The sequence below is a fragment of the Papaver somniferum genome, chromosome 9, assembly GCF_003573695.1.
Source record: "Papaver somniferum cultivar HN1 chromosome 9, ASM357369v1, whole genome shotgun sequence".
Lineage (NCBI taxonomy): Eukaryota > Viridiplantae > Streptophyta > Magnoliopsida > Ranunculales > Papaveraceae > Papaver > Papaver somniferum.
The window spans coordinates 68,062,348-68,117,072 of record NC_039366.1 but is presented as its reverse complement, the minus strand read 5'-3'; the positions used below and the strand labels follow the sequence as shown (position 1 = coordinate 68,117,072).

Below are 54,725 nucleotides of genomic sequence, written 5' to 3'. Positions count from 1 at the left end.
GAATTAATGCATAAAAGATGAGTTAAAATGCCAACAAAAAGGGATAAATATATACATTATTTGGCACTCATCAGCACCTTCCATACCGCCACCACTATAAACCATCATTACCAACACGTTCACCATCCTTCTATCAACTTTTTTCATCATTTCCAAACCCTATTTTTCTCTGAAACCCTAGGATTAGGGGATGATGAAATAAGTTAGGTTAGAAAATCAATTGGGAGTAGCAGGAGACGCAAGAGAAGAAATTGAAGAGTGGGTGAAGATAATTGATTGGATTCAGAGATTAGGTGAGACATAATTTCACTTTTCATGAAACCCTAGTTTTCTGATTTTGGGGGAAACTTGCATGTATAAATTGAGACTGTGGGTGTTGTTGTAGAGTTATCTCTGGACTAGCCAGTGTATCCCCATGAGTGCTGGACTAGCCAGTTCCTCTTGGGTAGATTTTTCTTCCCTGTTTTGTATTTGTAGATTTAATTTTAATTTTCAATTTTAATTCCAAATTCAGTTTTAGTTTATCTTGTTTCAATTCATGTTTTGCTATCCATGTTTTTCCATGTTCTGTGTATTGTTCAGTTTCTCCATTTGATGTAATGTTCTGTACTGTTCCTGTTATGTATGTTCTGAATCCCAAATGCTAGGACTAGATGAAATTATGAACCAGCTGAGATAGTCTTCATCGTGTGCAGCTCATGTTCAGTGTTGCTAAGCCCTTAGACTAGTTGTACTTTAATCAGACAATTAGCACTTTGGTAATTATTTTAGATGTGATTAGAATATCCCTTAGGTTAATGGTGGATTCAACGTCCTAGTGATCATCCTCTTGTCTTCATTGTTTTCTTATTTCTCCTTCACTGTTTTCTTCACATCACTGCCCTTGGCTTAGGCCTTGGTTTATTACACTGTCATTTTATTGTCTTTGCTTCACTGTTTATCTCCATTGTTGTTTGCTGTTTTGTGCCTTTCTTATCACTTGTTGTTCACTGTTAGTGGTGGAAGTTCAGGTTAGAATTCATGTAAATTGAGCTGATTGAGTAATGGAGGAATTTAGTGCTCAACTGTGCTTGTGATTGATTGTGTTGTCAAAAGACAGTCAATGCTAGGAGTAAACAGTTGAGCAAGCTTCTTCTCCTTCCATTCCATTTATGTATGCCCTGGAACATAGGCAGGCTAGAACCTCCACCTAGCTCCATTAGGGACAAGGATTTAACCAAAAACAGCCACTGCCTAGCATCTTTCCTGTTCTTCTTTGTTATCTATCTGTTTTTGTGGCTTCTTATCACTGTTTTTATAGCTGTTTTTATAACTGTTTTGTGCCCTGTTCTTCCTTTGCCTTTGGCCCTTGGCCATTGCCTTTGATTTATCACTGCCATGCCATTGTAAATTTGCATCCTTTTGCCCTGTGTTGCTTCCATGTATATACCATTGTCACTTTTTCTTTGTACATGTCATTGTAAATGCCATCCTTGGCCCTGTGTGACTTAGTGCCCTGTCTGCCTAGAGCCTGCTTTACCTTGTCTGCCTGCACAGCTCCTGCTCTCCCTTTCCCTGCTGAGCACCTGCCTGCTGCTGCTGCAACTGAGCTTGGTTCAGCTAAGACCAAAGTTTAGTTCATATCCAAGGCCCAGTTCACTACAAGCCCAAAGACTTCACAGTTAATCTCAAAGCCCAGCTCATTACTAGGTTACCTAGCCCAGTTCAATTCACATCAGAAACCAACTGAACCCAAGTTCAGCCCATCAAAACCACTGAGCCCAAAACCATTTCATTGTTACAAAAACCCACTAAGCCCAAAGCACAATTAGAAGCCCAATAGCAATTTAGAGCCCAAATAGCTAGAAACTCCAAACACTCCCAGTCTCTGTGGATCGACCCGTACTTGCACGAGCTACAACTGACAACCGTGCACTTGCGGTATTACTGTAGGCCCGTTTTCATTGCTCTTCAATTTTATACGCTTTCCCGGGCCCACCAACTTTCCCCCAATGATAATTGGGACGTGCTCGGGGATTTTGGTAAGGAAAATGCTGCTGTGAAGAGTGAGGGTGCGGATGATCCTACTGCCCATGGTGGTGCCGAGACTTGTGTTGATTGGGAGATGACAGCAAAGGGGAAGTCTGTGGTTGACTCACCTTCCAAGGATTTCCCTCACTCGTTGATGTTTGATGGTGAGGATGCCATAATAGATTGTCTCAAGAAAAAGAGTTTGTTGTTTGTTCCTCATCCTGCCCCGGTGGTTGCTGGCGAGAAAGATTCTGATGCTTATACTCGTCGGATGATGGAGCTATCTTCCGAGGCGCGTGTTGCCGAGATGTGGGGGAAAAGCTTGAGTGTTCCCGAGGCTACCCTCGTAGCGGACCCTCCATCTTCTATTGCTGAAATGATGGCCATAGCCGATGGGTACCAATATGGTTTTCCCCAGCAGCGTGTCTTGGAGGTAAGTCCTCGTACATATTTCTTCGTGACACTCGAATCCTTCGGTGTAATAATGTTTGTCGTTTGATGTGTAGATGATGAGGAGTGAGCATTGTAACCATGTGTTGTATCAATTCTTTAAAGTGAAGTCTTTGAAGCTGGAGGCTAAGCTTCGTCACAGGGAAAAGGAATTATCTGCGGCTGAGGTGGAGATAGAAGAACTGAATAATAGCCTTAAGGAGAAGGAAAGGCTGGGTGAGGCAGAGGCTGGTCTTCGTTCAGAGCTTGCCACCGTTCGCGCTGAGTTAGAGCAAACTCGCGGCAAAGTTTCAGCTTTCACAGGTTTAGTTCTTCTCCATCTTTTATCCCTCGTAATTCCTTTCTACTACTTTGTTGTTCTGTCTGAGTCTCCCCACCCTATCTTCAGTGGGTGGAGTCCCCGAGCTGATATGGCTTCGGAATGAAAGGCACGTCAAAAATCTCGTATCAAAGAGTTGGTCGAAAAAATTAAGAGCGAAGCCAAAAAGTGGGACGCTCGGGCTGAGGGATGGCGCGAAAGGCATGTTCAGATGGTTGATATGCAGAATCTGTATAACCATGACCGTATTTTGTTCAATGGTACGATGTTGTGGACACGTGAGAATCTGCGGGAATCCCGTGAGCGTACTTCGTTGTTAGAGGCTAGAATACATCTTCTGGAAGAGGAATTACGAAAGGCTCGCTCCCTTCCTTTTCCGGGAATTAAGGAGAGTATGCTGTGTCTTGCCAGGGAAAGGGACGATGCTAGAGACGAGGTTGGGGCTCTCATCAAATCCCTTGCTGCGTCTCGCGCTGAAATATCCCGCCAGGCTGAGTCTGAGAGAAATCTCGAAGTATGTATGTACAGACTTAGCAAAGGGGTAACGGAGATAAACAATGAAGTCAACCACCTTCGTCACATGGATTCGATGAAGCAGGTAGAATTGGATGCAAGTCAATTTACTCTCACCAACCTTCAACTAGATTATAAGAAATTATCCGAGGAATATGACTATCTTGATGAAGCGCGAGACGCGTTTGTTAATGAGTATGAAGAGGCTTCGTCTTGTGTCGAAGGTATAACCTTATTTCGTCGAGTGTGATTGTGTCTTTTCTGTGCTAACTCCCTTGTGTTGTCTTTTTCAGAGCTCGAGGGACAACTCCGCGCTGCAAATGAAAAATTTGAAAAGGCTCAATCTTCCTTAGCGCAGCAGTAAGGACAGACTAATTATTTTAAGAGTCTGGCGGCATCCAGCGAGGAGGCCGTTGGTGCTGCTTCTAAAGAAGTGAATCGTCTATCCTCATTGTTATCTCAAGCCCACCAGCGAACGACAGTTATTATGCATAAGGCTCGGTGTCAATTGGCGGAGGAGACAAACAAGATGCTGAAGAAGATTGAGATTGTCCTTAAGACCGAGCATGGCCTCGTCAAGAGCTATCCGCGTCGTCATGTTCCTGCCTCCTTGCCTGGCTCCTCGGAACCCTCTTCTGGTGGGAGCGTCCCTTCAACTCTTCGGAACAACCCTGCTGATGGGGCGGCAACTCCTCGGGACCCTCTATCAGTTTGTTTTTTATTTTAAGCATTGTGAGGAAGGACATTAAAAACAAAAGAAGAATGTTTTAAGTGTTTGGGTGCGATACCGAAGGGAGGTACCTTCGTGATCGTCTTGAGACCTGTCACCCCGCTGGCGAACCTTGGGCCAGAGGATTCCTAGACGGTGGGGGCCGAGGCAACGTTCTAGGATATGGGGTTAAAATATTTACATACACCCATTTCGTCGACCCGTAGCCTTAAGATTGGTTGGATATCTCTTTCTGCTGGGTGCCTTCCCCCTGGTCTTACACTCATGGAGACTGATGGGGGAGCCCTGAGAGATTGTAGATTAACTACTTTCCCCAATATTGTTGATAAGTTTTGTTTACTTGAAGGTTTCAGAAAACTTGTTTGATTGATAGGTTGAGGCCTGCTACTCCTCGTCCAGAGATAGAAACATGTAGAGCGGTTACGCTGCCTTCTTCTTCTGGTATTCTTCACGCAGATGCAAAGCTGCGTTGCTCCTATGGGTAGTATGGTTTGAGCCACTTAGCATTCCAAGGATTCCGGAGGACCTCGCCTTTCATATTGCGAAGATAGTAGGAACCGTTTCCCGCAATGTCGTGTATTATAAAAGGTCCTCCCCATGTAGGTGCTAACTTTCCCCATTTCTTTTCTCGTTGATACTGTGGGATTGTTCTTAGCACATACTGCCCCTCTACAAAATTTCGAAGCTTTACCTTTTTGTTGTACTCCCTTGCTAGTCTTCGTTGATAATTTTCCATCTTCTGCAATGCTGCTTCCCTTCTTCCTTCCAGGTCGTCCAATCTCTCTAACATCATGTCTGTTGTGAGATTTTTCTCCCATGCTTCAGTCTTTGTGGTTGGCATGAGGATCTCTGTTGAGATGACTTCTTCAGCTCCATAAGTGAGGAGAAACGGGGATTACCCAGTGGAAGATCTTCGTGTTGTCCTGTATGCCCATAATACATTGTGCAACTGTTCACACCATCGCCCCTTATGTTCGTCTAATTGCTTTTTGAGGATAAGGGCGAGGGTCTTGTTAGTGGCTTCCGCTTGTCCGTTGCTTTTGAAGGTATATGAGTGTGGATTTTTTCTTCCTTGTTTTGAAAGTATCGAAGAGCATGTTTATATTTTTCCCCTGTAATTGCTTACCATTATCAGACACGATTTCCGCTGGTATGCCGAACCTGCAATTGATGTTCTGGAATATGAAAGTAAACACATCCGCGTCTCTGATCCTGGCTAAGGCTTTAGCTTCCACCCATTTACTGAAGTAGTCCGTGGCTACTATCAAAAATCGTCTTTTCCCTGATCCTTCGACGAAAGGCCCGACGATATCTATGCCCCATTTTGCAAATGGCCACGGGCTATTAACATAATTTAACGTTGTTGCTGGCGCGTGTATCTTTTTGGCGAAACGCTGACATTCTTCACATCGTCGGGACATTCTTGCGGCATCCTGTATCATTGTGGGCCAGTAATATCCTTGCATTTTTGCTTTGTCGGCTAGTGATCTCATGTCGCTATGATTCCCTGCGTCACCTAATGGATGTCGTTTAGAATTCGATGCCCCTCTTTCCTGGACAAGCAACGTAGTAACGGTCCGAGGAAGGATTTCTTGTACATGACCCCATCCCGAAGATCATATCTTCCTACTTTGGAGAGTATTTTCCTGGCTTGTTTATGATCCGCGGGTAAGGTTCCTTCTTCGAGAAACGCATGGATCACCATTCTCCAATCATCTTCGTTGCTGAAATATTCGTCTTGATTTGCTCTTGACAGGATATCTTCTTCGTCAAAATCGTTATGGATATCTTCTCCTACCTGGTCTTCGATATTTTCTTCCACTGTATCTTGATTGGTAGCGAAGGAGAATTGTGATGCAATCGAAGGCTCGTATACCCTTGTTATTTTAATAGCTTCGACGCTTTTGTCCTTCAGCATGGATGATATATATGCTAGGGCATCCGCGTAACTGAGATCCCTTCTGCATAAGTGCCGGAACTTGATGTTCGGAATTTGTGATGCCAATGTTTGGACCAAGGCCATGTAAGCTGAGAGGGTGTCGTCGTACACATTATACTCGAGCCCTATTTGTCGTATGACAAGCTGTGAATCACTTGTCAGTATTATATCGGTTACCCCCAACTCTATTATTAAACGGAGGGCATGTACGACTGCCTCGTATTTGACGATGTTGTTAGTATGCTCTTTGAATTCTAACTTGAGTGCCTGTACTATCCTTTCTCTGGTTGGGGTGGTGATGACAATGCCTATTCCTGCTCCTTCCTTATTTTTGGAACCATTGACGAAGACTTCCCATTGTCTTTGACTCGCGGGTTCGAGGATATCCATTGGATCCTTTCTTTCTTCCTCGTCTTCTGGTATTCCCTTAATCTCTTCGTCGTTGTCCAGGGGGAGGTCTGCTAAGAAATCCGCCAAAACTTGGGATTTTCGGGAGTGTTGAATTCCATGAATGATGTTGAATTGGTCCAGGTGGGTGTTCCACTTGGCTATTCTGCCTACTTTTCCCGTGCTTTTGAGGACTGCTTCCAGTGGTGCTTTGCATGGGACCCAGACGAAGTGAGTTAGGAAGTAGGTTCTCATCTTTTGAGTAGCCCATACCAATGCCGGGATAAGTTGTTCGATCTTCGTGTAGTTCCTTTCCGCAGAATTGAGGGTCTTACTGACATAATAGATAGGCTGTTCTATCTTTGTATTGGTTTTGACCAACACTGCGCTAACTGCATCTTCTGTCGCTGCTATGTACAATGCCAAAACCTCATCAGGATCGGGATTCTGCAGGATTGGAATTGAGGCCAGGTGTTCTTTGATTTTCTGGAAGGCTTCTTCGCATTCTGCGGTCCATTCAAACTTACTCCCTTTTTTGAGAATATTGAAAAAATGTTTGCATTTGTCCGAGGATCGGGCAATAAATCTTCTCAAGGCTGCTATGGACCCATTGAACTTCTGCACTTCTTTTTAATTCTTCGGGGATGGCATTTCTACTATGGCTTGAATCTTCGCTGGGTCTACCTCAATTCCCATTTTTGTTACCAGATATCCGAGGAATTTCCCTGAGGTGACACTGAAAGTGCATTTCTCTGGATTTACTTTCATGTGATGCTTCCTCATTGCTTCGAAGATGTCTCTTAGATCCTGATGGTGATCTCTGTGCAGCTTACTTTTGACGATCATGTCATCAACGTAGACTTCTAAGGTACTACCAATCCATGGCCTGAAGATAGCATCGACCATTCTTTGGTATGTTGTCCCTGCGTTTCAAAGTCCAAAGGGCATTCTAGTGTAGCAATAAAGGCCATGTGGGGTGTAGAATGATGTGTGTAATTGATCTTCTTCTGCCAGGGCTACTTGGTTGTAGCCAGAATATGCATCCATGAATGACAGCTCTTCGTATCCTTCTACTACTTCAACCAGCTGAACTATGCTTCGCAGGGGATAGCTGTCCTTTGGACATGCCTTGTTGAGGTTAGTAAAATCGATGCATATCCTAACCCCTCCATTTTTCTTAGGAACGACGACCATGTTGGAGATCCATGTAGGGTACTTGACTTCTTTAATGAACCCCGCTTCTAGTAGTTTCCGAAGTTCTTTTTCCACTGCCTTATGGTACTCCGGTGCAACTTTTCTTATTTTCTGCCTGAAAGGTGGTGTGCCTGGTTTGATGCGCAGCTCGTGTTGGATTATTTTCGGGTCAATCCCCGGCATATCTCCTAGCTTCCAGGCGAATACATCCGCGTATTCTTTAAGTAATTTGGTTAAGGAATCTTCTCTTTTTTCGTCCATTATGGTCCCTACTTTGATCATCTTCGGATTTTCTTCCGTTCTTATGTTGATTTCTTTTACGGGCTCTACTGGTGTGAACACCGGCTTCGGATCCCCGAGGACTGGGACGTTCTTTGATTGCTATTTGGTATGTTTCTGTCCTTTGTTGGCTGCTGAAGTACCTGTTTCTGTGTTTAGGACATTATCATCCTTTCTCAAACCCCTCCCTGTGGTTTCCTTAAGGAACGGGTCTATGGCCTTTTCTTTCGCGGCTTCTTTATTTTTAATTCTTCGGGTTTTTCGCTGCTCTTCTTGTTCGTTGTTGATACGATCCTGAGTGGCTTGGTACTCTCTTGCAGAGACCCGATCTCCCTTGATTTCCATCACTCCCTCAGGTGTAGGGAATCTGAGATATTGGTAGTAAGTTGCCGCCACTCCCTTGAGTTTATGTAACCACTTTCGTCCAATAATGGTGTTGTAGGGGGATGGGGCGTCAACCACGCTGAATCGTGTTTCTACTTTCATGGGTCCAGCGTTAACCTGCAACACGATGTCTCCCAATGGCTTCGTGGGTGCTCCATTGAATCCGTAGATGGTGTAATAAGAGGTCATCAGCTGTTCTTCATGGAGTTTCATTCGTTTGAATGCGTCGTAGAATAGAACGTTTACCGAGCTTCCCCTGTCTATGAGGATCTTTTTGAGGTTACATCCAGCCACTGGTCGTGTTAGGACCAGGGGGTCATTATGGTCTTCCATATCTTCTTCGATATCTTTAGCATCGAAGATAATAGGTGAGTCCATCCACTCTTCGTGCTCGTCCACCTTTACACCATCAATCTTATACAATTCGCAGCGGTCCTCGAACTGCTTCCGTGGCCTCTTTTCTATCTGTGCTGGAAGTGAGGGCCTTGCGGCTTCAGAACACGAGATGGTGTTGATTGTGCGGTTCCCCTCTGGAAGTTGGACTGGCTTGGTCCGTTTGGATCTATCCTCGGCGACCTCCTTTCGTATGTAATGTTGGAGTTCACCAGCATCAATCAGTTTTTGGGTCATTATTTTGAGGTTTTTACATTTCTCGGTCTGGTGTCCGTTGAAGCAGTGATATTCACAGTAATCTTTAGACTTCTCGGTTCTTGGGGGATGTTTTCCCTTAGACCATGGCCACTCCAAATTTTCCCTTCCTTTGATCTCTCGCAAGATCCGAGAATATCTAGCATTGAGCTTCGTGTAAACTTGATCTTCGAATTTTCGATCGTCTTTTCGTCGTTCATCCCTTCGTTCCTTCTTATCTTCGTGAGGCCGTTCCACTGAGCTATTCCTTTTGGTCCCATTGGTTTGTTCTGCGGAATTGGTACGGTGAGACCTCTGCGGGTACGCCCTCGGGTTTTCACGCTGGATTTCTTCAAGACGAGCGTGCTTTTCAATAATTATTCGAAGATCTCCTTCTGTCTTAGGCACGCTTCCATGAATCTCAACAAATAGTGGACTCATTCGGTCTAATCCCCACTTGTATAAGTTGATACTTACCACTGGGTCCACACTTACTATGGCTTGGCAGATCTTGTGCCATCTGTTAGTGTATTCCCTCGTGTTTTCCTTGTAGCCAATTGCCAGCGAAAAGAGATTATCCATTCCGGTGTTAACAGCCTTGTTGTACATGTAAGTTCTTAAGAACTTTTCTGCGAGTTGATCATAGGAGTGGATGGAGTCCGACGGAAAATTATCAAACCAAGACAATGTCGATCCCATCAGGCTTGATGGGAAGTATCTACAGAGTACGACGTCGTTCTGACTCCATCTGGCTAAGACACGGTTATAATACCGAATATGTGCAGCGGGATCACTGGATCCGTCATAGCATTCGAAGGTCGGGACAGGGCACTTCAGCGGAATATGGGTGTTGGCCAGGCGATGAGTTAGGGGCGTGGAGTTAGCCTCTCTCATGACCTCTTATAACCTTCCCCCGCCTTGTCTAGTTTTTAACTGCCTGATCTCAGTCATCATTTCATCACGCAACTCTTCCATCGCGCGGTGGTGTCCTACGCTCTTCCGCTCATGATAGTCTGACTCTCCGTCGTTATAATCCGGGTCGGATGCGCTACTTCCCCTAGTCGCGTCTCCATTAGCTGCTACGATGATTCTTCGGTCTCGATTAGGTTCTGGTGCCTTTGAATTTGCTTCATCAAGTTGTTGGATGGTCTTCGTGCTTAGGGCAATCCGGTCTTTTAAATCTTGATTTTCTCTGGCCAGCAGAGCTACGACATCTGTGTAAACCTGTTGGCTCTTCTTCAATTCTTCAAGCTCAGCCATTAATAGATGTGATTGGTTTGACCCCTGATTGGGAGTCCCAGCTCGTGCTACTACGGACATGGTGACTCATTCTTCTACGGTTTGCACTAAAGGTGGTAGAGGTTCAGCTTCGATTGTTGGCATTTCCAAATCAGGCTGAGTGCCCATCTGCGGTATTAGAGCCGCCGGCACAGTTTGATTCTGATCGTTTGTTGATGGCATTCCGAAGGTTGGCGGGTGCGCGGGTTGATGTTTTCTGGATTCATCCACCCTTTCTTTTGATTGATGAAATTGATTCGTAACAAAAGTTTTGCTGGCTTCTGCAACCTTCGGGGCTGCCGCAGCCGTACTGTACTTTGTCGCCGCGGCTCTCTGCAACAGAGTTAGCGTTCATAGGCGAAGTGATTTCCGCGATATCCTGCCTCTGACTAATCATTTTGGCTTTGTCTCCTTTCTGCTTGCTTCGGGTGATGACCGGGGTTGTCCTTGGTGCTTCCTTTGACGAGGCTTTGGATTTTCCTGCTTCCTGCGTCTTTTCCATCGTGGGTCCTTTTGTCGCTTTCTTTCTGCACAAGGGAATTTCAAACAGCGAGAAACAGAAATGTCCGTGCGGATCGGGTTAGTTTGCGAAATACCTTACTCCAAGACAGGGAAAAACTGCCCGAGGGCCACAGAGAACTTTTAGGGAGGCTCATTTGATTAAAACATATGAGTTAAAATACATGGGTTAATAGTCTTATTAAAAGTGTTGATTCATTGGAAGTACGTGAAAACGCGAGAAGATCCCTTTAAAAATGCATGTAGATCCTTTGAAAATTTACGAAAACCCACCGAAAAGACAGGTCCGTACGAGATCTAAAAAATGTAAATCCATGGATCTAAGCAATAAACTTTTAACCAGTTTAAACTGCTTCGATAGATACTGCCGGAGCTATGAAGATAACGGGTTGTTTTGAATATGGTAAAGTTAACAAAAGATAAATACTGTCAGAGCTAATGAAGCAGAGCAATCATATGCTAGTTTAAGATGAAATCACAGGATAAGATAAATCTTTTACCGGGACGAAGTCCCTGTTTCTAGCGCCAAATTGTGAACATGTAAATCACGAAGGCATCTATATGTTCACAAACAATGTCGCACTCTATATACATACTCGCACTGATGAGACAATTGCATTGATTCCTTGGCTCAAAACCTTCGGGTTTATCATAGCCTCATCTAATCATCACCAGAGGCGTTCACATAGAGGAAGATAAAGAAAACGAAGTATAAAAGTAAAACTCGTGGAGTATCAAATGAATGTAAAGTGCTGAAATGTAAATAAGGCTGGGATTTACGTGGTTCAGCACTAAGGCCTACATCCACGGGGTTTGTCGTTTCACTATGCATTTGATGATTACAGAGGTAGTCGAATGACTTTGGAGTTTACATAGGTCTGTGAATTGTAAAAGGTAAACTTACACTCACAATCCTTCTCTCTCTCCTTCTCTCTCTCTTTTTCCGATCCCCTCTCTTGGTGGAGAGGGGGTATTTATAGGGTTAGAGTGTGGGACCCGTTTCTGAGGGCCGTTGGAACTTATCTTCTTGTGCTTTGTGTCCATCACGCGGAGGTCTTCGTTCATTGCTTGATCACGCAGAGTCATCCTCGTTCGTTCCACGGGTTGATCGACACGTACACTGCTCAGAGTGTTTAATGCGGGTAGTTGAGACGCATGCTCGTGTCAGACAAGTGTCTTCTGCCCCTGTCACATCCATGTCAGTCAACCTTCTCTTCACCGTTGATCTTGCTTCTTTTGGGGATGAGATAAAGTAACTCTTCGGGAGTTATTTGGTGCTCCGCAGTACATCGTGTTTTGGTACATCTTTTAACTTCTGCCCTTGGATTTGTTCGGGCAAAGATCCGACGTCGACGGGATGGGCTTCTTGGTTGTGGGCGTGTGTCATCATGTTTTGATGACTTGGTCCGCATGCTCTCCACGTGTCTTCCTACATACACGTGTTTGATGATGAAATATGTACACACAGTAGTAGTAGCATTGCTTCTGATGCTATTGCTAAAAACGTCAGGACTTGAAATGTAACTAATTTTTGAAACTTGATTGCGTCTTTTATATCTCTAAATATCACAGTATTTGTTATTATATGTGCTGCGGGTGCTGTGCTGTTAGTTCTATAGCTCTAGATCGCACTGGTATTTGGTTTGAGACTTTTTGTGCAAATTAGAAAGAACAACAGAAATTACCAAGATTGCGTCCTCCGCAGGTATAGTGGAATACCTGATTACCAGTGTAAGGCCGATACTGCATATTGCTGAAATCTGGGTAAATTGAAATTGATACCCCGTTCCCTAAATTTGAGCCAAAGATGAAATTGTAACAAAGCAACTGACAGAAAGCTTCAAGCTCTTACTTCTTAAAATGCACTTCAAGTTTATGCAATTCTCCTTGCAATGACCCAAACACGATGGTAAGAAAGTCACGATGTCTTCTAATGTCCAGCACATGCATCTGGTGTCTGGCTCCATTGGAAATGCCCTTTTAGTAGAGCGATAACATCACTTAGTGATGGTATGCCTATTTAAGGCGCTGTTTCGTTGTATGAAAGCAGAGTTCTCTAGTGTTCGAATCTATTAATGTTGATTTTGAATTTCCAATTAAGTCAAGGATTATTGGGTAAGTAAGGTAGTCTCTTTCTGACAGACATGAGAAGCTACAAGTTCATGCTTCAAAAAAAAAAAAAAAAACATGGGGTCACACAATCGTTATTATACAGTGAAAGCAACATTTGTAGAAGAATTTCAGCATCCACAACACAAAAAATAAGTAGCCTTAAGTCACAGTCATTACTCCAAAAAAGATTTTGGATCTGTCAGACGACCGAACGATCATCACAGCAGGGCAAGGCCAAGCTGAGAACGATCATCTACAGCCACACGATGTACATCATAGAACGAGTAACCATTAATCACGCTCTGATTGTGCGGTCCTGTTTCATCAACCAGACTGTGGTTCCCGTCTCCTTAGAACTCAAGGATACAGAGGTACGAGCCTATAGAACAGATCCTGTTTAAGTAAGGTCGTGTCCAGTTCGCCGATTCCACTTCCTATAAATTATAACTATGCCTATAGAAAATCGCAGGTTCGAGACCTGTATGAGCCACGGAAAAATATAGATTTTAACAATGAGGATATGGGTTCACTTCTGGTCCTGAATCTCTAGATTTATTATTGCGTAAATTCTGAGAAAAAACTATGTAAATCCCAACCATAATGACTGTAAAATTCCTTGTTAAGGTAAGAAATTTTTATACACTAGAAGTGAGGATCTGTAGAAAATGGAAGTTTAAAGAACCTGAGTTGAGTGTGAGTCAATAGCAGGGATCCTCAGAAGTCGTCTAAATAAATCACTTAACGAAATGTTTTTAGCTTCGCTATGCAGGATCAGATGTTAAGAGTAATGATTCATCTGAAACAAAAAGGAAATGCAGTGTTTATAGAGATAGTTGAACACAAATGAACGTAACAAATTTCAGGTATCATATCTGTAGAAACAACTACTTATGCATTTATCTTTTTCTGTTCTGATAAAAGAAAGGATTACATTACTAGACGAAACGAGGAACTAAATCCACGTTACAGATTTTGGGAAACCAGTGTCTCTTTTGATAGTTGCCATCCATTTCCTGAATAACTCATAGCTATTCTACCATACTTATTAGATTTCATATTGACAAAACCGAAAATCAGACTTAACATTGTAGACTCATTATGTCATTTCAAAGTTTGAGAATTCCTAGCTAGCATGGTACCTGTTTTTAAACCCCTTGTTGCTGCCCATTTGATGGCTTCTCTGTCTTTCTTGAAGCATCCTTCGTTTCCTTCTGTGAATCCTGACATTGTGCCTGTGCAGCCAGTTGTTTTCGCTCCATCTCTTCCAGGAAGGCCGAGAGGGTGATATTGTATCCAGTTAGTTTCATATATCATCAAACAGTTCAACTTCAAACCAAGTTTCATAACCTCTTGGCACAACATCAAAATCCTTCTCCTCGGCACGAGCTGCAACTTTAATTTCATCCCATAATTTTTCAGCCTCATTTCTTTCTAACACGGTAATACTTTTGATACAATCGAAAGCCATCGAACTTATGCCATCCTTTCCGATGAATTGAATGAATTCCCAAGGTTCATTACTTGTACGATACCAGAAAGTGTTTTTGTTTATCACAAGACCTTCTTTGACTAGACTCTCATCCTATGATGTTATTCTTACAAAATCCCCAAACTTGAATGAATTCTTAATGCTTTTGAGCCCTAATAAATCAAACGCTCTCGATATCAAATTGGAAGGGCTACTAAAACCATCAACAGCACGAGGGGGATTTTGATGTTTACCTTTTGATTCGTATACTAACTTGGAAAAACTGGTTCAGGGATCGAAATCATTCCATCTTCTTCTCCATTGAAACTTGTGTTGTTCTTTGCACGGCATGAATAGTTGTATTAAACTTTGGTTATTATTATTATTACTCAGAGCCAGGTTTCGATCCTGGGACCTGTGGGTTATGGGCCCACCACGCTTCCGCTGCGCCACTCTGATTTGTTTTATTAGACGCGAGTTATTATAAATATATTAAAATCAGAAAGATAATTTCGCTGGCCCTCGACTGAGCACAATGATTCTTAGCAGTTCGATCCAATCGTTCTTGCTACTAATCACACCCCTTCCGCATCTACCTGTGTCAGGAAGTATTTGTGCACCTTTTGGTGCACGCATAGACTCACCTTCGAGTGAGAAATTTGTCTAGAGGAAGGTGGAATCACTATATATGAACACTTGAATCACGTAACGCTGCTTCCGATGTGCAATCTGCAAATTTTTGCAAAAGAATTGAGGCCAGTGTGCCTATCTTACGCTTAGTGTTACCACTTGGCATTCCTACTACTTTACCTTGTCCTGTCCCCATGTGATTTGCAAGATTTATCACACCTAATAGGTAGAGCCTAGCTAATAGTTGTGCATGGTCTATGAAAGTATGAAGCATGTTATTATTGCATTTCAAGTGGTTTCTTCGTATATGATATGGTATGAGGGAGGCATGTGGACATCACTTATTTGATTGGAGTAGCCGAATGGTATTGACAAATTAAGTACAACACCAACTACTAATGCGTATGTTTTTCTTTTTAGAAAACAGGATTATATTACTAGGAGAAACGAGGATAGACGTTCGGGTTATAGATTTTGTCAAACAGTGCCTCTTTTGATCGCCATCCATTTCATTAGAGCAAAACTGATTTCCTGGATCACTCTTTAACTATTTTTCTAGCAAAATTATCTGCATACTTATTACGTTTCCTATTTGATGAAACCCAAAGCTATCTGCCACCAAGATAATCCGCATTATAAATATATAGCTTTGTTATCATTCAGCAAGATAACTTTTTTAGACCATAAAAAAATTAAAATAAATAAATAAATAGATAGCAAGTTAACTTTTTTTTAGACCACTTATTTCTGCCCGTTTGATGGCTTCTCTTCATGTCTTGGACTCACCTTCTTGTGGAAAACCGCATATGTCGTTTCCTCCTGCATATCCGGATATCGTGCCAGTTAGAGGTGTAAATTAGGACGGATCAGCACGTTTATGGCACGGCACATCACATCACGTTAAAATTCGAGCACAGTACGGCACAACACGTGAGCGGCCCAGCACAGGCACAACACGTTTCTTTAATGTGTTGTGTTGTGCCAGACAAATAGGCACAGTGGCACAACACAACACGCGGCACGTGTTAGCACGTGGCACAACACAGCACTACACTCGAAGAAAACACGCCATATCATGTGTAAAATACTACACAATAAATCACATTTGATGCATATTTCACAAGAGAATCATTGTTTTAGCCAAATTCTGACATTTAATTTTCGTTATGCTAATTTATTTCTGTAATAATACATGTACTAACTAAAATATCTCAAAAATATTTATTTTGGAAAACATAATATACGTATGCTAGCACGGCACATCACAGCACGACATGGCACAACACATTTATTTTTCTGGCACAACACAACACGACACGCCATTTAGTACAGCACATCACAACACATCTGAATCTCTGGCACAACCCAACACAGCACGCAACATGCTAAGCACGTGACTTTGTGGACTGGGTTGTGCCGGGCCGGCACGTTTTACATCTCTACTGCCAGTACTTGTGCAACTATTTCTATTTCGTTTAGTCTATTCCCTTCATGTGTATCATATATCGTGCCAGTGCTTGTGCAACCATTTCATTTAGTCTCTTCTCTCCACGAGGGAGAAGTCGACATTATATGCAGTTATTTTGATATTGTTAGAATATGGGCATCCAACTCAAAATCAATTGGCAATGAGTGAAGACCCTAAGGATTATAGGTAGCCCAGATAATGTGGGACTAATAATCACAACACGCCCCCTCTCGTGTAGCCTCGTTGGGTCTAACACGTGGACAATTAAATCGGGCGACGCGGAGTAAAGGGGCGGTCTAATGACTCCTCGCAAATATCCTGCTCTGATACCATGTTATAATACGGGCATCCAACTCAAAACCAATTGGCAAACATGGACAATTAAATCGGGTGACGCGAAGTAAAAGCGTGGTCTAATGACTCGTCCCAAATAGCCTGCTCTGATACCATGTTAGAATACGAGCATCCAACTCAAAACCAATTGACAATGAGTGGAGAGGCCCTAAAAATTATAAACCGTAGGATCTTAGATTGCCCAGACAATGTGGGACTAATAATCTCAACAGATATCTTCTAGCTCAACTTCAAACCAAGTTTATAACCTCTTGGTGGTACATCAAAATCCTTCTCCTTAGCACCACCTGCAACTTTAATTTCATCTCATACTTTTTCAGCCTCATCTCTTTCTAACAACGTAACACTATCCATACTCCTGAATCTCGTTGAGCGAATCCCACCCTTGCAGATCATTTTAAGCCAAAAGTAACTTTTGTTTGCTACAATGTCTTGGACCTGATTATCATCATCCTCTCTTGTAACTCTTACAAAATCCCCAACCTTTAAGCTTTTATACCAAAAGAATTCCCTCAACTGGGGTATCACAAATCCAAATGCTCTCAAATTAAATTAGGCTTAAATCATCAGCAGCACGGAGGGAATTTTGATGTTTACCTTTTGTTGCTTCATAGTATAACATAGGAATAACTGGTTTAGGGAATGAATCAATCCTTCTTCTCCATTAAAACTTGTGTTATTATTCCTTTGACTGCATCTAATAATATTTCCATGAAAACTTTTGTTGCTATTCCACTGACAGCGGGGGCGTACCTATCACTAGGCTAAAGGGGGCTTTAGCCCGCGTAGCCTTCCCAGTCCACAAGCAAAAAAAAAAGAATATTTTGTTCGGGCTTCTAGTCCGGGCCTTAAAAGGAAATTTATCCTTCCTGATCCGTCATTGACTGACAGCATCTAATAGTTGTTGTTGTTGTTGGAGTGCTTAAAAAAGCAAGCGGCATTGTTGTTAGGGTTTAGGGTTTAGAGAGTTTTTTTTTTAAATAGGAAACAATAAATTTATTGAAAACCAGAGCTTACAAATTGTTTTTATCCTACTGGATTAAATGATTAACCCAGCTAGGCATATTATCTGACCAGCAAAAACAAATTGCTTGGGTTCTTGCATTCTTAGCTAAAGAGTCTGCAGTGTGGTTTGCATCTCTATGTACATAAGTGCATACCCAGAAATCAGAAGAACTTAATAAAACTAGAGTATCTTGGATTAAGTTAGAAGTAGTCCATTTTATTGACGTAGAACTTCCATTTACCGCAGCTATCACATTCTGAAAATCTCCCTCCAAGTGAATCCTTCTCCATCCATTCCTTAGCGCCTATTGTATTGCTTCTAAAAGTGATTGCGCCTCAGCTTGTTCTGGATCAGTGTCTAGATGTGCACCTCTTCGCAGTCCATAGCTATTCCCTGCAAAATCTTTACATATAGCCTGAGAGTACTGTTTTATCAATATGTAAAGCATCAAAATTTATTTTTAGGGTGCCTGTACAAGGCACCTTCCAGAACTTGTCTGCTAATATCACAGAACTGCCGTTGTTAATCTGTAAATTTTTAGTTCTTTTCCAATCTCCCATTTGCATGATAATATTGTTAGCAACAACATTGTTATGGAAATCCTTATTATCAAAAATTTTATCACATCTGGCTTTCCAAGTTAGCCATAAGACAAAGCTAGAAATTTCATACAAACTGAAATCCTTGGGAACAGATAAGTTAGCTTTCAAGAAGAAACTACAAATCCAATTATGCAGATCTTTATTTTGTAAACTTCTAGATAAGTTTAGATTAACAGTGTCCCATATATGTCTCACACTTGGGAAATCAAAAAAGAGATGTTGTAAGGTTTCAGGGTTGTTGTTGCATAAAGCACAACTATTATCCTTATGTCTAGTGAACCTAGAAAGTCTAGATTTTGTAGCAATACATCCATGAAAGTATTTCCACATAAAGTGCTGGACTCTTGGAGGTAATTTATATCTCCAAAAAGATTTTCAGCATATATCTAGATTGTTCTTAGTGGGTTTATCAACTAAACTATCATTCAAGATGGAACTGTAAGCAGACTTGATAGTGAAAATGCCATTACTAGAAGGCTCCCATCTTAGCTGATCCTTTCCTGCAATAGAGATTCTAATATTAGTAATCTCTGTCACAGTATTTTCATCAAATAAAACATTCAAGATATATGTTTTCCAGGTCTTAGAATCATGATCAATAAGCTGGTTCACAGTAGTCATATTAGAAGAGTAAAATTGGCTAGAAGGAGGTTTATGCATTTTTGGGATCCAATTGTCCTTCCAAATTTTTACTGATGTGTCATCCCCTATTTCCCGTATGTAATTTTTTCTAACTATATTCAAACATGTACATATACCTTGCCATATCTGGGATCCTTGTTTGTTCACTGCATCAGTTAAAGGATTAACATCATGAAAATATTTTTCTCTCATAATTATAGCCCAAGGTTATTCAGGATTTGTAATCATCCTCCAAGCTAGCTTAGTAAGAAGGGACAAATTTAGCAAATCAGTTCTTCTAATATTAAGCCCTCCTAACTCTTTGGGTAAAGCGATGTCCCTTCAACCTTTAGGATAGTATCATTTTTCATTTTCTTTTTTCCCCCACCAGAAATTCATTTGGATGTTGTCCATTTTAGAAGTAAGCTCTTTAGGCATTGGGAAGACAGCTAGGTGGTGGCTTGCTAGACTACCTAGAACAGATTGAGCCATCACAGTTTTACCAGGGCCAGCTAAGAATATAGATTTCCAAATATCAAATCTACCTCCATATCTATCAAGAAGATAAACAAAAGAATCATACTTTCTTTTCTTCAGGAGTAAAGGGACTCCTAGGTATTTCGTATTTAGGGACATTCTCCTTATTCTAAGAATATTATCAATGTCATTGTTCACAGCAGTTGGCACCTTACTACTAAAAGTTAATGCAGATTTATCAAAATTAACTACCTGACCAGAAAATTTACTGAATTGGTCTATCAAAGAGCAAAGATTTCTATCATCCTTACTTCTAGCCTTAATAAAGATAAGACAATCATCAGCAAAAAATAAGTGAGATATAGAGGGGCACCTGGTATTTTCTTTATATCCATGAATCAGTCCATTTTGTTCTGCTAAAATTAAGTTTCTAGAGAGACATTCCATGCAACGAATAAATAGATAAGGTGACAGAGGGTCACCTTGTCTTAACCCTCTTTGAGGCAAATAAACATTACCTGGAGATCCATTAAGTAAAATGGATGTAGAAACAGTTGTAATGCACTGTTCTATCATGTTGCACCAATCATTAGAAAAACCCAGTTTTTTGAAACAATCAATAAGGAAACACCATTCTACTCTATCAAATGCTTTAGACATCCAATTTTATAGCCACACAACCATCTCTAGCTTTGGTTTTTTCATGGAATTGATTAGCTCATGAGCAATAATAATTTTATCATGAATTGATCTACCAGACAAAAAAGCAGTTTGAGCAGGAGAAATAATTTTATGGAGCACACCTTTAAGCCTAGAAGCAAGCAACTTAGAAATTATTTTTTAAGAGACATTGCATAAACTTATGGGTCTAAAGTCTACAACAATCTTTGGGCAAGTAGTATTGGGAATAAGAGAAGTAAAGTTGTGGTTTAACTGTTTCAGGAGATGATGTGAGTGGAAAAAGGATTGAACCATTTTCACTACATCATTTCCAACAGTTTCCCACATGATCTGATAGAAACCAGGAGGGAAACCATCTGGACCAGGAGATGTCCAAGGTTTCATCTCAAAAACAATTTTTTTGATCTCATCTGCATTAGGGACAGCAATTAACATAACATTGTCAACATCATCAACTTTAGCTTGAATGTTACTAAGATAGTCTCTTGAACTAGGAGGATTAGAAGTCCTACTCATGCTGCTAAAATGTCTTAGAAGTTCACATTCTATATCTTTTCTATCATCAAGCCAAATGCCTATATTAGATTGCAGAGAATCAATTTGAGTTTTTTGCCTCCTAAAATTATCCTTATGATGAAAATAAGCAGTGTTTCTATCATCTAATAAAAGAGCATCATCCTTACCTTTTTGTCTCCAGAAATCAGCTTCAATGTCATACCAATATTTCAGCTTTTGAGTCAAATCATCCACTCTGCTATCATTGTTTAGGTTTCCAACACTAGTAATATTAGATAACTAAGACTCAAGATTATAAATCTGGTTTTGAATATTACCAAAATGATGATAATTCCAGTTTCTAAGACCACACTTAGTATTTTTAAGACAGCTAGCAAATTGAAAAGCAAAAGAGCCATTAGTTTGACATTTCCATTCAGCTTTAATAAGATCAGAACAACTAGAGTCTCTAAACCAAGCCTTGTTAACCCTAAAAAGTTTTTTAGTATTGCTTTCATTTTTACTAGTTAACAGCATAATGGGGCAGTGGTCACTATCAACTACAGTCAAACGATAGAGAGCAGCATTTGGGTAATTTTGAGACCAACCAATGGAAAATAGGACTCTGTCTAGTCTTTCTAGGATTAATTCAGTTCCACTCCTACTATTTGTCCAAGTGAAAGGATTTCCTATATAAGACATACCAAAAAGATTATTGCTCAATAAAAGCTGCTTGTTTTCATCTATAATGTTTTGGTTTGGAGCATTACCTCCCCCCTTTTCATTCCTGTCCAGGATGAAGTTTAAATCTCCTATTACTATCCAGAGATTACTATGGACAACCCTAATATTTCTAAGATGATTCCACCGAGTCTCCTTATCATGATCATTTAGAGCACCATACAAACAAGTAAGCAGAGAGCAGTTGTTTTGACTATCTAATTTGACTAGGAAATTTATCATATTCATCTGCATATAAACAAATTGAAAATCAATTTTGTCTTTCCAAATAATGCAAAGCCCACCAGACAGACCTATTGGTTTCAGGAAAGAAATATTTGGGTATTTGAATCTAGCTAAAAGGTATTGCATTCTTTTTTGCTTGTTTTTGGTTTCACTCAAAAAAAAACAATATCAGGGTTTTGAGATTAATGAGCATGTGTAAATGATTTCTAGTATCCTTGTTTCCAAACCCACAAACATTCCATGAAATGATTTTCATATTGTTTTTCTATATTTTATCAAACAAACAGGAGTGAAAATATAGAAAACTAGAATTAACTGAAGTGGGAATATAGAAAACCAAATTTAGGAAAAAAAAGTGAAGTTCTTTTGAAATTACCTTAGTCTCCCCATTTATGTTTCCAAGTTGCTTTTCCTTTTGTGTGATTCTATCTGCAGCTAGTGTTTCCAGTTGATTATCATCACAAGAGTTGATTTGAGCAAGTTGACTGTTGGTTGCATTGGAAGCTTCATCTCCTTTGTTCATTGTTGTCCTAGCTCTGTTACCAAGTCTTGCAGACAAATTTTCATCTCCACCCAATTATGGTTCATCAGTAACAGGACAAATAAGGACACCATCTTTTGGAGGGACAAAAGGAACATATTTTGTTTCATGTTTCTTTTGAATCTGTGGTACAATGCCTACCTACTTTCCATCCCCTATCTTCTTTTTTCCAGAAGTGTTCTTGGCACCAAGGAAATATGGTTTGTTATGTGCCTTGAAAAAATAATCTTCTGCTGCCTTACAAGCACCTGTAGTATGTTTGATGATGTAGCATGAATGGCAGGTAAAATGTGGTTTCCTCTCATAAAAAAACTTAATCCATCTAGTATAACCTGCATTGGTTTTTGCAAGAACACCCCTTCTTAGTGGATTTTTATATCTATAACCACACAAACTTTGAATCCTTGCTTATCCACTGGGATTGCATTTGCTGGTTCAATTGCAATGACTTCACCCATCAGTTTCCCAATTTTTGTGACTGAAATTGGATTCATATGCTCAGGTAAAAGTTTTTTCAGCTGGATCCAAAAGCATTGGTGCACCCAATCAAGCTCCTTGTATATCACCTCAGAGTCATAGCCGTGCAGAATAACCAGATATCCATTGATGCTCCATGGTCTAGTTATGTAAACATTGTTTTTTGTTTCTTCATTTTTGAACTTGAAAATCATGATGTTATCATCTATCTCAGCCACCTGCACTTCATCTTCAGGGATAAAATTCCAAGTAAAACTGATATGTTTTTTGACAGCTTTAAAACCCATTTTCCCTTCTTCCATAATAATCATTCCTACCGAACAAAACTTCCATTCTTCCTCATATTCAGTTGTCTCGTTCCCTGCTGCTATACTTTCAGTGTCTGAATCCACATCCAATTCCAGTGCTGCTTGCTTAAAATTTTCAGCAAGATCCACAACTTGTTTGTTTGCCTCTGTAGACATGACGGTATTGAGGGATTGAAAATTTTTGTTGTCTTATATGATTCTCTGAATTTGGTGTATATAAGGATATTGACTATGGGATTTAGGGTTTCCCTTTTCGATTAAAAGATTTTCAGTAACAAAATTAAGGAATGGATCTTTGAATCTTATGACCGGATAATCTAATAACAGAAACAAGAAAAAATACTAATAATCCGCCGAGTAATAAAAGGAAACCGTTACCGATTAGGCCATGACTTTTTTGAAATTTGAATTCACTTTTTTTTCCGCTTCTTCCTTGTTTGAATTTTCCTGAGAAAGTCAATGAATCGGAACTTGCTGAGTCTGTAACTCTTATCGTGATGAATCAAAGGAAACACTTTTGCTTCAAAAAGCAATTTAGCTAGCAGAGCAAACGTTGTAACCACAACAACAAACAAGGCAAACGCCATTAAGGATGAAGCAACCTGTAAACACATTAGGGAGCTTAAAGATTAGTTATAAAACATAATCAATATAATTTGAAAAAATTGAATAAACTCGTACAATAAATCTTAACGCTAATAGAAAAATTGAAAATGGTTAAGAGAAAACCATAAAAATCTGGAAATAATTAAATCTTCACGAAGAATTAACAGGAAGGAGGGGTAAATTTTACCGAGTTAAAGGCACCAATTCACAGATGTACTCCGCCGTTTCAGCCTTTTGATACCTGTTAACAATACATATAGGGTTTAGAGAGGAGTACCTGAGATTTTATCATTTTCTTACAAACTTCCTCTGATATGCCATCGAACGGGCCAAACTTGCAGACCTTATCAAGCGAAAGCTGGGCCCGACCCACTACCCGCTAACCACCTTACACACTATTAAATATTAACACACTAGGGTATGACGGCACGGGATGCTATGGCCCAAAAATCTAGACCATAAATCAACATGTGCTATATTGTATGCAAAATATGGTGACCCAAAATTACATTATGACATAAATTTTCTGCTTGTACTCTATATTTTTTCAATGAACTAAACTATATACGATTATTTTTGTTGATAAAAAGTATCATCGAAATTTTTCAGCTGTTTAGCCTTCTTTAGGAGTCGAGCATTGTATCAGAAATTCAAAATTGTTACACAGAAGTAACATATAGTAGTATATAAATAAAATCCAAACCCCATTGTTCGTTAAATATGATAACCGAGATACACCGGGCTTTTCTCCAAGTTAGTGGATCCAGTTTTTCAATTTTAGAATGCGGCTTTTGTTCACTTTAGTTTCTTCAGTAAACCTTTATTTCGACTATTATGTTTTATTTTTATTTTATGTGATTTTACTTCACTGGGTACCTTTTTTTTTTTTTTTTAATTTGTAAACTTCTAATAAAATGTAGACCGAAGCCGTCTATTCGTCTTTTAATCTTAACTTGTACAGTTCTAAATAAAATGTTGACCTAAGCCCTCTGGCAGTACAACTTTCCATGTTATTTTTAACTACGTGGCTTTACACGGTACACTCGTTCTGTTGTGAATTTTTCTGTAACCCTGACATCCTTCAATCAAACAACTATACAGTTGCAAAATAGAGCCTTTCATCCTCATCATCTATAGCAGCAAACTCTGCCTACTCATCACCCCATCATCGAAGCAACCATATTATCGCAACCATTTGATCCGTATCATCCTCATCACCCAGGAACAAATTCTTATGGTTACATACGCAACCAATTCGCAACAGTAATGAAAAAAGAGAACTCATATTTTAATTTCGAGTTGGTTTTTGTCTGTGATGAATAGGTAACAGAGAAGATTGAAAGTCAAGCGGAAAATGAACTTATCCAAGGTATTACCCTAATTGTACCTAGACATTTAACATCATTGAGTTTGTTAGCTGTACAGGGGACCCATCCAGCAGAAGTCAAGGATCATTCAGCCCATGTTATAATTATACACATATCCATTCTTTCTCGGTTAGCTTCCAAATGAATTTGGACATTACATTCGTTTCTCAGTTAGCTTCCTAATGAATTGTACACATATCAATTCTTTTTCTTGCATAGAGGTATTTTAGTTTTCTGCACTTGACATTAACAATACCTTGAAAATAGAGCTTCCAATGGTATTTGTCAGCAGTCCCCTACAAAATGAAAAGAAGAAAAAATAAAAACCTTTTAAACAGGCCTGAATTCGTCCATAAAGTGATGCGTAAAACATCAAGTAACAACAACATATGATCGTTCAGTACATACATGAAATCAAACCTGCATTTGTCTCTAGCTTTGTCTACAAATCAGTACCCTTGATAACTCGACGAATATAAGATTCCCTAATATCGAACTATTTTCTCCATCATTTTTTTGTCTAATAATATCCTACATTCATCAGCTGCAGCAATTATGAAGACCTGGAAATGGAACCATAACTCAATGGTTAAGGAAATGTAATACATTGTGCAAATTAGAGACTCGGGAATCTATCCACGTCGAATGGCAAGAACTTAATTCTCTTGGATATTTCGATATTCGTAATATGAAAAAATATCTTCATGAACCATAAAACACCTTTCCACCCGGATTTCACATTATTATTGTCTCGGCTAGCTGAGGACTATCTGCGAGACAAAACGAATAATCAACTCCCTTTTTTCTATCTGAGTTACTTTTCTGCATAACAATCACAAAAGGCCTTATGAAATTAGTTCTAAAAGTTGTAATTTGGTAGCTTTTCACACTCCTAAAACCTCGTAGCTGGCTGTATCGACGAATCCATCAAAATATTGCTACTGAGATATTTTATGATAACCTCACCGATACAAACAAGTATGAAAGAACATTCCATATGGAAGACCAAACAAATCAGAATAGGTTCATATTATATTGCCTTCAATAACAACAGACCGAAACCATAATTAGTTCGTGAATGAGGGAAAGATCACCTTAAACCAATATACTTCAGTACAGAAGCAAGTCCGCACAGAGCTCATCTAGTCATGACTTCCACACAATTTTGAATTGAACACTCTAAGATTCATCTCTATCAACCTGTTATGAAGAAAGTAAATATTAAATTAACTAATTTAAAGAACATTATTTCCATCACATTTGGATTGCTAGGTATAGTGAAGCACATGTTGAAATCAATGTTAGGAAATTGTCAACTGATACAACTCTCTAATGATGTAAAAAGAAACCAATCAACCAACACAACCCTCTACTGATCCGATGAAAACTGCCATAAGTTTACTCTTACATTTATGTAATGTAACAGATTTTAGTGATTCATTCTAGCTGTGATTCAAGTTGTGGATCTCTATGGTGAACAAATCTTACAAAACATGAACAATGGTAACATCAATTGATGGCAGTCCCACGTACTGTCGAACAGATCCAAAATGTTGTGACTTGTATAGGAGTGATTAAGTTTAGATTCAAGATCAGTACATACCGTAAAAACACACTATTTCATTTTACAAATCCCATCAATATCTTATATCTAGAGACTGCAACGCCTTACGATCTGTCTCGCCTTCCATCCAGGTGTGCAATTTTGGCTCCGGAGTCACCTGAATGTTGTAGATTTCGTGTCCCTAACTATTTTACCTGCAAATCATATACAAACATAATTTTGACATGAGATTACAATAGATTCAAATGAACATTGAATGAAAAATGATATAAAGTCTTGGCAGCTTTCTCTAAAAGGCACAACGAATGCTTTCTTATTCATCTAAAGATGTCTTAATCGAGCAAAGGAACAAAAAAAAAACAAAAAAAAGGTATTCACCAGCCTAAAACGGATGAAGCTGAATAATCCCAAACTAAGAATGCTCAAGAGAAAAAGAATCAAGACCAATTAAATCCAATATGTAAAAACACATCAGTTAAGTCGTAGCTATTAGGCAGTGATTAAAACATTAACAAAAGCCTAAAATTAATCTATCCCACCAACCTTAAACCCCAGTCCTTAACATCAACTTCCAAATTTTTACTACAAAAACCAAAAATCTCTGCAAAAAAATGATTCAAATCCCTAAAACCTTGATCATCCAAACCCACACCTAAACAATAATAAATAAAATAAACCGAAGGAAAAGAAACGAACCTCTTCAACCGATGATTGCGGAGAACGATAGCGAACTACACCATATGCTGCGGAACTGGGTTGTAACTTATTTTTGCATCTTTAATTCCATTACCATTGGATACCCAGAAGATGAAACGGCTGCGACTCGAATTTTCTTGGGTGCGTTTTTCCCAGCCTTCGCGGAGAGAGAAGGAGAGAGTAATGGTGCACATTGAATGTGAAGTAATTTGGAAAGAATTGAGTGCAAAATGCAAGTCAATCTCGGCCGTACTTTATGTACCCCAAATGTGGACATCCATCCATCGGGTAAATTAATCACGACCATTCTTTATCTGTCCCAACTATAGATATCCGTCCATATGAAAAAACACCATTGTCCCTTATAATATAGATTCCTTAATCATAAAATTTTCCAATCCGGGGAAGAGATTGTATACTTGTATATAGAAAAGAACACAAGTAGGTAATACCTCACACACACACAAAAAAAAAGCGTAATAGAGATTGATCTTGAGAGGGTTTGATTTGATGGAAGGATTTTAAAATAATACAACGATACCACAGATTTCCGATAAACTGAACCGGAATTCACAATTAGAATTTGTGACTAAATCATACTCCTTCCGTTACTTTTTAATAAGTCAGTTTTTATAAATAAATATTTCAGAAAAATAGGTCAGTTTCATAATTGGGAAAGTTAAATGTTACTTTAATTTTCTGGGACCATTTTTCTTTTAACTTCTTTTGATGACAAGTGTTATGTGGACCATTTCACTTATTTTTTTTTGGCTGACAAGTGTCATGGGGATCATTTCACTTCACTTTTTTTATTGACAAGTGTCTAGAGGACCACTTTCAATAATTAGTTCTCTTAATTTCCTTAATTTTCTCAAAAAAAAAACTGGCCTATTAAAAAGTATCGGAGGGAGTATGATATTGTCGATGATCCATCTACAGATGATTTAATTTCTTGGAGTCCAAGTAATAATAGTTTATTGTTTGGCAACCAGATGTGTTAGCTAAAAATATTTTGCCTGTTTTTTAAGCTTACACAATTTACTAGCTTTTACAGGCAATTGAATCTTTATGTAAGCCCCTTTCTCTCTTTCCTTTAAATCTCCCCTAATTTCTTTATTTGTTCTAATTATCGATTCTTAGCTTTTAATCTTATATTTCTCTGCATAAACATTTTGGATCTTTAGTTATCTAATTGTGTCAAACAAACCCTTGTTGCTGCAGGGATTCAAGAAGATTAATCGTGACAGGTGGGAGTATGCACACAGAGATTTCTTAAGAGGTCAAAAACACTTGCTGAAGAGAATCAAGAAGCAAGAATCCGGCAAAGTGAAGAAGCAGCAACAGCAACCTCAAGGACAGAGTTCATCGGTTAGCGCATGTGTTGAAGTGGGGAAATTTGGACTAGAAGAAGAGATGGAGAGACTTAAGAGGGACAAAAATGTGCTTATGCAGAAAGTTGTTAAGCTGAGGCAGCAACAACAATCCACTGATCTTCAGTTGCAAACTTTAGGGCAGCGGCTGCAAGGTATGGAGCAGCAGCAACAACAAATGATGTCGTTTTTCGTGAAGGCCGTGCAGAGTCCAAGTTTCATAGCCCAGTTGGTGCAGCAACATAATGAAAATAACAGACGGATTGCTGGAGTTAATTAGAAACGAAGACTTCCTAACCTTGAGGAAGATAGTTCTACTACTGCTTCTGATGGGCAGATCATCAAATACCAGCCATCCTTGAATAAGGCCGCACAAGCAATGCTGACGCACCCGAACCTTGCTTCACCATCTCACAGATTAGATATAGATACCAATGGAGATAGTTTTTCCATCGATGATATACCTTCACCATCCGGTTCACAATTGGACAGCGAGAGTACATCAAATTGGATATCTGGCGTCAATCTTTTGGAGGTCGCTCCAACCTCTGGACATTCACTTTTATCAGGAGTGCGTCCCTCTGCCGCTATTTCGGAGATTCAAGCTTCTGGTGATGTAACAGATACGTCAACAACAACAACAACAAGTCCATTGCCAGACATGAGTTTCTTTGACGCACTGGAAAAGGACCTCATGCAAGACATGGAACTGGAAAACGAAGGCATTGAAATTCCTAGTGCAGATTTTGTGGGTCATGGGACAGGAAACAGTGATGTGTATAATGATTCATTGGGGGTAGATGACACGATCTCCCCGTTCGGAAGTGGACAGTTCTCACCTGATATTGATGTGGATATGTTGGTCGACGGGTACACCACTAAGCCTCCTGGCACAAATCATTCTCTTTGGGAACAATTTCTGACAGGGCATCAGCAGCAACAACAGAACGAATGGAATAAGGACGGCCATCACCATAATATGGATCTGTTTACACAACAAATGGGGCTTTTTACTTCGGAAATTGAGGTTGCAGTCTGAATAGTTAACTAAGCTAGCTCACTACCACTGAAATATTAAATCGTTCGATATAAAATGTTGTACTCTAGGTGGAAGCTTATGTCTCCAGAAGGATTTCCAACAAATTGTTAGATTGTTCTTGGTAGGCTTAGATACCAACTTATCATTTAGGATAGTATTATAAGCGGACTTGATAGTGAAATAACCATTACCGGACGGTTCCCACTAAGTTTATCATGACCTGCAAAAGGAATTATAATGTTGGTTATTTCATTGACAGTATTATCATCAAACAAACAAGGCTTTTAAGGTATCTATTGTCCAGGACTTCATATCATGATCAATCAATTGGCTAATAGTGCTCAAACCAGAAGAGTGAAAATGAAAAGAGGGAGGACTGTGCATATTTGGTATCTAGTTATCCTTCCATATGTACACAGAAGCACCATCTCCTGTTTCCCAAACATAGTACCTTTTAACCGGTGTAAATACCATTCCAAATCCACGACCCTTAGCAAAATACTTCTCTCTTAAAATGACAGTCCATGGCTCAACAGGATAATCAACTCCAAGCTAATTTAGTAAAAATGATTTTTTGGGGACCATGATTTTTTGGGGACCATGGTTCTATTTTTGGCAAGACATTTAGAAGGAAAGTGAAGACACCCCTTATCCAAATATTTATGTTAATACCAAAATTACCTTTCCTAATTAAGTTTGTGTAATGATTAGTTAGTGTAATCATTAGTTGGTGTAATTAAGTTAAATTAATTAGTGATTAGTGTAAGATTAAATCAATATGATTTTTCTTAAAATTAAGTTATTGAGAGGGAAGAAGAAGGAGAATATCAAACCCTTTAAACTCCTAAGCCATGCGAGGTCATGCGTCGCGCGGTGAGAATACTCATCCTTGGATGAGCGTCCCTGCCCCCTTGAAAATTCTCCCTTCCACTTTTTCTCTAATTACGTGAATGTAACAGTGAATACCGTTTTTTTCCTGTTTTTTCTAAGGGTGCACAGGAACCGACCTGGACCGAGGAACCGTCCCGGAACCGGCCGAACCGAGCCGATATTTGTCCCGAACCGAGGAACGGGGTACAGGTACCGGTCCATAAAATAGGAACCGAGGCTGATGAGGTACAGGTACACGGTCCTGTATAAGTCCCGTACCGTACGGACCGAAAGAACCGACCATTCGTAGCCATTAGATCTAGGGGTAATGAACAAATATATCCGTTAGATTAAGGGGGGGGGGGGTATATATAGTACCTTAACGATAGGGTTTCTCATTTTCGTTTTTCTTTTCCTTCTTCGTCTTCGACTCTTCCGGTCTTCCCTCTGAGAGACTGATACAATCATATAGAGAGAGAACTGAGTTCTTGAGTCTCTGATTCTCTGAAGTCTGAAAGTGAACTCCATTAATCAGTGAACACGGAACACCGAACAACACCTCTCGATCCAGAAGAAGAAGGAGAAAAAGTCAGTGATTTCAATGATTTGATTTGTGTAAGTTTTTTACTTTTTTTTTTTTCTTCTCCAATTTTAATCCTAGAACTATGGATTTCTATATGAAGTCGAGTTCTGGATGATCCTAGGACTTTTGATTAATTTAATTTAGGGTTTCAGTTTCAGTTTCACAGAGTAAGTTATCAATCACGTCAGGAAGAAGACGAAGGGAAAGGATTCAAGGAAGAAGCTGAAGGAAACCCATTAAGGTACTTTGTATTTCTTTAGGCTTTTTATAATTTTTTTAATTAATTTTGTTGTTTTCAATTTTTAATTTTATGATGTTTTGTCTAAATTTTATCTCAATGCTCCTTGAATTTCTATGCTGCATACTCAGTTTTGAGTAATTTTTGTTGTCATTATGCAAACTCCCATGTTGTTGGGAATTATGATGTTCGCTCAAATGCTATTAGATCTCCTGCCTTAAGTCATACTTATAATTTGGCTTGTGATAAATATTTTCCTTCCATGAAATCTGAGTCATGCTTTTCTCCTGCCTTGGCTATACTTTAAAACCCCATTATATTGATCATATTTTTAAGGTTTCAACTACCTGGTCTATATCTCAATCGACCAATGTTAGCTGTCACTTGAAATGACTCTTTATACTTACATGTGAAAATAAGTTTTATATGAATTTTGAGCAAAGAACCCTTTTAACATTTATCTTTACCATCCATTACAACATAGTACATCTTTTAATAATTTTTGTTATCATTAAAAGTCTTTTCTCTTGTTAGTGATGGAAATATGGCGCCATTTCACTCGGAGAAATGTTGAAGAAGCCACTTGCAATTATTGTGGAAGGACTTATAGGGCTAACATGTTCAGAAATGGAACTTCTGCCTTGTGGAAGCACTTTAAAAGATGCCCCATCAATCCTAATCATAACAGAGCTCACATAAATAATGCTTAGAATTTGTAACTTATGCAGTTATGCTTAATGAAATTATGCTTAGAACTTATGCAGTTATGCTTAGAACAATGTCCAGTTCTTATTTTTTATAACAGAGCTCAATGCTCCTTGAACAATGTCCAGTTATGAAGTTCTTATTTCTTCTTCATTTTATAAGTATGGAATGGATCAAGTTTCTTATTTAATTTTTCAGTTGAGTTCTTATTTCATTTCTTATTTCATTTCAGTTCTTATTTCATTTTTCAGTTGAGTTCTTATTTCATTTCTTATTTCATTTCAGTTTCATTTCAGTTCTTATTTAATTTCTTATTTCATTTCAGTTTCATTTCAGTTCTTATTTCATTTCAGTTCTTATTTAATTTTTCAGCACTTAAATTTGTTTTCTCAGTGATAAGCTGGCATGGATGAATCAAGTCAAGCTCATGGAACAGATACCCCTACACCTACAACTGCTACATCTACCACTGCCACAGATGCAATTGTTTGAATTCACCTTTTCAGGTAAGGTGTGCAGCTCATGTACTTGCACTTGTAGTAAAAGATGTTGTGAGGGTCTACAACAAATCAATTGCAAGAATCAGGTCAGTTGTCAAGTATATAAAGGGTTCTCCATCTAGGTTGGCTAAGCTTAAGCGTTGTGCAAAATTAGTTGGAATAGAGTCTAAGGTAACATTGATATTAGATGTTAAGACTAGGTGGAACAGCACATTCTTGATGCTACAGGCTGCAGAAGTGTTAGAAAAAGCATTTATTAGGTTAGAAAGGTATGACGAGGAATATCGGCAGTTGTTTTATTACCCAAAACAGAGTGAGAAAGATCTACCTGATGCTAATGATTTTGATATTGATGTTAATGTTGGTGAAGAAGAAGAAGAATTTAGTGAAGAAGAACAAGAAGAAGTTGAGTTGACAGGGAAGAAGAATAAGGCACAAAAGAAGAAGAAGAAGGTAGTAGTGAAGAAACCTGCTCCATGTGAAGAGGACTGGATCTTTGCCAGAGGCCTTGTCAAATGTTTGAAAGTATTCTTTGATGCCACTGTTGCATTTTCAGCCTCAACTAAGGTAACAACAAACACTTTCTTATGGCAATTAGTTATCATATATGAGCAACTAGTTGAGTTTAGAGATAATGTAGATGAAGATCCTTTTATTGCTACTATGGCTGGAAAAATGTTTAAGAAGTATAACAAATATTGGGGTGATTATGCAAAGATGAACCCTACAACCTTTTTTGCCATGTTGTTGGATCCTAGAGAGAAAGAAAAAGGACTACAATTTGCTCTTGATCTCTTGTATGGGAAGAATTCTTCTAAGATTGAATCTGTTATGAAGCTTGTTAAGTTGGATTTTAAGATTCTATTTGAAGAATATAAGGATGCCTATTCAGTTCATGAGGAGGAGTCAAGCAGTTCTATCTAGGGACAAGCCAAAGCAGTGGTAAGTAAACCAGTGGCAGGGCCAAGTCGTATGAAAGAGTTGATGTCAAGGAGTAAGAGGTTCAAGAAAATCCCAAATGATGATGAGGGAAAAACAGAGTTGGATAAATATTTCATTGACGAGTATGAAGAAGGTGTAGGAGAAGATGATGATGAGGAGTTTGACTTATTGGGTTGGTGGAAGACCAACAGTACAAAGTATAAGATACTTGGACATATGGCTAAGGACATATTAGCCATTCATGTGTCTTCTGTTGCCTCTGAGTCTGCTTTTAGCACAGGAAAGCGAGTCTTAAGTCCTTGTAGAAGCTCTTTATCTACAAGGACAGTTGAGGCATTGCTTTGCACACAAAGCTGGCTAAGGAAGCCAATACAACTTGATCTTCTATCTGATTACATACCAGATGATGATGTTGAAGTTGAAGAAGGTAACATATTACATTATTACTTGTGTTTGGCAGTAATAGATATAGTCTAATAGTTACTAACTGCTATTATTTGTTTTTGCAGCGTTACTTGGTCCTATCAACACTGATGACACCACAAGTGCTGCTGACATGGATTAGAAGATCAAGATCAAGACTACTGCAGCACTAGCTGCACTGCTAGTTGTTTTTTTCTTCAGATTTTCTCATTTTCAAGACTTAGTGTGGCTACTGCTACTTTTTTTTCCATATTTTCAAGACATTGTTTGTTTGGTTTATTAGTAATATTGCTACTTATTAGTTGTTGTTTTGAATGAGAATTTGTTATATAGAAAAAACAGGTAAAAAACAGGTAAAAGAAAAGGCACACATTTTTTTGCTGAAAAAGTACCGACTGGTACCGGTCCCAAAAATTCAGTACCGACCTCTGGGGGTACAGGTACTCGGCATCGGCAAGAACCGAGCCGAACCGTACCGTATGCACCCTTAGTTTTTTCACACAATTCTTCCGCAAAACAAAAGAAAAAACCAACAAAAAAAGAAAAAATCTTTCTCATAAACCAAAAAGAAAAAAAAAAAAAAGGAAAGAATACATGAGAGAAAAAAACCCTAAAACCAAGAGATTGTTTTCCTATCTTTTTGTTCTTCATTGTTCCTTGATATGTTCTGATTGTTCTTTTTTGTTTCTGATCGATCATGTGTTCGGATTATTCAATATAAAGAAGAGATGAATAGCCAAATCCATGTATTGGTAAACCCTAACGACTACCGGTTTCTGATTTTTACTTTTCCTTGATTTTCACTAAAAAGGTATGAGCTTCGACTACAAAATCCTAACCCTGTTTTCCATTTTTACTGTCTCATTATTTTCTTTTTCATTCACTGGATTTTTAAGTTCTTTATATTTTAATAAGATTATTGATTGATTTTATTTTATCTTATTTTGCAGAAACAGTTTACCCTAAAACACTCATCACCTTTTCATATTCGCCTCTGTTCTTAAGAAAAAAATTAAACCTAGAAAATCACATGTTGCCTCCGTTCTCACTGTTCGTCCTCCTTTTCTTTCTGATGGGTTCACTATTCTTCCTCCCTTCTTCCTAATGCGAGAGCAGATGATTTTATTATTCAGGTATGCATTCGTTTCTATATCCTTATTTATATGTATTTTTCTTATCTGATTGAAGTTATTTTTCCTTTTCCTATATTGATCGTATTTATTGAAGTTGATTTAAGTGTAATGTAATTGAAGAGGATTTTGGATAGATTAAAATATGACTCCTCAGGATATCTAATAAGATTAAAACAATCACATGGTGTTGTTTTTTTTTTCAAATGGGTTAAAGCAATCAAAAATCTGCGAGGATTTTGGATATATACATTGTACTGCGAGTATTTCTCATTGAGGCAGTACTCTGAACATGCTAAAGACACCTCTGTCATTTGTTGTTCAACTGAGTTTAGCGCTCCTGTATGTGGATGACAAGTATATCTGGCATCTTTGGGTTCGGAAGCATATATCTGAGTACCTCCTCAAGTATGTAAATCTTCTCTTTCTCATATTTTTCAATTACCGCATTTGTTCATTTTCAAAAGTTTTTACTAATTTTAAAGTTGTAAGCACTTGATAAAAGCTTGCTCTTTGGCATTTATGCGCACTCATTGCTAATTGTCATGTTGCGAAGTTGCCATCATCTTTATTTTTGACTATTTTATAGTGCACAATATGAAACTATCTATAAGACATGTGGTGTTTCTTATTGGAAACGAGAAGTAAGGTGAGACTTATCCTTGAATTTGGACTGTTGTCAAACCCATATGTATTCCAACAGCTTAGTCAGTCAGGTATCATCACTGACAAATCCAAATTGGTTGCGCCTCTTTGTTTGATGGCCCCACTGTGCTCTGCAAATTCTTTTACGTGTTTAAATTATTTTTGCTTATAACAGATTAGGGTCAGAGAGAAATAGAAAATAGTTTGGGCAAAGAAAATGTTAGTAATATGTGTTTAATCACAAAATGTCACTGATTTATTCCGTGAATACGCAATGTCGGACCTTTATTTTTTTTGATATTCTATAAATTACTAAAGCATATAAAACTTATTTGCAGATCAAATTCAAACTTGGTTTCGTAATTTCATTACCTCTAACGGGAGTTACTGCAACGATCATTCCAATCCTGCGTGATGTGGAGTTTTTAATGAGCTTTCAGTGTCAGTTCCCGACTAAAGGATTAACTATCTTTGTTTTGGAGGTATCCTTTGAGAATAATTTTCAGAAATTCTGGAATTGATTTTACGTTGGTTTCCGCTTTTAGTTATTATCGTAGGTGAAACTTTAGGAACTGTTGATATACATTTGTATTTCACTTTTTCGGTTAAACTTAATTGCTTGATCTATCTTATAGAATGAGTACATCAGCTTATTCATATTATTAGGCTGGCACCCCTAAAATAAAGAGAAAAATAAACTATGCTTCTAAGTAACAACAAAGGGCAATTTGTGCCATTTGCGCCACTATCATTCCTTAGCTGATTTTATATATATACTTTATTTATTTCAGAAGCTTCTTTCATGCAATATGTCAGATGCACCTGTAGGGCCATTACAGCAAAGTGCATGTTGCACCTACTAGAGCCTCTCAATGTTTCTCTTTACTCATCACATCACTTTTAAGGTACATGTCTCAGGATTAATTCACTTTCATTTTTGCAATGCTCAGATGCTTCAGTCTTTGTTGGCTGACAAAGCAAGTAATGCCGGAGCACCTGATAGAATGCTAGGTGAAATTCGAGGGGAATTCCAGGTGAGAGATGCTTTGAGAAATCTCTAGGACTTCATTTGTGTCTTTTTGTTACGTAATCATTTTTCTCGAATGTAGTAGTACAACAGTCATTTGTTGTACAGTGACTGGAGTAGGGGGTGGCTTGGGGGTGCTCCAGCCACCCCCAAATCTACAAAAAAACACTCAAAACCAAAATTTTCATTTGTGTTTTCCAGAATTTTTTTTATTAGACCCCCTAGAAACTTAAAAATTAACCCATGGTATGTTTTTAGCCCACCTAGACTTGGAATTCTGCTTCCGTCGATACCGGATTTAAGCATGGATGTACCACTCAGGAAAATGATTGTTAATTGTTATTAGCATCTTTGTGAAAACAACTTATCAGGTATAGTTTCAGGCTTAGGCAATTTTTCTCCTTCTGGATAATATTGATAGAAATTTTAAGTTTTGCAAGACACGTTTGTATATATTTTGTCTAACATGATCTATTTAACTACGCCATAGGAAGTGTATTCTGATTCCAAAAGTTGGGGTCCCATTCTGTTTTGAAAGTTGCTTAGTGAAGGTAGCATCTGATCTAACTTGCATTTCCACGGCGTAAGTATGCGTGGCTGGATTGCATCTGAAATGCACATGATGATCCAAAGAAATGTACATTTCTCATCGTCCATGTGGCTGTATACGTGGTTGGATTTCTTCTGTTAAATGGTTACGCCATTTATTCAAACTTGCATTTCTGTGTTTTCTTTTCCTTCAATGGAACGAGTTTCAATCCATCGTATTTGTTTCTTCATGTGCAGGTTCTGTATTTGTTAGGAAAAAATCATTTGGAAATGGTTCCAAGGCCTCTTCTTGCTGTTTTGAGAGGGCAGAAAGATTACATCTGTTAAGGCGGAAGTAAATGAATTTTAGGAATTCAATCACTTTCTCTAGAGTGCAACATCTGACTCAAGAATAATGGCAAAACCTGCTACTGGAATTTGGAACTCATCATGGTTCCTTGGAACCTCATAGGCTCATAAGACGTGGATGTTGAGGCAGACACAGAGTTTAGTATTTCCGTTCATCAATTTTGTAACTATGTGAGAATGGGAAATCTATTCTTGAGGTACAATTTTGAGTTGGTATGTACCTTCTTAGGAATTGCTTAGGCATTTGTCTATAACTGTCGTAGCTTTCCATTTTGAACATTACATCTCAAATACTAGCTCAGGTAACAATCTTTTCTTGAAATTCTTTTTCTTCTATATTGAGTAATTGCTATCTTAGCTCAAAATGGAAGAGCACATGGTTTTCAACCATGTAGATGTGCGGATCGACTCCCACATATGGTATTCTTATTTGAGTAGGCTAAAACCTTACATGATTCCGATGACAATATTAAATCTTAATTAAAGGGGGCTGTCATATATATCATTTTTGGTCGCATAATGATCGGGCAGTCCCATAGTGCATCGAGATTATTCAGATTTACATAACGGGCCTTAGACAAGAAATTAAGGGTAGCAATATTATGTTTTTGTATGGTTGAAATGTCTTAGTTAATAATTAGTTAATCATCACTAATTTGCCTACATGTTTTATTGTATATAACAACAAAAGTGTTAACGTCATGATACATACAGGAAGACAAAGCAGGCAATACACGATGGATCAACTGAAGTAGAGAAGAGGAGGCTGCTCGAGCAAAAAGCTCATCAAGCAGTTGTAACTATGTATGTAAACCCTGTCTTTCAGTTCACCATTATCAGCAGGCTAATGTTGAAAGCGGATACTATCATTGTTCTACTAGATATTATTGCTTCCACAAATTGAAAACAGGCTTTAATTTCCTTTATTCATTCATATCCACCATACATTGAGGAAATTTTCTTAAGTGTCGGTTTTATTTTAGTTATTATCAAAAATGTTGTAAATTACCAAAAGTGTTTTCAACGGTGTTTCTCTTAAGAAAATGGACAAAATTTACTATATATTTACAATCATGCCATACCTTTGTTAATGTGTTCACAACGTTTTAACAGTTTACACGGACGCCGAGAAAGCCCTGTTCCGAGCAACTACAATTAGCCATTTACTTGGCATTCCTGATGATCAGAAGATGTCTGGGACGATATTTAGTTCCCTAATGACTAGGCGCATTCATGTACCAGAAGACGAAGAAATCTGGTTTTGAGTTCAGGGAAAGGAAATATGCTTTAGGAAGCAGCAGTTTGCCGCAATATCAGGCCTTAGCATCACGCAGTCGGATACGTGCCGGATCAGAATTGTTTAACTTCCTCTTTTTCTTTCGATACGATTGCAGTTGATCTAGATGCTGACGAGATGAAAAAAGCTGTAGATAGGAAAAAAGCCGAAAGGAAGGAAAAGATAGTGCCACCTGGCTTAAGTGACCAAAATCCTAGCAAGAGCCCAAAGTTGCAACTGCCGGATAGTTTGGCGGCTACTAACCTGTGTCCACTAATACTTAGCGATGAGTAGGTTGGTAAGACCTCTCTCAGCAACTAAGTTTAAGCGGCCACCACCTGTATAAAAAAGAAGTGTTGGAAGTAGGCATTTGAGATCTTAGTATTAATGCAACAGTCTTAATAGGATTTATTCCATGGAAACATGAGAACTCATTCAAATCAGTGTTTTGATTCACTATGATCAAATGCATGGATGCACGAATTGTAAAAAAGATTAACATGAGCGACTAAGTTTAAACCGAACTCTTTTACAAATCCAACAACACATAACATATCTTTCCAATCAAAATCTGAAACTTTTAACACTCAGTTCAACAATTCAAAGTGAAAACCAAGTTCTCACGTATCCTTGCCTTCTCCATTGTTGGCAACTGACCTTCCAACAGTTAAAAAGCTAATTGCTCACCAACGTTTTTCAAGAATTACAACAATTTGCATATAGATTCTTGTACAAAAAACATTACCCAAAAAGGGGGTGATCACAAGTAGTTCCAAAACTGTTCTTTTTTTTTTTACTTTAAAACTCCAATGTTGGATTCTAATCTACGTTGAGGTAGTATAGAATGTGTTTTTGGTTATCACTGGAACACTTTAAGCAAATCCTCTGTGAAGATTGGATCCTACTGAAAGGGGGAAAATACATGATTTCAACTTGCTTGAGACTCTTAGAGAGGCCTTCACTGCATGCTTTATGAGTAATGGTTAATAAATTAGAAATGCAAAGTTCCATCAAGATCATTCTGCGAGCATCAACTACTGCAGCTTCTGTGGCTCCATGCCCTCTCTCCCTTTTATTTTGTTGCACGGGAAGAATATTAACAGCATACCCTCCTGCAAACACAAATTAAAGGAGTTGATACATTTTATAGGGTGTAACATGTCTCAAATTTAGAAATATAGTAATAGAGTAACTCGTGCAAAATAATGAGATAACCAGTCTCCGAATCCAAGTTGCACAGCTAGTACGTGCTATTTCAAACCTTCCCTAATTCATTTCGTACGAAATTTAGTTTACGAGTACTGCTATTGCATTCTTGCATAAAAAACCAAGGATAAAACAGAACACCATATGGTCCTATACTCAAACAGGAACATTAAAGAAAAATATTTGCAGGGCTTTCTCCAATTATGTCCCATTTGTCAAAAATGGCACTTTAGTTTTAAATTACATGTATTGAGGCCTTTGACAAGAACTTGCAAAGATTAGGTATTAATCTTTATATAAGGCTTGGATGGTAGATTAAAAATGAGTAATAGAGAACTGCCAGAAAAAGAAAAAATGAATGAGTAATGACAGACAATGTCTCCAACAGAACCTCTGAATTGGCAGATCGCTTTATGTAACAGAATTTATGTGTTATCAAGCATGCATATTGTTAGCGATTAAAAGGTTTTAAGTTTTTTAACAAGGAAATTCTCATTCAAAATATTAGGAGAGATTGCGGAGCATTTTTGCAGGCCACTCCAGAGCTAAAAAAAAAAGAACAAGTAGCAAACAGATGTAGATCAAAGGAAAACAAGATTCTCTTAGGAGGGGCAAAAACAAAGGTTGACATACTGACCTTTTGAAGCCACTGAGGACTCTTCGCACAGGACTCTGTTGCAGAAGACGATATTGCAGCAGGAATTGCAGATAACCGGAAACACATATCACCTGGGGACAACATGGATCAGAGAAAAGCATATCTCAGCCATATAGAGAAGCAATAGAAGGACCAACACCCGTTCGTGCTCCAGGCTTCCAAGCTTTCTGTTCTCGCGCTGCAAGCATATGGTCAAAGAAATCCTTCCTAATAAGCTTCATTTGAACTTGATATAAAAAAGAAATCAAATTGCTGAAAACATAAGGATTTTACCTCAGAATCATCGCCAAAGCACTCAACTGAAAACCTCTAAGACGCCCTACAACATCTCCTATCAAACCACTTAAAACGAACCCAAGAAATGCACCACCAAGACATGTAATCACCACCATACCTTAACTCATCATCAAGAAAAACAAAACAATTAAACTTATAAGCATCACGTATAGTTTCCTTCCCCAAATAGAAAACTACTAAAATACATTATATTAACAGTGTCAAATTGAAATTAAAATTTTATTTAGAATCAACTGAACCCGAATTCTGTTGACTCAAAATCACTGAATCAGTGAACTTTATTTAGTCTTAGGATAACAATGAATAACATTTAGTCTAATTCATATTGAACTATGATGGGAATGATTATAAATGGCCATATTGCCTAAACTACTGTAATTGTATGCTAAAAAGGCAGTCATTATGGGAGTAGTAAGCTAATACAAAGAATCCACCATCATAAAGAGAAAAGCATAAATTGTTCACTTCGAGCTGTTTAGTACGAGGTTTTTCGCCTGTGAGTCCATAGTAGCTTCAGTTTTGTCTGCATTTGCTACCATGAAATGAGAAGTGCCATTCAATTTGTTCTGGTATATTGACCGAGGGTAATCATGTTTCACTTACTTTGAGCTTTCGAACTCTGACGGGTCTGTGCAATAACTTTGAGAATCTGCAACCATATGGTAAAACATTTATCCAACCACGCCACACTGGCATCATTCTCACTGCCAAGTGACATATGTGGAACTTTCATGTCATCCTTGAGCATTGAATCCCTGCATATAATGAAAAAATAAGGGTCAACACGTAGATACCAGAAGACATTGCACTTGACTACTGTATGCATATAAAGTAGTTTAAGAAGTTCGAAGTTATTTACAACTGTACAGAAAACTCATCCTCCTAAGCAATTTTTTCCACCCACCATCTTACTCATTCTCCGGCCAATCACCACCATGTTATTGATTCTCACAAAACAGAAATACTTTACTTCATTTCTTAATGTTATGGTTTCCATTCTCAAACACAGGTAAATCAAGAAAACAATGTTCCAGACATACAAAATAAGCCGAAAATTGATACTAATTGAACCGAACAATCATCCAAATTTGTCAATCTTACAAACATACTCAGCATCATAAGAATAAATATGAATTCAAATTCAATAACCCCATTAAAAAATCAAATGTTAGAGAACCCAGAATCTAAAAACTTATTAGAAAATTTCATGTACTAACCATACAAAACCTCATTGAAGCTACTTAGAATCAAAGCTAATATAAACGGATCAAAATCCATCAACTAAATGCCTCCCTAGCATACTAATTCACACAGCTTGACCACCTAAGTCTGAAATTCATTTACATCTTAATTTAGACATCAGAGAAAACAACAAAACATACCCATACACACATCAACAAACAGAGTAGATTATGATACTCGCCTTTAACTGTAATCTATGTTAAGAACAGAGTGCTTGAGCTCACATTATGCAGTAGTGGTGACTAAAATTCTCCTATTCATCATCTAACTCCCTTTCAAACAATCTCATTAAAGATCAAATCTCCATCTGAAAACACAAATCAAGCTCGTCAAGAATAAACTAACCAAAACCGAGAGAAAATTCTAAGCGTAATTTTGTCAAACAAATTATAAGCATATGTAAATAAATAGAGAAATGGAACGTCAGAAACTTAACTGTTAGTAGAGAAGGAAAATTTCTGATACCTTTCTCCATCAAACTCTCTCACTGTTTTGCTTCTTCTCCCTGAAGTGGAAATCATACATTTTTTTTTCAATATCCAAAATTTAGCACAACCCGGACAGAAAAAACCTTCACAAGAACAAAGGTTTACCTCTATTTACAAAACCCCACTTCAAATATCTCAGATTTCCCCTATTACACCATCACTCAATTCGAAGATCTAAACCATAATTACAATAAAATAAAAACCCACTTTGAAGAAAATCATCGATTGCTCTTAATTTATAAGAAAGGGGTTAGGGAAGAAACAGATTCATTTTTTTTGACGAGTTGATACCGATAAAGAAGATGTGAAATTTCATAATGAAAGTGGAGAGAGTTTGAGGGTTTTAAATTGAGGTTATAATTTTAAACTTTTTTTTCAGAATTTAAATTTCAACCAAAATTATTTTGGGCGGCAGATTTAAACTAGAGCGCCCAAAATTCCCGCCTAATTTTTCACCTAAGATGTTTTTGGCGGCAATTCTCCACCACCGTTGGATAAAGAACTGATCCGTGTGCGTTTTTGCATTTGCAAATCTATTCATACGATGAAACAGTCTATTTTCTTACTGGCCGAAACATGTGTCATACGGATTGGACTAGGTGGCGAGCCACACTCTAGTTTTCTATTGCACAAAATATATCATACGGATCGGACTAGGTGGCGAGTTGTGACCCAAATTCGCTTGGTGATCGAAATTTTGCTAATGTGAACTTTTCTTCTATCGCCTCCTTGGTAAGATTGAGGCCAATAAAAATTTATTAAAATTTAGATGATTGATATTAATCGGAGAAATTGATGGAATCCGAGAGAAATTAAGTGAAGTAGACTGGTATTGGGTTAGATTAACGGATAACAAGTAAAAACAAGTGAAGTCGATGAAAATTCGGTTTGAATTAATAGGTAATAACCTTATAAACCCATGGAACCAAGAGAAATCGAGTGAGGTTGAGCGATATAAAATATATAGGATTGATATATAACAGGTGAAATTAATTAATACCGTAATGGGTTAACATGACAGAAACGGGAGAAGTCGATGGAATCCGAGAAAAATTGAATTCGACCAATATTGGGTAAGATTGAGGTTGATGGACATACGATTAAACTGATGGATACTATAGAAACCGATGGAGTTTAAGAGAGATTGAGTGAGGTCGAGCGATTTCGTGTAAGACTGATAGGTGATGGATGAAATTGACCAAGGTCGATGGACATTTGGTTATGTACATAGATGACGAATGAAATTGACCAAGGTCAATGGACATTTGGTTATATACATTGATGTAATTCGATGAAGAGATGAAATCCAAGAAAAATAAAGTGACGTCGATGACTAATATTGAGTAAGATGGAGGATAATGAGTGAAATTAAGTGAAGTCGATAGAGATTCAGTTTGAATTAACAGGTAACTATATAATACTACAGAATCCAAAAGAAATTAAGTAAGGTCGAATGATATTGGACAAGATTGATAGATTACGGGTGAAATTGACTAAGGTCAATGAGCATTCGGTTAAAAATTATAGTAGAAATTGAGAAAATTGTAGTGAGGTGGATGGACATTCGGCGAAGTTGATAGATAACTGTAGAAACCCATGGAAATTAGGAGACGAAATATATCAGAATTGAACATCACATGTTCAAAAATGACTAGAGTTAGACCAGAGTTTCTCGTTCGGATGAACTGAAGATGAAATATATTAGAATTGAACATCACAAGTTCAAAGATTACTAGAGTTAGACCCGAGTTTCTCGTTCGGATGAACTGAAGACAAAATATATCAGAATTGAACATCACAGGTTCAAAGATTACTAGAGTTAGACCTGAGTTTCTTGTTCGGATGAACTGAAGAAGAAATATATCAGATTTGAACATCCAGTTTCGAAGATTACTAGAGTAAAACCAAAATTTCTCATTCAGATGAACTCGGGTCATCAAATTCCCATAGATAGATTCCATGTTCTAATTTTGATGAACTGGGGATGTAAATTATCATATTATGGGAACCCGGGTCATTAGATTCCCATAATGACCATATTACCCTTAATATAAATAACGAACGAAAAGGATTAAATGTAATAATCATACGATGAAAATTATTAGGAGCATACGGGTTGACAGGTTTAACCCGCAGATTTACGGGTAGGGACGGGCTAACCCGTTTTATCAAGCCCTTATTTCTCCAACCCGCGTCTGGCTTGTTTAGGACTCAGCCGGGACGGGCGTGGGTTTTTCACGGGTCGGTCGGGTCAACCCGCGGGTTTTTGGCTGGTTTGCCAACTCTACCTCTAGCTATCACTTCCATTTCAAAAATTACTAGAGTTAGACCAGGGTTTCTCTTTCGGATGCACTGAAAATGAAATATATCAGAACCGAACATCCCAAGTTCAAAAATTACTAGAGTTAGACCAGGGTTTCTCTTTTGAATGAACTGAATATGAAATATATCAGATTCGAACATCCCAAGTTCAAAAATTACTAGATAGACCAGGGTTTCTCTTTCGGATGAATTGAAGATGAAATATATCAGAATCGAACATCCCAAGTTCAAAAATTTCTAGATTTAGACTAGGGTTTCTCTTTCGGATGAACTGAAGATGAAATATATCAAATTTTCGGACATCCCAAGTTCAAAAATTACTAGAGTTAGACATGAGTTTCTCGTTCGGGTGAACTGGAGACGAAATATATAAGAATTGAACATCACAGGTTCAAGGATTACTAGAGTTAGACATGAGTTTCTTGTTCGGATGAACTAGAGACGAAATATATCAGAATTGAACATCACAGGTTCAAAGATTACTAGAGTTAGACATGAGTTTCTTGTTCGGATGAACTAGAGACGAAATATATCAGAATTGAACATCACAGGTTCAAAGATTACTAGAGTCAGACATGAGTTTCTTGTTTGGATGAACTGGAGACGAAATATATCAGAATTGAACATCATAGGTTCAAATATTACTAGAGTTAGACTTGAGTTTCTCATTCGGATGAACTGGAGACGATATATATCAGAATTGAACATCACAGGTTCAAAGATTACTAGAGTTAGACCTGAGTTTCTCGTTCGGATGAACTGGAGACGAAATATATCAGAATTGAACATCCCAGGTCTAAAGATTACTAGAGTTAGACCTGAGTTTCTCATCCGGATGAACTGGAGACGAAATATATCAGAATTGAACATACAGGTTCACGGATTACTAGAGTTAGACCGGAGTTTCACATCCGGATGAACTGGAGAGGAAATATATCATAATTGAACATCCCAGGTTAAAAGATTACTAGAGTTAGACCCGAGTTTTCTCATCCGGATGAACTGGAGAAAATATATCATAATTGAACATCACAGGTTCGAAGATTACTATAGTTAGACCTGAGTTTATCATCTGTGAACTAGAGAGGAATTATATCTGAATTGAACATCTCAGGTTCGAAGATTACTAGAGTTAGACATGAGTTTCTCATCTGGATTTACTGGAGAGGAAATATATTGGAATTGAACATCCCGGGTTCAAAGATTACTAGAGTTAGACCTGAGTTTTTCATCCGGATGAACTGGAGAGGAAATATATCAGAATTGAACATCGCAGGTTCAAAGATTATTAGAGTTAGACCCGAGTTTCTCATCCGGATGAACTGGAGAGGAAATATATTAGAATTGAACATCAGAGGTTCAAAGATAACTAGAGTTAGACCTGAGTTTCTCATCCGGATGAACTGGAGAGGAAATATTTACTTTACTTATTTTCACAGTCTGTAATATTTACTTTACTTATTTCCGATAAGGGTAGTCTGGTCATTTTCACAGTTTCCATAATATTTATTGCACTAATTTCCGTTAAGGGTAATTATGGTCATTTTCACAGTCTGTAATATTTACTTCACTTATTTTTGATAAGGGTAATCTGGTCATTTTCACAGTCTGCATAATCTTTAGTTGCACTTTTTTCCATTAAGCGTGATATTGTCATTTTAACAGTCTGTAATATTTACTTTACTTATTTCCGATAAGGGCAGTCTGGTCATTTCACAATCTTCGGAATTTTTATTGCACTTATTCCTATAAGGGTATTCTAGCAATTTTCACCGTCTTCGGAAGAAGCAAATATGTCAAAGTCAATTTTCTACAAAGTCATGACTTGTTGACTTGGTCTTGATCCTGTTTTCTAATATTAAGAAAATTAAAAAGAAAAATGTATTTTGATTTATAGAAATGAAATATAATTGTTAGTTTGTACAAGTGTGGGAAAATTAGTGACAAGTAAAATTCAAAGAGTTATAATTTTGGGGTTGTTTTAGATGTGCTGAAATATTTGGGTGAAATCATCAGTTTGAATTATAATTGTGACTGTCTATAAAATTGTCAACAAATATTATTGTGACTAATAAAAAAATTTAATATTCCTAATTATTATCACGAATACAAAATTTAATAACAGTTATAAAAGAATACAAAATTTAATAAAAGAATTAAGCCGCGATGCCCGCACATACCAATCGCATGTCGGATCATAGCAGCTGGCAAGAGGATGGTTATCGCTGGATGGTTTGGCTGTGTCTAGGGCTGCACATGGGCGGGTATGGGCGGGTATAAGCTAAAACCAACCTCGCACCCACATACTGCGGGTTTTTTTTTTCATAACCAACCCCGCACCCACAAACAGCGGGCGGGTTTTGTTACCCGCCCGCTACGGGTTGGGCGGGTATGGGTTTAAACGGGTTTAAACCCGCTTTATATTCAAGTATTTAGAGTAACTTCTATTCTCCTTGATTAAGTGAGAAAAAAAAAACCAAAACCCCCAAAATATTCATATCTAGGAAGTTCACAGATGAAGATTAAGTGTTGAATCTGTTGATTTTTCGATTGTTGTCGATTTCTGGTGAAGATTCGAAGTTGTTGTCGTCGATTTCTGGTGAAGATTTCTGGTAATTGTCGTTCGTAGGTGAAGAAGAAGAACTGAGGAGGAAGAAGAGGAGAGGCCGAACAGAAAGAAGAGTGTAGAAAGTGAATGAGGGTTATCAGTTATCCTATCTACTAGTATTAGGGTTTCATAATGGACGACTAGGATTAGTTTTATCTAATGGTAGATAATCTGCGGGTTTTTTGGGCGGGTATGGGCGGGTATTAGCTTAAACCAACCTCGCACCCACAGATAGCGGGTTTTTTTTTCCATAACCAACCCCGCACCCACAACGGGCGGGTATGGATTAAAAACCCACGGACTTAGCGGGTACGGGTGGGTTTGGGTATCGTGGGCGGATCTTGTGCAGCCCTAGCTGTGTCCTTAAATGATCTTTTTATGGAAGCACTTTTAAAGCTAAGATGCAGCTCTTTTTTGGTTTTGAAATGGTTACCAGGGCCGAGATCGCCGTACTTGACTTTATTTGATGTTGGGGGAGGTGAACTAGAGGGTTCAGGATGTGGAGTTGATTCGGCATTATGAAGCTGGGGATATTTCTTGGCAGCCGCAAGGTTCTCAACAGCTATTAGACATCTCCTGACATTTCCATGCCTTGGTTAAGAAGTGGAGAAGAAGTGAAGAAAAAATGAAATGAGTTGAGTGTTACAAGAAGATACAAGAGGTGCCCTATGGTGAATACAATATAAAGCATTGGGTACACATTCCAAATTATATTTTATTGTGAACACAATGGAAACAATGTGTACACACTCTTATTATCGATTAGAATTAAAAATGAATGACCATCCTTATTGTGAACACAATGTGAAGCTTTAGGTACACATTCCAAATTATACCTTATTGTGAACACAATGGAAAACAGTAGGTACACATTTTTATTATTCATTAAAATGAAAAATGAATGTTATTGTGAACACAATGGGAAACACTGGGTACATATTCCAAATTATACCCTATTGTGAATACAATGTGTAGCATTGAGTACACATTCTTATTATTCATTAAAATGAAAAATGAAAGACTATCCTTATTGTGAACACAATGGGAAACACTAGGTATACATTCCAAATTATACCTTATTGTGAACACAATTGGATACAATGGGTACACATTACAAATTATATCTTATTGTGAACACAATGAAAAATAGTGGGTGCACATTCCAAATTATACCCCTATTGTGAATACAATTTGAAAAAAGTGGGTACACATTCTTATTATTCATTAAAATGAAAAATATGAATATCCTTATTGTGAACAGAATGTGAACAGTGGGTACACATTCCAAATTAATCTTTATTGTGAACACAATGTAAACCCATTGGGTACACATTCTTCTAAATAAAGAAAGAGTTTTTCGTATTGTGCATACAATGTTTAACAATGGGAACACATTTCATCAATTAAAATATTAATTAAGATGTTACTGTTTATAAAAAGGTTTCCAAATAATAATAAAAAAATATAATATGGAGGACTTAATAGTCATAACAATTTTAATTCAAGGGTAAAATAAGAAAAAAAAATCCATAGAACATTTTTAGGTATTTAGAAAAAAGTGAACATTTTTGATAATTAGAATTCCAAACACCACACTTTTGGGCAATGACCCCCATACATTCTGTATGTTTTACAGATAACTAATAAGATACTACAATGATATTACTGATGATGACCATGAGACGCGATTGGTCTTGGAACCCTCATTGCATCCACTGCTACTAGCACCTTTTCAAGGGTATATTTAAAAACTAATTTTAGCAAAAAATAAGTAAAAGCCTTTACAAGATCCATCTAAAAAGACTTTATAATTTAATTTGCAGGGAACCGTTAAGCGTGGTTGTTCTATCAGTGGGGAACAATAAGTGTGTGTTAAAAGAATGGGAACCAGGCCAGTCACTATTGGCTGTTGATAGATCAGGAGGACTGCTGTTATCACCGTAGTCAGGATTGTGTTCCCACACACGGAAACAGAAAATGAATGATGAGCAGCCATGGTTGACTGAGCTATGGTCGGAGATCATCATAACGATGATGCAGCGGTGGAACTGGGATAATTACCGACTGAAGAGTTCAAACCTGTTGTCACTGTGATATTGTAGCTTCTTATTGTTTCTTCCAGCAGGTAAATTAACCCACCATTCAAGAGTGGTCCTATATGATAGAGACATGCTATACTTGGAGCAGAGGGTGGTTGTATGGTAATCAAGGCAAGTGTTATGTTATTAGTAATATTATTTTTTTTGTAAATTGTTCTAGATAAGGTATTATGATCAGTATATGTTTCTCGGAGATCTCTTTCAAATTCAAATAGTAACTAAAACATGTATAGTACTGTTAAAGCCTTCTAACAGTTTTATGACTCTCTTTAACCTCTAAATGCCTATATAATGTGAATAGAATCTTCTAGAGTAGCAAAATCGTAAACAAAATTTGAGCTACGTTTCGTAAAATTGAATTCTCACATTGTTACATGCACAGTCATATAACAGGAATTTTCAAATGTCTGATTTCTTACAAATATGTGGGTAATATTCAACTGTTCTTCTCAAATCGAGGCGAGGCGAAGCCGAGCCACACCAAATCAAATCAGGACGGGGCGAGGCGAAGCCGAGCTTTACTAAATCAAAAATATGGTTAAAATAAAAAGATGCCCGATTCGTAACATACATGGACCAAATAATGGTGGATGGTTTTCGGGTCTGCCTGGTGCGTAGCACGGGCATAAAATCTAGTAAGAGTCGGAAAAACTCAATTATTTTTTTATTTTTTGAATCCGAACCTTCAAACCACACAAGCATACTTCAAATTTAGTTTGTTGTTGCTTAAATTGACCAAAATTTTCTGAAAAATGAGAAATTTTATACCTTGATTTGGGCTAAGTCAAACAAGTTCGGCTACAAAAACTGAAGAACAGGTAGCCGAACTTATCTGCTAATGTAGTTCGGCTAATGTTTATGAAAGCGCAGGTAGCCCGAACTTAGTATTAATGGAGTTTTTAGCTTTCAGAGAAAAGTTCGGTTAGAAGAAAAAAATTGTGATGTAACCGAACTAAAATATAGGGAATTCGGTTAGGAGGAAAAAAAACGACGTAACCGAACTCAATATATGTGATTTCATATAAAAGTTCGGTTAGGAAATTAAAAATTCGGTCAGGAAGTTAGAAAGTTCGGTTAGGAAATTAAAAGTTCGGTTATGAAATATTTTTTTGCGAAACAACCAAACTGTTCTTCATGTTCTTCGTTTCCGGCAAGTTCGGCTAGTTCGTAAAGTTTTTCCACAAAATTCCTAACCGAACTTAATACTGTAACTTCCATTTTTAACCTATTTTGATGATTACTACTCAAAATTTTCAATAAAAACCGAATTAGAAGTAATGGGTTTGTGGAAAAATACTTATGAACGGGTTTGTTTACAAAAGATTGATTAATCGACGATAAAAATTCAATGAATCGATGACCATGAAAATTTCATGATTTTGATTAGATTTGTACATGATCGGATTTAGATGATCATAAATTGATCATAGGGGAAGAAGAAGTTGTAGAGTTATAATTTTAATTAGGTTAAAGGGTAAACTAGTCATCTCCACCTTTTAGGACACCCCTTATAACTATAGGGAAGGTGGCCTAATCAAATCATGGTCCCCAAAAAACAATGGTGCCCGAAAAATCGTTCTTTAATAAGTAAAGCTAAGTTTGATGTCTCAGACTCTCTGGGTGGAACTAGGAATTTAGTTTGGTAGGGGCTTAGCAAGCCCAACATTTTTCTATCCCGAGCTTAAGCCCAATTTTAAGGAACATTTTTTCAGCCCAATAGAAATAGGTAGTATGAAAAAGAATCCTATTTTGAGGCATACAACTAATGACGAAATAGAGTCACTATGTGGTAAAATCAATAACTCCTTAACCATCATATTTTTATCATGATAATAATTAGAATCAAATATTAATGATTAGTAGTTAATGATTAGTGGTTAATGTCAATGATTAGTTTCGATGGGATTTTTTTTTAGATATTTAGGTTAGGGTTTGTTAAACAAGAAGAATAAGAAATTGGGCTTTTGAGATCGGCTGAACTAAGATAATTAAGATTTTTTAATACCGAGGTAGACTTCTAAACGAGGTTTAATGTCTATAGGTTGAATTTGTCAAAATAAATAAATAAATTTTTACAACATGAATCTACTGACCAGACCAGATGAGCGGTTTGGATGATAACCTATTAGCCGAACATATGTTTTTTTTTGAAAATATACCTAGGTTCGGCTGACAAGTTATCAGCTGAACCTCTGGAAGAATACCCAGGTCCCAGAGGTTCGGCTCATAACTTGTCAGCCGAACCTAGGTATATTTGCATAATATATAGGTTTGGAAAACAAGTTATCAGCCGAACTTCACTCAGTAACTGATGAATATAGGTTCGGATGATTCAAATAAAAAAATTGAACAAACGAACTTAGTGTTTTTTTTACCAAAGTGAAGTTCGGCTATCATTTTCATGTTTAATTATCAGCTGAACTTGTCATCGGCACTTTCAGAATGGAGAACAACGAGCAGTTCAACTGATAGTTCGTTTCAATTTTCAGTCAAACTTCACTCTGTAGTGCCATAACACCCTGGATTTTTCGATTTAAATTTAATATGTCAAATCAAACACTAGAAAATAAAACATGGGTTTGGAGGAAATGCAAAATAAAACATGGGTTTGGAGGAAATCCTTTGTACATAACCTTACTCGATTTGATTTCTTCTTCTTCTTCAGTTCGCGGATTAGAAGAACGATTAGAAGGATCACGATTCTTCGTGCAGATCATTTTATTGTCGTGTTTAATCGACGATCAAAGTTTTATAAATCGAAGATGATGAAAATTTAAAATCGGGATTTCATGAATAAGTTCCTTTGAGGAGACAAGATGAGGAAAATAAAACTGATTCTGTTGTAATTAGGTTTATGAGCTTAAGTTTTTAAACTAGGTTTCTAATTAATAAATAATTATTTTTGTGATTTAAAGTATTCTGTTGTAGGGCTTACAACCCACGAATGTGTAGCCCAACTAGGAACCTAGGGGTTTCCTTTACATATATATAAAGGATATTGTATCCATGTAACCCTATTATTCTGATCAATAGAAACCTCTCTTTGTCTCTTTACTTTCTCCATATTTTCCACTGCAACACGTTATCATGCACGACTCTACAAAATGGTGCAATTTTTTCTTTCTTCGTTCAAGATTGGTTATGGATTATTCCTTGAAGATTAGCGTGGTTCTGATCCTATTTGTTTATCATCATGGATGCGTTACCAGGTATTTCTTTTGAACAAAGAAATTTCGTTTAGTATATATTAGGGTTCCACAAACATATGATTATAAAACCTAGAGATTTCACCGTTAGTTTTTCATGCAACTTTAATATGTTCAACCCAATCAGTCATGACTTAGTGTGTTAAAATTCCAATCGGAATATGATGCAATCTCCAAAACCTGCGTTTAATAAAACTGTGTACGTTCAGAAAAGCCCTAATTTTTAACAACGTCTAAAAACCTAAGCTTTGAGAATTTCAACCGTCGGATTATGCTATATGTTTGGTATGTTTTTTATATTGTTCTTGGTGAGATACTGTAAGAATTTCATAAAGATCCAACCATGGAAATACTCAAAAGTACGTGATATTTCCAACTGTGTCCACAGAAACACTAATTAGAACAGTCATACAGCGTCATGGATAAGTTTTTATCTAGCCGTTGGATTTAGTTGAAATTTTATTATGTTACGTTATTATGAAGTAACTGTAAAAATTTCATAATCATCGGATATGTTTACAATTATTTTCTGATCACTAATGTTGGATGATGAAATTTCCAATTTTAGGGTTAACAATTTTAGGGTTAAAGTTGGCTCATATGCTAATAGTTTCAAGGTTATTACCAATGGGCCCGAGCACTTCATATATAATGGAACATATATGTGGACTTTTTTTAACCATGATATAGTCAACCCAATGGACCGGGCATTGACCAATCCGTTGACTGAGTTCTGACTAAACCAACTCGAATAAAATTTGACCTTTTGGACTCGAAGTACTTGAGCGCCATTAAAGAGCCTCTGATACAGAAGTCAATTGTGTCTACAAGGTATTTACTTCAATCATAAAAACCTTCAACCAATGACGATGCATTGTTCAAAAGATGAAGGCATAACTTCTACGTTTTAAGGCGACATATTGATTTCAGACGATGGAATGCTCTGAAGGAAGTTTTTGAAACATTCATGAAATTTTCCCCCGAAAATTTGAGTGTTCATTGGAATTTAAAACACTTGTAATATTGGCTCAACTAATAACAATACAAAGTAAATGTATTTACTGAGCATGAGACAGATACGTAATTCTGACTCATTGGAATGAGAGTTGGACGCTTGGTATAATTATTTACTGAGTATGATACAAGCGATGGAATGCAGGTATCATATAATAGCATCCAACTACAAGATATATAGAGAGTTCGAATGACAACAAACTCACTATATGTTAAAAGAAGTCCATACCCCCGCTTGTCAACATCAGTGGCAATACGAAACTTTCCCAATTAATATACTTACATTTTGATAAGTTTTTATTAATTATCTTTATTCAACTGAATTTTGTATGATTTGATCCTGGACTATTGGTTGTATGGTAGTTTAGTAAACATTTTTTTTAAAGTTAAAATAAAGAACTTTTTATGCGAAGAACTAAATTCATAGTTTGTAATTATGATGAAAAGTATATCATCCTCATGAATTGTAACACTCTAAAGTAAATGAGATAAATTTTATTTTGTTACGTAATAAGGCCACACCACTTATTACGCGAAGCTCTTAAGGAAATATATTAAACTGCTTGTTGAATTGTTTCCTTATGTAATACCATGCGATGATTGGATCATTACAGATAATAGCCGAACAAAAAAATGCTCAATCTTTGTTGCCTAATTAGTCTAAAGATTAAAAGTTACATGAGCTCTATAAGAACCAAGAGCTAGTTACATTTTGTTAAGTTTATACGAAGTCTGTGCAAACGGTTATTGAACGAAAACTAACCGTGAGAATGGGAATGCATCTACAAATTACCTCCAATGAATGTGAAAGGAATGACATTTTAGAGAAAATAATGGGAATTGACTCACTCAGGTTTTGACATAATCATAAA

At 37.7% G+C, this 54,725-nt stretch overlaps 1 protein-coding gene, 3 long non-coding RNA genes, 2 other non-coding genes and 1 pseudogene across 11 annotated transcripts; 2 read left to right on the top strand and 5 right to left on the bottom strand.

The window, feature by feature from the left end:
• Nucleotides 1-12,934: 12,934 nt before the first annotated feature.
• Nucleotides 12,935-13,152, bottom strand: LOC113314674. The gene has a single exon (XR_003342552.1). It is a non-coding gene; the product is annotated as a small nucleolar RNA U3 (small nucleolar RNA).
• Nucleotides 13,153-13,401: 249 nt separating this feature from the next.
• Nucleotides 13,402-14,449, bottom strand: LOC113309195. Its single transcript, XM_026557604.1, has 2 exons — nucleotides 13,881-14,449; nucleotides 13,402-13,537 (listed from the first exon to the last, which is right to left on the bottom strand). Exons 1-2 carry the CDS (start codon nucleotides 14,164-14,166, stop codon nucleotides 13,503-13,505), a joined length of 321 nt encoding a protein of 106 aa, XP_026413389.1. The 5' UTR covers nucleotides 14,167-14,449; the 3' UTR covers nucleotides 13,402-13,502.
• Nucleotides 14,450-14,596: 147 nt separating this feature from the next.
• On the bottom strand, nucleotides 14,597-14,668 carry TRNAM-CAU. Its single transcript has one exon. It is a non-coding gene; the product is annotated as a tRNA-Met (tRNA).
• Nucleotides 14,669-24,784: 10,116 nt separating this feature from the next.
• On the bottom strand, nucleotides 24,785-27,244 carry LOC113314344. Of its 4 annotated transcripts, XR_003342371.1 has the most exons (6): nucleotides 27,069-27,244; nucleotides 26,412-26,566; nucleotides 25,903-26,008; nucleotides 25,529-25,578; nucleotides 25,217-25,371; nucleotides 24,785-25,104 (listed from the first exon to the last, which is right to left on the bottom strand). It is a non-coding gene; the product is annotated as an uncharacterized LOC113314344 (long non-coding RNA). The 4 variants fall into 4 exon arrangements; XR_003342372.1 differs by having other exon boundaries at nucleotides 25,217-25,630; XR_003342370.1 differs by having other exon boundaries at nucleotides 25,217-25,578.
• Nucleotides 27,245-27,251: 7 nt separating this feature from the next.
• On the top strand, nucleotides 27,252-33,297 carry LOC113312083 (annotated as a pseudogene).
• A 1,018-nt stretch (nucleotides 33,298-34,315) lies between these two features.
• Nucleotides 34,316-37,891, top strand: LOC113314455. Its single transcript, XR_003342414.1, has 6 exons — nucleotides 34,316-34,549; nucleotides 34,689-34,871; nucleotides 35,086-35,276; nucleotides 35,852-35,995; nucleotides 36,464-36,547; nucleotides 37,327-37,891. It is a non-coding gene; the product is annotated as an uncharacterized LOC113314455 (long non-coding RNA).
• A 1,307-nt stretch (nucleotides 37,892-39,198) lies between these two features.
• LOC113309382 lies at nucleotides 39,199-42,912 on the bottom strand. Of its 3 annotated transcripts, none has more exons than XR_003340555.1 (7): nucleotides 42,710-42,912; nucleotides 42,553-42,621; nucleotides 42,341-42,423; nucleotides 41,478-41,629; nucleotides 40,851-40,971; nucleotides 40,557-40,755; nucleotides 39,200-39,825 (listed from the first exon to the last, which is right to left on the bottom strand). It is a non-coding gene; the product is annotated as an uncharacterized LOC113309382 (long non-coding RNA). The 3 variants fall into 3 exon arrangements; XR_003340556.1 differs by having other exon boundaries at nucleotides 39,201-39,825; nucleotides 42,582-42,621; XR_003340554.1 differs by having other exon boundaries at nucleotides 39,199-39,825; nucleotides 42,341-42,621.
• Nucleotides 42,913-54,725: the final 11,813 nt, after the last annotated feature.

Coding starts and splice junctions, on each gene's coding strand:
- LOC113309195 (XM_026557604.1), bottom strand. CDS start 14,166: ATGAGGCTGAAAAATTATGGGATGAAATTAAAGTTGCAGCTCGTGCCG. Junction 13,538..13,880: donor AACAAGGGGTTTAAAAACAG/GTACCATGCTAG, acceptor TTTTTGTTTCAG/ATGAATCATTACTCTTAACA.